At 50.7% G+C, this 71,604-nt stretch overlaps 1 protein-coding gene across 1 annotated transcript; it reads right to left on the bottom strand.

The window, feature by feature from the left end:
* Positions 1 to 22,057: 22,057 nt before the first annotated feature.
* On the bottom strand, positions 22,058 to 25,033 carry LOC135982090 (L-gulonolactone oxidase-like). The gene is made up of 3 exons (XM_065587275.1): positions 24,837 to 25,033; positions 23,658 to 23,748; positions 22,058 to 22,452 (listed from the first exon to the last, which is right to left on the bottom strand). The coding sequence occupies exons 1-3, from the start codon at positions 25,031 to 25,033 to the stop codon at positions 22,324 to 22,326; spliced, it is 417 nt and encodes a 138-aa protein (XP_065443347.1). The 3' UTR covers positions 22,058 to 22,323.
* Positions 25,034 to 71,604: the final 46,571 nt, after the last annotated feature.

Genomic DNA, 71,604 nt, shown 5'->3' with positions numbered 1-71,604 from the left:
GCAGCCTGTCTTGCTGAGCCAGACACTCCCATCTGCTCCAACACAGACCCAGGGTCTGAATCACTTGTCCCAGAGCTGCAAGTTTACCTGAAAACAGCTCACAGAAGTGTGCTTGTCTTTAGCACTCAGATGCCCAACTCCCAATGGGGTCTAAACCCAGATAAATCCGTTTTACCCTGCATAAGCCTTATGCAGGGCAAACTCATAAATTGTTCGCCCTCTATAACACTGAGGGATATTCACAGTTGTTTGCTCCCCCAGGTATTAATACATACTCTGAGTAAATTACTAAATAAAAAGTGATTTTATTAAATACAGAAAATAGGATTTAAGTGGTTCCAAGTAGTAACAGACAGAACAAAGTAAGTCACCAAGCAAAATAAAATGAAATGTGCAAATCTATGTCTAATCAAACTGAATACAGATAATCTCACCCTCAGAGATGCTTCAGTAAACTTTTTCTCAGACTGGACTTCTTCCAGGCCTGGGCACAATTCTTTCTCCTGGTACAGCTCTTGTTCCAGCTCAGGTGATAGCTAGGGGATTCTTCATGATGGCTCCTCTCCCCTCTGTTCTCTTCCACCCCTTTATATATCTTTTGCATAAGGCGGGAACCCTTTGTCCCTCTGGGTTTCCACCCTCCCTCACTGGAAAAGCACCAGATTAAAGATGGATTCCAGTTCAGGTGACATGATCACATGTCACTGCAAGACTTCTTTGCCCACTTGCCAGCACACACATATACAGGAAGACTAAAAGGTAAACACAGCCATTTGCAGACAATGGTCCTTGTTAATGGGAGTCGTCAAGATTCCAAACCATCATTAATGGCCCATACTTTACATAATTACAATGGGCCCTCAGAGTTATGTTTTATATTTCTAGTTTTAGATACAAGAGTGGTACATTTCTACATATAGGATGATCACACTCAGTAGATTATGAGCTTTGTAATGATACCTTACAAGAGACCTTTTGCACAAAGCATATCCCAGTTGCATTATATTCACTTATTATCAAATCATTATAAAACTATCCCAGTTGCATTATATTCACTTATTATCATGTTTTTAAAAAACCATATAGACTGCACAACGTCACACAGGGATCTTTAGCTGAGGTAAAAGAAGCGTTGCTGTAGAGTGAATGGGGGAAGCTAAAAACACAAAAGAGTAAAGTTCAGCAAAAGAGAGGGAAGCAACCAACTTTTAGCCATAAAAGTTATTTATTGAATAATAATGATAATTACACAAGGAGAACTAAACCAACATAACATACATGATTAAAGGTTAATACCTGAGGTAGAAAGGAAAACCGAGAGAGAGAAAGAGGGGGGATCTCACCCACTCCATGAGGCTTGAACTGGTCAGGGTTCCCAGATGATGGTGGTAGCTGAGGGTCCCTAATGCTGGAGACAGGCAGAGCCCCCAGCACGATCAGTCAGGAGAAGATGGAGTTCCAGTGGAACTGATGCATAGTTTGGATCTAAGCATCAGAACCCTGACTGGAGGGTGAGTAGGGATTTTTGTAGAGAAATGACAATGGTTGAAGGGAGAACACTAGATTTGTTTATAGGTAAGCTGATGACTCAAGGGTTTTCTTTAGGCTAGACAATAGGAGCTGATCCCTCTTGGCTATGGGTGGTGTTTTCTTCCAGGGAGCTCACAATGCAACTAGGCTGCTTCAGTATTTGGATATCAATTAAGGATTCATTACTAGAATTGGTCTGATAATTGCTGAGCTGGGTGTGTGCAGACATAGGTCCATTAGCATCTGGAGCAGAGATTCCCAGGATGCAGTGCTTCCCTGCTTTTTCTGCTCCCAGAATTCAGTGTGGTTCTCTGTTCTCCATTCTGTATGTAAACTGAGATGTCTTCCTGTCCCATCTTCCATGCAGATGAGGCGAGGGGAGTTGCCTCTGCTCTCCATTCTGTATGCAATGGAGATGTATTCATCTTGTCACTCTTGTCAGGACGGGTCTAGGTGTGTCTCCCAGTGCCCTTCACTGCTCTCTGCAAGTTTTGTCCTCTGATGGGTTTTGGTTTATGCAGAGGATGCGGGGGGGGGGGTGTGTCTTTCATGAGTCAGGCTGGATACTGCACCCTGGTTCCCCAAGAACACAGAGGTGTCTGGTATCAGTCTAGGACAGTGGTGGGCAATCTGCAGCCCGCGAGCCGCACACAGCTCGTCAGGCTAATCCAGTGGTGGGTCGCGAAACAATTTTACATTGACCGTTCACAGGCACGGCCGCCCGCAGCACCCAGTGGCCGTGGTTCACCATTCCTGGCCAATGGGAGCTGCGGGAAGTGGCGGCCAGCACATCCCTGCGGCCTGCGCTGCTTCCCGCGGCCCCCATTGGCCGGGAATGCAGAACTGCAGCCACTGGAAGCTGCGGGTGCCTGTGCCTGCGGATGGTCAATGCCAACACTGTCTCGTGGCCTGCCAGCGGGTTACCCTGATGGGCCACAGGTTGCCCACCATTGGTCTAGGAGAAGGACATGCCTGTGGTTACTGCACTGGGTAGGGACTCAGGAGATCTAGGGTCAGTTCACAAATCTGCTCCAAACCCGCTGCGTGACCTTGAGCAGCTCATATTGTCTTTCTGTGCTTCCATTCCCCAGCTGTAAAATGGGGATAATTATCCTTCCTTTATGTCCCATTTAGACTGTAAATTCTTCAGACCTGGGATTATCTCTTGCTATGTGTTTGTACAGCTCCTTGCATGGTGGGGCCCAATCTCTGTCACGGCCTCTAGGTGCTACTGTAAGATTAATAATAGGCAGCCACCCCAAACTTTACCTAGAACTGTAAGAAAACCAGCAGCATCTGACTCTGGAGTGCTTAACAGCATGACCGGCAGGGTCCCTTCATGTGGTTATTAGTGACATTTCTGAGGCTTATTTACAATAAATGCCAGGATTTGGAGCTATGTGGCTGGGCCATGGGGAATAGGTGTTAGCTCAGCAAGGCCAGGGCAGTTTGGGAGCTCTGGCCTCATTTAGTCTGCACTGGCTTGGCCTAGTAAAAACTTTATGCGCTGTCTAGCCTTGCTCGTTTCAGTGCTGGGATTGGTCAAAAAGGATCATGAAGTTTCCTGTCCAGCTTTGTGAACTGGGAGGAGGAATGTCTCACAGACGCAGAGACTGAGAGCGAACCAGGCAGGCCTTAGCTAAGCCAATGACCCAGGGCCAGGGTTTCACAGGCAGTCGGCATGTCGGGTGCTGAGCACCTTTGAATATCTGGCCCTGGTGGTGGAGGCTGAACCCTTTAAAATCTGCACCGTGTCTCTCTGCGTTGGCGGGACGGTGAAGGAACCTAAGGGGTTCTAAATACGTGTGGCCCCTCCCTCTTGGGAGGAGCTCCCCATAAACGCCTGCAAAACGAACTCATTATCCACCCTCAGAACTCTCCCGTGCCACGATGCCTGCAGAAAACAAGTGAGAACCGTCAGGCTGCTGGCGCACTGAAACCACGGCCTGCCACGCCGACCAGTATTGTCTGATCATTTCCCTGTACCCCCAGCTGCCCGTCTCCATCTGTCTGTGGTCTCTTGCCTTATACTGAGATGATAAACGCTGTGGGGAATAACCGTCTTTTTGTTCTGTGTTTGTACAGCACCTAGCGCAGTGGGGCAGGCTCCTAGTGCTGCAGGAATACAAACAACAATAATGATTTAGGATGGAGCGTGGAGGGTATATCTAGGAGGACTGGGGTGAAATTCAGAAAAGGACGATTTACCCTGAGCAGCAGGAAAAATGCCTGGGGAGATGCAGTGGGGGCTATAGGATAGCGGGGAAGTCTCTTTATTTCAGACTTTTAAAACTAGCCTGGACATAAGAACGGCCAGACTGGGTCAGATCAAAGGTCCAGCTAGCCCAGTATCCTGTCTTGCGACAGTGGCCAATGCCAAGTGTCCCAGAGGAAATGAACAGAACAAGTAATCATCAAGTGATCCTCTCCCTGTCGCTCATTCCCAGCTTCTGGCAAACAGAGGCTAGGGACACCATCCCTGTCCATTCTGGCTAATAGCCATTGATGGACCTATCCTCCATGAATATATCTAGTTCTTGTTTGAACCCTGTTCTAGTCTTGGACTTCACAACATCCTCTGGCAAAGAGTTCCACAGGTTGACTGTGCATTGTGTGAAAAAATACTTCCTTTTGTTTGTTTTCAACCCGCTGCCTATTCATTTCATTTCATAACCACTAGTTCTTGTGTTATGAGAAGGAGTAAATAACACTTCCTTATTTACTTTTTCCACACAAATCTTGATTTTATAGATCTCTCTCATATCCCCTGTAGTTGTCTCTTTTCCAAGCTGAAAAGTCCCAGTCCTATTAATGTCTCCTCATATGGAAGCTGTTCCATACCCTGAATCATTTTTTTGTTTTTTTTGCCCTTTTCTGAACCTTTTCCAATTCCAATAGATCTTTTTTGAGGTGGGGCGACCACATCTGCATGCAGTATTCAAGATCTGGGTGTACCATGGATTAATATAGAGGCAATATGATATTTTCTGTCGTTATCTATCCTTTTCCTAATGATTCCCAACATTGTTAGCTTTTTTGACTGCTGCTGCACATTGAGTGGATGTTTTCAGAGAACTATCCACAATGACTCCAAGATCTTTCTTGAGTGGTAACAGCTAATTCAGACCCCATCATTTATATGGATAGTTTGGATTAGTCTTTTCCATCTTGTATGGGTCGCGTTCCCTGGAGGCCTCACTCCCCTGAAGGCAAGGGAATTAAACCACTGGGAATCTGACCCCGCTGTTGGGTGTGTCACGGATTGAGTGAGACGTGGCTGATTTTTCACCCTCTGTCTCTTTGTTTAATGGTGGCTCAGGTCCCCTTTGCAGAAGGAGCAGGAGCTGGACATTGGAGTCTTTCCAGGGCAGGGACCGTGTCTCCCTGTAGATGCAAGTTCAGCACGTGGCACAATGGGAGTGTGACCGGGTGTGCCACTCATGGGGTGTTTGTTTGACACCTCCTGCTGGTCACTCCGTGGATTAGCTCCAAGGTCAACACCCTTTCCATGGTTGCATGCCGTCACACAGTCTGTTCTCTTCAGGCTGCAGCTCCTCTCTTGTTCCGGGAACCACATCCTCCTCTTTGTGACTCAGCCCCCTGGTCAGGTCACTCAGGATTTCCCCCCCTGCTGGAGTACAGTCCTTCAATTCTCTGTCACTCCTGCAGTGACCCTGGCAGTCTTCCTGTTCACTGCCCCACTGGTCTATGCCTCACCCTCGGTGGCTGGTAGGGGAACCTGGGCCTGCCCTCTACTCCGGGTTCCAGTCCAGGGATCCTCAGCCCAGCAGTTCTTGGCTTTCTTCTCTTAGTCCTCACGGCTCCTTCCCTGGACTGTTTCCTACCACTCCTGGTTCTCCTCCACCCCCCTTCCTCTGGGAGTACAAGCTCCAAATACTCCTTCCTCCTCCCAGGGAGGGACTGCAGCCTATGCATCTCTGCAGCCTCCAAACACGGCCCCCTCTGCCCAGGGAGGGGCTGCCCTTTCCCAGCAGCAGCCCTGTCTGTTGCCAGCTTCCTGGCTTTCTAGGCCTGGCCTATTCCTGCCCAGCTGAACCTGCTTGCCATCAATTCCCTGCTCCCTGGCTCTTCCTCCAGGTGTAGCCTATGGCGTTAATAGGCCTGCCTGGGCACCTTAACCCCTTCCAGTCCTGTGTGGTGTGGACACCCCGTCACAGGGACCATGATCCTGGCTGGTGCGTTTGGGCACCGCTCTAATGTCCATTAATAGGGGGCAGGGCCAGATTCTCCAAAGCTGCCCCGGATCTCTCCAGTCAGCTTTGCTTTCCCCCAGCCTCTTTCACCCTAGAGCCCGAGTTGAAACTAGGTTCTTTGTGTGACAACATCCTTTGGGTACCTGGCCTGCCAGGAGTTACTCAGCCAATCCCTGCTTCCCTGACAAGAGGCTGCCCAATCAGGAAAGGCCATTGGCTCGGCAGATCAGCTGGTTTGGGGGTGATGTCATCGCACCACAAGCAATGCCGCACACGCAGCAGAGGATGGGCCGGTGGTGATAGTACTCAGCTGGGCCTGCCCGACCTCCCCGGGGAGGTGTCGCGGGTAAATCAGTTATTGTTAGCGACCTGCACAGGTCCTGCGAGAGTGGGACCATCTGAGGGCGTAGCTAAGTCAGTTCCCATCAGGTCACCTTCACCCCAGGCAGAGGGCCAGCAGGTAAGCCCCCAGGGCAGCTCTTGCTGAGTTGTATGTGCTAGGTGCTGTACAAACCACAGAACACAGAGACAGTCCCTGCCCCAAAGTGCTGCCAGGCTAAGTATAAGATGGAAACAGAGAGGGGAGGACAAGGAAACAAGGAGACAGGACTGGCCAGTAGGACAGGCTGTGGGGGATGCTTCCTAAAACTGGCGGGGGTCACCTGTGCCCAAACTAAGTGGTCCTATTTGTGATCTCTCTCCCCACCCCTTTTCCCCAAAGCCCCGCCCACATGCTGACCCTTCCCCCCAAAGCCCTGCCTTTGCACCGCCCCTTCTCCCCAAGGCCCCGCCCTCATGCTTCCCCTGAGGCCCCACTTCCACGCCGCCTCTTCCCCTCAAAACCCCGTCTCCCGCTCGGTCTTCTCCGCCCCCTTCCCCCCTTGCTCGCCCTTACGGATGGTAAAGAGTGGGGGCCCATGCCCCTCCAACCCCGACAGATACCCCTGCTCTGCACACCAGCTGCCTGACCATTGTCGAGTGTGTTCTTGGCCTCCTCGCAGAGGAGAGGTTGAAGCAGGGCCCGAAGCAGGGGAAGGAGGTAGCTCTGTGGACGACTGGGGGAGAAAGCAGGAAGGTGCTCGTTGGAAAACGTAACACGCTGGCGATGGAGGCAGGCCTGAGGGACCCATCGGACCGTTAGCTGGACCGGGGCTGCCCAGGGCTATTCCTGTCCCTCTGCACAGGGGTGAATTCCCCTCCCATGGTTCTTTAGACCTGCCTCGAGTTGCCAGCCTTGGATTCCCGCGGCACAAGCGGGCACGAGGGTCGTTTTTGAAGGACACAGAAGTTGCAGTGTCAGTCAAAACCCTGCTAGGAAAGCTCCCGGTGTCAGCGGAAGGAGCGCCCCCTCTTGCCCCCCCCCACTCACACACACACACACACACACACATACACACACACACACCCCTGTACATTTCACCGCTCCCCTGGAATTCTGTATCCAGCCCTTCGAGCTCCGACCCTGCCAGAAATCAGTCGTTTCTTACAGCTCTAAAATGAACTGCAGTTTTTTAAACTAACTCCCCATGGCCTCACTGGCTCAGTGTTGGTTTCCAATCCCTCCTGTGTCCTCCTCTGTGCGCGGACGGCCCCAGAAAGACGAATCGCGGTTCCCTGCTCTACAGAACGTGGGACGGCTTGTGAGCTCTGGTCCTTCCCTTAACCAAGGCCAGCTTTTCGGTTGACTCATGCGCCCCCTAGTGGTCGATGCACATTCCCTCCTCGTGCCCCGGCTGTGGTAGCTTCAGCTTTGCTACAACAAGCGCAAATGTCCTAAAACATCAGATCTAACGACCCATCCCCCCACCCCCAGGACAAGCTTCTGCTATTTCTTTGCAACTTTGAACCTTATCCCCACCAAGCAACTTCAGAACGTGACCTGGGCCTGCGCACACAGAGGAACGTACGAATTCCCACGCTGGATCAGAACCAGGGTCCATCTAGCCCAGTAGCCCGTCTCGGACACTGGCCGGCCCCAGATCTCTCAGAGGAAGATGTAAGAAACCCTGCGGCAGCAGATGGGGGATAATTAGGGTCACCCACCAACTTTCTAAATGTTGATAACCAGCCCCCCTGCCCTGCCCCCTGCTCTGTCTGTTCCGTTGGGGCCCCGCCCCTTGCTCCGCCTCTTCCCCCAAGGCCCCGCCTCCTGCTCCACCACTTCCTCCAGGCCCTGCCCCCTACTCTCTCCTTTCCCCTTCCTGCTTCCCCATAACTGGCTCCGCTCCACCTCCCGCCCCCCACCAGCTGGGCTCCCTCTGCTCTGGGGCTGGCCGGGAGCTGCAGCCCATGACACGGAGCCTGCCTGGCCATGAGATGCAGGTAGGCGCTGACACCGGCTGAGCAGGGGCTCACACGGGTTGATGACCCGGCACCTCCCATACCCCTGCCCGCAGTAACCGGACTCTTGGTGTCCGGTCAGTACATCTGACCAGACACTGCCCGGTCCCCTTTTGACCGGACTTTCTGGTCGAAAACTGGGCCCCTGGGAACATTACATCATCTGCCCCCCATATCGATCTGATGCTGACATCTCACACATCCTCACACCCCTTGTGGCCATGGCAAGCTGGCCCAGGGCTGCCAAAGTGTACAAGAGACAGACTTCTCCCGCTCTGGGGGCTGAGAGAGACAGGTACCATCTGCCCAGGAGTGGGCCGCCCCGCACCCAGCCTGATTTCTCCTTGCACGGACCCTGAGCACAAATCAAAAGCGACCCCCCCAACCCCGATGCTGACGATGAAACCAGAGTGAGTAAGGGGAGATTCGTGTCCCCTGCTGCTTGGGGGATGGTCCCCTGTGGCTACTTGTCCCCGATAAGGAGCATGATTCTGTCTCTTTCATGAACAGGCTTAGTGTGGGCCGGTCGCCTTGGGACAGAAGCAGGGGCCATCTCTTTAGATGTGTGTGTACAGCTCCTAGCGCAAAGAACGGGAGCCCCATCCCTGGCTGGGAGCCACTGAATACAAACATGAAATAATAACACCACTGACCATCATGAGGGACAGGATGGACTCCCAAGCCTTAGGGAATTCACTCCCACGATGACAAATGGAATCTGTCCAGAGGGAGAGATTATATCTGTGTGTGTGTGAGTGTGTGTGTGGGTACATGCATTGTAGCCCCTTCCCCTTTATTTTAAGTCCCCAGGACATTTGCTTCCCTCCCCCCAGGCTCTCTCAGACACAATCTGCTCCTGCTCCGGACGAGCTGTGCACTGGAAAGGCTGGTGAATAAATCACGACGCTCCGGTGCTTTACAATCTGGGGCAGTGGCGCCGTTAGCTCCCCACAGAAGAGGAGCCCGACTGAAGCCGGAGTTAGCGGATCTAGTTGTAAAATGAACCCTCCGTCCCCAGGCCCCGAGCCCCGCACTGCAGCCAGTGCTAACTGGATGATTCCGCCGGTGCCTCCTCCCCCTACTCCCTTCATGGCGTCAGGGTCTAGTGTGAGCGCTGGGGAGATCTTCATCACTCTGGCCAGCGCTGGCTGAGATGCAGCATCCCTGAGCAAGGCGGCCACTCAGCCAAGGCGTGAAACCGCCTGGACTGGAGAGATCCCAGCTAGGACCACTTCGTTCCTGGAGCACTGGTCAGTGAAGCTGGAGAGAGGAGGAGAAGGGGAGAATAGATCAGTTTGCTCCGGAGCCTGTGATTCTGCTCACCGGGGTGTTGATCAGCCCCTGCTGCGCGGTGGGGGAGCGGTGGGGCTGTGGACAGAGCGGGAGGCTTTCAGTTCTGATTGCACGAAGGAACTTTGGTTGGACAACACTGAGCAGGGCTCCAGCTGGCATCTTCCTTAGCCAGCCCAACCCTTCCTCCTCCCCACGCTTCGTCCGACAGGGAAGGGGTCTCTTTCTGATCTTGGCAGGTTCGCTAGGAGAAAGCTGCTTTCACAAGAGCACGCCCAGGGAGATGATATGCATGTGCTTAACAGCACAAGGGCAGCAGAGCAAAGCTTCGCCAGCAAACTCAGCGATGAGGAGAGCAAAGGGACTGGAAGTTTTCTTGCTGGTGCGTGAAGTTCCTTTTAAAACCCTCCTACAGCTGCCTTTGAAATCCAGACACGAAAGACATGGATATATCCAATGAAGCAAACTATCTGCTTCACTGTACAGCCTAGCTGTTATTTTGTACTGTGGTGGCCTTTGAGCTCATCTTTAGCAGAAAGGAACCACGCACGATCTTACCGTTTTCATTCAGAAGTTTTACACTGGAGCACTTGAAATACACATCTGCTCACAGCCCTTCATGGTACATATTTCTGTGCAGACGCACACACGTGCACACACGCTCTGAAACCTGTCTGAAGTAGAGACGGGCGCACTATTCAAACTGAACAATTTATGTTGTTGAATGTTATTAAAGTCATCAAAGAAATTATCCAACAACTAACCAGCTCCATGATTAGCCCGTCCCTCCTAGGATAAAACACCCGGTAGACGAACAGGTAAGTGACTAAAGAAATGTGGCTCTTAATTTATAGGTGAAGCAGAATGGCCCCAGACTGTGAGCGTTTGGGAAGCTTTAAGGTGGCTGCGTAAGACAAGGAGTTGTTGCCTGGAAAGGAGACGAGTGTCCAGAGAAAGCATCCTCAAATGTTCCTGCTCACAAGGGACACAAGAGAAATGGAAGCTGGCTGTTAAAGGCGAGCCGTGAAGAAAAGGATCTCTGCAGGGCGTGCGGCTAAACGGTACGTACTGATTTATTACGCACAGTTCAGCTGGAATTCCTAGACGATAAAGGGAATGATGCGATGTGCAGAATTACTCAGTTCAGTAAATGTACCAGTGTCCTTAGGGAACGTATCCATATGTATAGCTAGTTACGTGTACGTCAAATCTCTGCCTCTCGCACATGAATATGGTACACATCACAAAGTCACACATCCCTCATTCACATGCACACGTCACGTTACACAACACACATGACACATGGCAGGCGCAAAACACCCAGCCCCACACATTACTCAAAACAGTCACACAACACCCATATGACACATACCAGCCACACAATGCCCATCCATGCACACATTACACATCCCAGTCACACAACAACACATATTACAGACACGCACACATACAAAAGTCACACACACACACTCTCTCACAATCTTAGTTTCATAGATTTTACCTTGCCTGGACCTATGTCTTTCTCCCTCTGCTATTATTTATCTATTTATCACTGCAAAGTCTTCAGCTATTGTGTGTATAAAATACTCAACTTTCTTTTGCATCACATTGTATAATTATGCCCATAGAGATGGAGTAAATGCAGGCAAAGTCCATTGTCTGGGCCTGGCTGGCGACTCGTGGCGTGGCACATCTTAGGTTCTGTCTGCACTGCAGTCGGGGCAGCAGGGGGCGGCATACCGAGCTAGCTTGCTAAAAACAGCGGGGTAGCCGCTGCGGCCCGGGCGAGCAGCCCACGTACGTCCCCGGGGCCCTGAGCACGACTGTACTGGAGCGCTAGCCGGTGCTGCCACCTGCGTCGCCGCCGTTACACGGCTCCAGCCGAACTCGCTCAGGTGTGGCTGCGTGTGCGGCAGGGCGGAGGGACCCCCAGAGAGCTAGACCCTGTTTAAAAAGCAAGTACCTGCCTCTCTCCGGTGCTTCTCCAGTCCCTGCATGACTGCAGTACTCGAGCACCTCAGAGTCTTTACTGTATTTATCCTCACGGGGCCCCCCGAGGCAGGGCAGTGCTGTGATCCCCATGGCACAGACGGGGAACTAAGGCACCGAGACAGCCTGAGAGTGACTGTCCCCAGTCACCCGTGGCAGAGCAGGTCACCCGAATCCCAGGCTAACACCCTAACCTCGGGCCAGCCAGAAGGCAGGGACAAAGACCCACATCGCAGGACCCTGCATTGTTCCTGCAAGGGAGAATGTTCCTGCTCTTCCTCACAAGATCCAGTGTCTCCCAGCTGGGAGTCACTGGCAAGTCAGGCTTCGGCTCTGGCAGCCCCGGTGATCCACCCCCCGGATGGCCAGTTCTCCTCCTACTTCTATACCCAGCAACTGCAACCAACTTCGGTTCTGTCTGCCAGGAGAGAGGCTTTAGCACATGAGAAGTGATTCTACCCCGTACCAGAAGGGGAGGCCAGGCTAAAGGAAGCTGCCCCCTGCTTTATTCCCAGGGTCCATGTGTTTGGTCTTGGGTGGTCTTAGGTATCCAGGAGTCCCCCCAGGGATGTCCCAGAAAAAAAAACTGTGCAGCAAATCCGCCAGTTCTGCCTTAGCCTTGAGAGGCTCCATTTGAACCTTCAGCGTCTCGTGATACTTATGGCCGGGGCAGATATTGTACATGGCAGATAACTACCCACGTTGCCCCTCTCCAATCCCTAAGAGCATGGTGCGTATGTGGCACGCTGCACAGGCATTGCTAAGGAACGCAGCACGGTGCTGGCCAAGAGCCAGGCAGCCCCACGTCAGGAAGTAAATACACGTGACAAGGAATCTTCCCTCTGCCTATGCAACACCCTGACTAGGGAATGGAAAACTAACAGGGAAAGAAAAGGATGAAGCTGACGGCGCCTCCGGCTGTGCCGGCATCTGGACTGATCAGAGGGGGTGGGACTGACTGATACACAACCACCCCTTTTTCCTAGAAGCCGGGAGCGTGGGTGTAATGCCTGGCATTTCGGTCGTGCCTAGAGCGTGAACCAAGACTCGGCAGCTCCAAGAGCATGACCCTCACTGCTGGAGCTAAAGGAATCCCATCCCTTGCTAGGAACGGGAGCCGTCAGACGTGTCCTGACACATGGGCTGTAACACGGAACAGCTGGCTACACCGCTGCAGAGACCGGCTGGCTCCTCGCAGGAAGGACGGTGCAGTGGGAAGAGCACGAGCAGAGGCTGCGGGGGAGACCTGGGTTCGAGTCCCTCCTCTACCACAGGCGCTGTGTGTGCTTGGACAGGTCACTGAGTGTCTGGGCCTCAGTTCCTGTCTGCACCATGGAGATCCCAGCCTCCCTGGGGTGGTGAGAGGATAAACACAGCGCAGATTGCCAGGCGTGCTGATCCCGTGGGAACAGAAGGGCTGTGGAAGAACCTTACACAGAAGCAGCCGGAGTTGGATCCAGATGGGACGGTTCACAGTGTTTAGACCCAAACTCTGAGGGAGCAGGAGAGGGTTCAATCTTCATGATCCACCAGGATCTGGCCCGTCTCTGGTGCAAAGGAATAGCTGCTGCCGCTACTCAGCGTCCACCCTAGAGCTTTAAAACCCACCTGCCCGGGAGGGTAAATGTTAGTCTGTAACCCTGAGCCTCCTGCAGGAGGAAAATCATTGCGATGCCGCATTCTGACCTTGTTCTCGTCCCTGGTGTATTTCCCGAGAAAGCCTCCTCAGCCAGCAGGCGTATTGCAGCTCCTGCTCTGTGCACGGCCGCTTCCGCTCCATTCTTTGCTGCGTGACGGTAAAGAAATAGCCCGGCATGAAATCCATGAGATTCTCTCTTCCCTCTGATCCGGGCCAGCTGCCACTGGCATGTCCATGCTAACCGCATTGTCCTTTCCGACACCTCTCCGGGGAGGGGCTTTGACCGTACCCACATGCTGCAGCCGAGTTTGCCTTGGCAGCAGGGCCTGGTTTAGCTCGATACAGAGCGTTACTCTCAATCCGCAGCAGGAGAGCGGAGGGATAGAATTGTGCGATCCGGTCAGATAATGCTCACTAAATGCACAGAAGGCAGAGAAAGGAGGAGAAAGGCTGAGCCTTAAAGATCAATCACAGGGAACGGATTATGCGTGAGGATGAAACAATGATGGAAGATCTAGACGTCAGAGAGGTACGAAGGGAATAAAAATTGACAGCGGGAAGAAAAGAATGAGGCAATTCAGAAAAGAGCAAGAAATCATAGAATCATAGAATCATAGAATCATAGAATCATAGAATATCAGAGTTGGAAGGGACCTCAAGAGGTCATCTAGTCCAACCCCCTGCTCAAAGCAGGACCAATTCCCAGCTAAATCATCCCAGCCAGGGCTTTGTCAAGCTGGGCCTTAAAAACCTCCAAGGAAGGAGACTCCACCACCTCCCTAGGTAACGCATTCCAGTGTTTCACCACCCTCCTAGTGAAATAGTTTTTCCTGATATCCAACCTGGACTTCCCCCACCGCAACTTGAGACCATTGCTCCTTGTTCTGTCATCTGCCACCACTGAGAACAGCCGAGCTCCATCCTCTTTGGAACCCCCCTTCAGGTAGTTGAAGGCTGCTATCAAATCCCCCCTTATTCTTCTCTTCTGGAGACTAAACAATCCCAGTTCTCTCAGCCTCTCCTCATAAGTCATATGCTCCAGACCCCTAATCATTTTTGTTGCCCTCCGCTGGACTCTTTCCAATTTTTCCACATCCTTCTTGTAGTGTGGGGCCCAAAACTGGACACAATATTCCAGATGAGGCCTCACCAATGTCGAATAAAGGGGAACGATCACGTTCCTCGATCTGCTGGCAATGCCCCTACTTATACAGCCCAAAATGCCGTTAGCCTTCTTGGCAACAAGAGCACACTGTTGACTCATATCCAGCTTCTCGTCCACTGTGACCCCTAGGTCCTTTTCAGCAGAACTGCTACCTAGCCATTCGGTCCCTAGTCTGTAGCAGTGCATGGGATTCTTCCGTCCTAAGTGCAGGACTCTGCACTTGTCCTTGTTGAACCTCATCAGGTTTTTTTCTGCCCAATCCTCTAATTTGTCTAGGTCCCTCTGTATCCGATCCCTACCCTCTAGTGTATCTACCACGCCTCCTAGTTTAGTGTCATCTGCAAACTTGCTGAGAGTGCAGTCCACACCATCCTCCAGATCATTAATAAAGATATTAAACAAAACTGGCCCCAGGACCGACCCTTGGGGCACTCCACTTGAAACCGGCTGCCAACTAGACATGGAGCCATTGATCACTACCCGTTGAGCCCGACGATCTAGCCAGCTTTCTATCCACCTTACAGTCCATTCATCCAGCCCATACTTCTTTAACTTGGTGGCAAGAATACTGTGGGAGACAGTATCAAAAGCTTTGCTAAAGTCAAGAAATAACACATCCACTGCTTTCCCCTCATCCACAGAGCCAGTTATCTCATCATAGAAGGCAATTAGGTTAGTCAGGCACGACTTCCCCTTCGTGAATCCATGCTGACTGTTCCTGATCACTTTCCTTTCCTCTAAATGTTTCATAATTGATTCCTTGAGGACCTGCTCCATAATTTTTCCAGGGACTGAGGTGAGGCTGACTGGCCTGTAGTTCCCCGGATCCTCCTTCTTCCCTTTTTTAAAGATGGGCACTACATTAGCCTTTTTCCAGTCATCTGGGACCTCCCCCGATCGCCATGAGTTTTCAAAAATAATGGCTAATGGCTCTGCAATCTCACCCGCCAACTCCTTTAGCACCCTCGGATGCAGCGCATCCGGCCCCATGGACTTGTGCACGTCCAGCTTTTCTAAATAGTCCCGAACCACTTCTTTCTCCACAGAGGGCTGGTCACCTTCTCCCCATGCTGTACTGCCCAGTGCAGCAATCTGGGAGCTGACCTTGTGCGTGAAGACAGAGGCAAAAAAATCATTGAGTACATTAGCTTTTTCCACATCCTCGGTCACTAGGTTGCCTCCCTCATTCAGTAAGGGGCCCACACTTTCCTTGATTTTCTTCTTGTTGCTAACATACCTGAAGAAACCCTTCTTGTTACTCTTAACATCTCTTGCTAACTGCAACTCCAAGTGTGATTTGGCCTTCCTGATTTCACTCCTGCACGCCTGAGCAATATTTTTATACTCCTCCCTGGTCATTTGTCCAATCTTCCACTTCTTATAAGCCTCTTTTTTGCGTTTAAGATCAGCAAGGATTTCACTGTTTAGCCAAGCTGGTCGCCTGCCATATTTACTATTCTTTCTACACATCGGGATGGTTTGTTCCTGCAACCTCAATAAGGATTCTTTAAAATACAGCCAGCTCTCCTGGACCCCTTTGCCCTTCATGTTATTCTCCCAGGGGATCCTGCCCATCTGTTCCCTGAGGGAGTCAAAGTCTGCTTTTCTGAAGTCCAGGGTCCATATTCTGCTGCTCTCCTTTCTTCCTTGTGTCAGGATCCTGAACTCGACCATCTCATGGTCACTGCCTCCCAGGTTCCCATCCACTTTTGCTTCCCCTACTAGTTCTTCCCTGTTTGTGAGCAGCAGGTCAAGAAAAGCTTTGCCCCTAGTTGGTTCCTCCAGCACTTGCACCAGGAAATTGTCCCCTACGCTTTCCAAAAATTTCCTGGATTGCCTGTGCACCGCTGTATTGCTCTCCCAGCAGATATCAGGGTGATTAAAGTCTCCCATGAGAACCAGGGCCTGCGATCTAGCAACTTCTGCTAGTTGCCAGAAGAAAGCCTCGTCCACCTCATCCCCCTGGTCTGGTGGTCTATAGCAGACTCCAACCACGACATCACCCTTGTTGCTCCCACTTCTCAACTTTATCCAGAGACTCTCAGGTTTTTCTGCAGTATCATACCGGAGCTCTGAGCAGTCATACTCCTCTCTTACATACAACGCAACTCCCCCACCTTTTCTGCCCTGCCTGTCCTTCCTGAACAGTTTATATCCATCCATGACAGTACTCCAGTCATGTGAGTTATCCCACCAAGTCTCTGTTATTCCAATCACATCATAATTCCCTGACTGTGCCAGGACTTCCAGTTCTCCCTGCTTGTTTCCCAGGCTTCTTGCATTTGTGTATAGGCACTTAAGATAACTCAATGATCGTCCCTCTTTCTCAGCATGAGACAGGAGTCCTCCCCTCTTGCGCTCTCCTGCTTGTGCTTCCTCCCAGGATCCCATTTCCCCACTTACCTCAGGGCTTTGGTCTCCTTCCCCCGGTGAACCTAGTTTAAAGCCCTCCTCACTAGGTTAGCCAGCCTGCTGGCGAAGATGCTCTTCCCTCTCTTCGTTAGGTGGAGCCCGTCTCTGCCTAGCACTCCTTCTTCTTGGAACACCATCCCATGGTCGAAGAATCCAAAGCCTTCTCTCCGACACCACCTGCGTAGCCATTCGTTGACTTCCACGATTCGACGGTCTCTACCCCGGCCTTTTCCTTGCACAGGGAGGATGGACGAGAACACCACTTGCGCCTCAAACTCCTTTATCCTTCTTCCCAGAGCCACGTAGTCTGCAGTGATCCGCTCAAGGTCATTCTTGGCAGTATCATTGGTGCCCACGTGGAGAAGCAGGAAGGGGTAGCGATCCGAGGGCTTGATGAGTCTCGGCAGTCTCTCCGTCACATCGTGTATCCTAGCTCCTGGCAAGCAGCAGACCTCTCGGTTTTCCCGGTCAGGGCGGCAGATAGATGACTCAGTCCCCCTGAGGAGGGAGTCCCCGACCACCACCACCCTCCTCCTCCTCTTGGGAGTGGTGGTCGTGGAACCCGCATCCCTAGGACAGTGCATCTTTTGCCTTCCAATTGGTGGAGTCTCCTTCTGCTCCCTTCCCTCAGATGGGCCATCTAGTCCACTCTCCGCATTAGCACCTGTAGAGAGAACATGGAAACGATTGCTCACCTGTATCTCCATTGCCGGTGCATGGACGCTCCTCTTTCTTCTTCTGGAGGTCACATGCTGCCAAACCTCCTCACAATCCTTCTGTCCCTGCTGCGCCTGCTCTGAATCTTCAGAACATTGCGGCCGTAGAAGCATCTCCTGACGTCTGTCCAGGAAATCTTCATTTTCCCTTATGCAACGCAGAGTCGATACTTGTTTCTCCAGCCCTCGAACCTTCTCCTCCAATATGGAGACCAGCTTGCACTTTGTACAGACAAAGTCACTTCTGTCCTGCGGAAGAAAGACAAACATGGCACAACCTGTGCAGGTTACAACAGCTGATCGCTCACCTTCCATATCACCGTCCTCTTAGGAGCTTCCTCAACTGTTGCAGGAACTACTCTGAGAAACCTGCAGATGAAAGCCTCAGTGTGCTCTCCCCACGCGAACTCCCAGGCAAACTCCTGCTGTTAGCCTCTGCTGTTCGCCGCTCAGCTGGTTCGCTGCTGACTGCCCTTATATACCAGTCAGGCCCACTCAAGGCCCACCTGGAACAAAGCACTCCCAATTCACACTTTTCAAACAAACAAGCAAGCAATCAAGCACACGGTCAAACTGACCAACTGTCCCAGCAGCAGGCACTCAGATACTCACCAACACAGCCCCCCTAATGCAGCACTTAGCGTACCTCCTCTTGGACAGCTCCCAGGCAAACTCCTGCTGTTAGCCTCTGCTGTTCGCCGCTCAGCTGGTTCGCTGCTGACTGCCCTTATATACCAGTCAGGCCCACTCAAGGCCCACCTGGAACAAAGCACTCCCAATTCACACTTTTCAAACAAACAAGCAAGCAATCAAGCACACGGTCAAACTGACCAACTGTCCCAGCAGCAGGCACTCAGATACTCACCAACACAGCCCCCCTAATGCAGCACTTAGCGTACCTCCTCTTGGACAGCTCCCAGGCAAACTCCTGCTGTTAGCCTCTGCTGTTCGCCGCTCAGCTGGTTCGCTGCTGACTGCCCTTATATACCAGTCAGGCCCACTCAAGGCCCACCTGGAACAAAGCACTCCCAATTCACACTTTTCAAACAAACAAGCAAGCAATCAAGCACACGGTCAAACTGACCAACTGTCCCAGCAGCAGGCACTCAGATACTCACCAACACAGCCCCCCTAATGCAGCACCTAGCGTACCTCCTCTTGGACAGCTCCCAGGCAAACTCCTGCTGTTAGCCTCTGCTGTTCGCCGCTCAGCTGGTTCGCTGCTGACTGCCCTTATATACCAGTCAGGCCCACTCAAGGCCCACCTGGAACAAAGCACTCCCAATTCACACTTTTCAAACAAACAAGCAAGCAATCAAGCACACGGTCAAACTGACCAACTGTCCCAGCAGCAGGCACTCAGATACTCACCAACACAGCCCCCCTAATGCAGCACTTAGCGTACCTCCTCTTGGACAGCTCCCAGGCAAACTCCTGCTGTTAGCCTCTGCTGTTCGCCGCTCAGCTGGTTCGCTGCTGACTGCCCTTATATACCAGTCAGGCCCACTCAAGGCCCACCTGGAACAAAGCACTCCCAATTCACACTTTTCAAACAAACAAGCAAGCAATCAAGCACACGGTCAAACTGACCAACTGTCCCAGCAGCAGGCACTCAGATACTCACCAACACAGCCCCCCTAATGCAGCACCTAGCGTACCTCCTCTTGGACAGCTCCCAGGCAAACTCCTGCTGTTAGCCTCTGCTGTTCGCCGCTCAGCTGGTTCGCTGCTGACTGCCCTTATATACCAGTCAGGCCCACTCAAGGCCCACCTGGAACAAAGCACTCCCAATTCACACTTTTCAAACAAACAAGCAAGCAATCAAGCACACGGTCAAACTGACCAACTGTCCCAGCAGCAGGCACTCAGATACTCACCAACACAGCCCCCCTAATGCAGCACTTAGCGTACCTCCTCTTGGACAGCTCCCAGGCAAACTCCTGCTGTTAGCCTCTGCTGTTCGCCGCTCAGCTGGTTCGCTGCTGACTGCCCTTATATACCAGTCAGGCCCACTCAAGGCCCACCTGGAACAAAGCACTCCCAATTCACACTTTTCAAACAAACAAGCAAGCAATCAAGCACACGGTCAAACTGACCAACTGTCCCAGCAGCAGGCACTCAGATACTCACCAACACAGCCCCCCTAATGCAGCACTTAGCGTACCTCCTCTTGGACAGCTCCCAGGCAAACTCCTGCTGTTAGCCTCTGCTGTTCGCCGCTCAGCTGGTTCGCTGCTGACTGCCCTTATATACCAGTCAGGCCCACTCAAGGCCCACCTGGAACAAAGCACTCCCAATTCACACTTTTCAAACAAACAAGCAAGCAATCAAGCACACGGTCAAACTGACCAACTGTCCCAGCAGCAGGCACTCAGATACTCACCAACACAGCCCCCCTAATGCAGCACTTAGCGTACCTCCTCTTGGACAGCTCCCAGGCAAACTCCTGCTGTTAGCCTCTGCTGTTCGCCGCTCAGCTGGTTCGCTGCTGACTGCCCTTATATACCAGTCAGGCCCACTCAAGGCCCACCTGGAACAAAGCACTCCCAATTCACACTTTTCAAACAAACAAGCAAGCAATCAAGCACACGGTCAAACTGACCAACTGTCCCAGCAGCAGGCACTCAGATACTCACCAACACAGCCCCCCTAATGCAGCACCTAGCGTACCTCCTCTTGGACAGCTCCCAGGCAAACTCCTGCTGTTAGCCTCTGCTGTTCGCCGAATCTAGCAGCATTCAGAGCCCCCATTGTGAGCCTTCTCCCGGGTACCTCCGTCCCCCACCCACGTTTTTCTCATGGTGTGTCCAGCGGAGCCGCTCTCATGTCAAGGGTCACTGCCGGGTCAGAGGTCAGTGAGTGGCACTGCACCCCTGTGTGCCACATTGCAATGCCACTCAGGTTTGGGGAGCCTCTCAGCCAGGGGGCCTGGAACAACCTGCCCCTTTTGCCCCCGCTCCGGGGTACACCCTGTGTTGAACGTGCATCTGGCTGTGGGCAGCACTGCTTTCTCCTGCCTATAAATGGAACCCACTGGCTCAGTTGGGTCTTCCTCTAGTGGCTGGTCCACAGAAGAGGATAACAGCCTGATAGATCTACCAGCGAAAGGAGCGACTCCGTTAGCTCACACAGTAACGCTTGTGCCGGGGAAGCGGATTATTCACTGTTATAGTGGAGCGAACAAAGACTTTGATTACAACAGAGGAACTTGGATCCCATGACACTGGTCGCTGCGCTGCACTAGCACCTCTTAGGACAATGAAGAGGGACCCCCCAAAAAATGAGATATTTAAAATCCCACCTCCAGTTCTTCCCACCCTCTTGTGAGACGTTAGACTCTGCACATTCTCCCTCCTATCCAGGCCAGTGACAGGTGATAGTCCCTCTGGCAAAGCAAGGCTGAATGTTCGTTCCTCTACAGAAGCAGTGTGGTCTAGTGGAAAGGGCACTGGGCTGGCACTCAGGAGATGTGGGGTCTGTTCCTAGCTCTGCTGCTGAGTCGCTGTGTAACCTGGGGCAAGTCACCTCATCTTTCTGTGCCTCAGTTTCCCTACCTAGTCTGAGGACAGTGGCACTCAGCCACTGTGGTAAAGTGCCTGCAGCTCTCTGGATGAGCAGGTACCTAGCAAATCACTGCAGTACCTAGGCAGATTCTGCATCAACCCTGATCCTGAACAGAAATACCTGGTGTTGTTACTGAAGAAGCCTGGAACATGAGACTCAGCGGTGAGATTCTGACAGCAAAGAAACGGTGCCACCCGCTCTCTGGATGGGATGTGCCTTCGCTGGCTTCTCCTGCTGTTTCTCTGAGATTCCTCTTGCAAAGTGCTGCCACCCAACAGCAGTCTCTGAGAAGCCGCCCGATCTCCGAGCAGGCTAATTGCCCGACTATACAGCAGCGGCCCCTTCATTGCTGCTAACTTGCTTGGGCTCTCATCTTGTTTTCATGCACAGCACCTTCCCAATTAGCTTTTACATCTGGGAGGGGAAAATAGCTCTTGTAACAAATCCACTGCCAGCCTGGACAATATCAAGGAGTTATCTTACGGTCTGTGGTTTAAATTGCTATGTACCAGCCTCTGCCAGTTTTGGGTGCCCCTTGCCAGTGTACTGTTAGAAAGCTGCATTCAGAGACTGGTGAGAGGCTCACAGATCGGGGGCAGAGCCTTAGGGGGTACAGGAATCCCTGCCATATGATGCAGAGAAAAAATGTGCACCCACCACTTTTCCCCTCAATGCTTGAGACTCTGCATCTCCCAACACCTCGGCTTTGTAATTGCTACCCAGCCAGTAGTGATCTGAGCCTCCCAGACCCTTGGGCAGGTGGGGAAGGAATTTTGCAGCTCGGGAACACATAGATGAAGCCACTTGCCCAAAGCCACACAGACGGTCTGTGCCAAAGCTGGGAATAGAACCTAGATCTCCGGGTCCTGTGCTTCAACACACTCACTACCACACTCGCTCTCCCCCACGCTGGCCATTTTCTCCTGACACTTGAACCTGTGACCTTGTCCTTAGAGATGGGTCTGGATCCGAACACCCTGGACTCTGGGGAAGCCAGGCTCTGAGATACCAGAACCAGCCACCTGTATAATAGAGCTAAAGCTGTCTCCTTTCAAACCCAGGCCAGAATCCACAGAACTCCTGGCATGCAGATAACGCCCTGACCAGCACTTTCTCCAGGAGTGGCACCTGGCCAAGCCCCCCTGAATCAGCACATGATCCGACAGGACAGAGCCTACAGACTGTTTCCATTCACTGTTGGTTCTTTATTGATGTGTTCTCTCTGACAATGCGTTCGGAGCTGTACAGGACACTAAATGAGGACAGTCCCTGACTCAAGAGCTTCCAACCTCAGAGATGGAGATGGGACATGCTGGAAGCCGAGAGAGATAATGGTTGGGTTCTAATCTGGGGGACATCATGGAAGGAGCAAGTCTCACAAGGAGCATTGTCCATCTCTAAAGGACAGAGCACGGGAGATGGGCTGGCAAGCTTCATTTCTCTTCTCCAGCATCCCGTCCTCCCTCAATAAAACACCTTCTCCAGGTACGCGTTCAGGAACATGCCGGTGCGATCCAGCTCCTCCCGCATGGTGCAGAACTTCCGGAAGCCGGGATACATCTTCTCAAAGTCCTTCCGGGTACAGGTGTGAGCCTACAAGAGAGCGACTGTGTCAGCGAACCCTCTGCCCACGAACACTGAGCAACAACGGCAGACGTGAGCTCTCTGTGTGTTCGTCTGGAGAGATCTACAGGCGCGTTCACTGCCTGGGGACAAACACAGCAACAGAGTCCCGACCCCAGAGGCTTTACAATCAGGCTGGCTCCATCTGGACAGGAGCAGCACAGGGTGGTGTGGTTCTTACAGGTGGAAGGTCTGTGACGTCCAGGGGTGGCCAGAACTAATACATACAGTGAAACCTGCCCTGAAACCCCCCTGCCTCAGACACCTTTAGGGACATCTGCCGTTTTGTAAACCCAGGTCTGCGGCTCATTTCCAAACCCAGCCCTGAGAATCCACACTGCATGGTAAACCCGGGCTTACAATTGCTGGGTCTGGGTCTTCCAGTCGTGCTAATGCGTCCACGCTGCACAACATAGACCTTCTGACTCCGGTCCACAGCTTGTCCTGGATCCCCACTGCACAATGGCAGGGGTTGGACCCGACTCACAGCAGGACCTGGGCTCTGACCCACCCCCTAGCAGGGTCCTAGGGCCCAGGCTCTGAGTGCTTGGTGTGTGGACGGAAGAGGGACTTGGTCTCAAACCTGAACCAGAGCCCGGGCTCCGTGTGCAGTGTAGACAGACCCTCTATGTCTGAAGGGACCACTTTGCTCATCCATGAGGTTCTAAAGGCCACGTTTGCCCTCACGGGTCTAGACTGAAAGCTGAGCCATACCACCCCTTCCCCCATCTCTCCTCAGCCCCATTGCCCTAGGACGATCCTCACCTACCGCCCCTCCTTGAATCTAATGAGGCCTTTCCCTGCCCCCAGAGGGACAATGACTGATTCATGCCACCGCACCCCTGCCCGGCCCCTAGCCCCACTGTCCTGTATATGGCCTCCTGTGCTCCTCACAGTGAGTGAGGGGGCTGGGAACCCGCAGCAGTGGAGATAGGGCATGGCAGAGAGGACAGGCCAGAAGGTTCCCAGATGAGCCGGATCAGGACTCTGCCTCAGCGAGCATCTAGGCCGGCCCTACTCCACCCTCCCACCCCCCGCAGCCACCCTCCTTGTTACCCTCAGAACCCGGAGTGTGAGTCCCAGTGTCTAGTTCACAGGGTTAAAGAGCAAGGGCTGGGCTCAGAGACCTGCGCTCTGATTCCTCCCTGAGCCCACGGGCCAGGCTGCAGCAGTACCTTTGCCCAGTGCGGTCGCCCCCCAGCCTTCTTCATGACGCTCTCGTAGGCCAGCCAATAGTCCAGCCGGGGCACGTCCTTCCCGTAGGGCCTGAGGGCACAGGGCAGAGTCAGTGGCTAGCAGCTGCCTCCGTCCCCCTTCACAGAGGGTTTCTTTGGCATTAAGACGACAAAGGGGGCACATGACACAAACTCATTCACCTCTTACATGGACTGGTCACTGGGGGAGACAGAGCTACCCTCGCCTTCACAGAGGTTATGGATTTCCCCACTGGGGGATGCTCATGGGACCTACTGGAGTTTGAGTTCTGCAGCCAGCCCTACTCGGGCCAGCAGTGGGGTGTGAACCCGGCACTGTCGGCGCTAGAAGCAGCAGCCGCGGCCGCGTGAGCTCAAGGACTAACCCCAGCTGGGTAGGGCCTGCGGTAGACTCTGCTCCAGCTCAGACTAGATGCGCTCTGTCTCCTAAGCCTGGGTTAAAACGGAGCCCCGGGCGCCTGGGGTGAATGTCAGGAAAAGCTTCTCGGGAGGGAGATGGTGGATCTCTGCTGTGCAGTGTCCCCCGGGAAAGGGCTGGAGACCCATCGCTTGGGACATTTAACATCAGACCGGACAGGGCCCTGGGGAACAGGCTGAGGAACATTTTTGGGTCTGTGTTTGTCCAGCACAACGGGGTCCTGGTCCATGACGGGGCCCCTAGACATCCCCACAATACGAACAATTAACAACAAGTAACAATAAGAATTCCCAGTGGGACAGGACCCGACAGCTCTTTTAATCTCATGTTCATGATCAAACCAACCAGCTGGGAATAAATAATCAACTCAACCCTTAAAATCCCCATGAACCAGCCCGTGTTGTAATCCCCACGTGACATGTGGGGAAACTGAGGCACGGGGAGGGGACTTGACTGGCCCAAGGTCCCATAGCTGGGAATATAAGTCAGGACTCTCAAGACACTGGACAGTTTTTCTGCCCCCCGTGCAGCAGGGGAAGAGAACTCTGGGGTCGCCGCCCACCAACTCCGAGCGGAGCACGAGCAGTGAGATCCGGATCGGCCGAGCCGTCGACGTCTGGTAACACCAGCTTCCAATGTGCAGGTTAACTCTGGCTTGTGTTGCAGCCCCCGGCCCTGCCAGAGCCAGAGTCCCGTTCCTCCCGGCCCAGCCCCCGCTTTACCTGTACATGATGATGTTCATGTAGCAGCTGTCTCTCTGGAAACAGGGACTCAGCAAGATGTCGTCCCCCCGAGCAAAGCGCACCTCCACTGGGTAGTGTGCCACCACTTTGGGGTTGTTCTCCAGCACGGCCTTCAGCTCCAGCAGGGCCTCCTTCGTCTTCTCACTGCCCAGGTGCAAACCGCCCCCAGAGTGCATGTTAGCATTGGAGCCACCATCTCGCTGCTGGGCCTCAAACCGCCCTTCCCCACAGTGGGGCGAGCTCAGAGCTTGACCACATCTCCCCCTAGCGCTGGAAGGGCAGGGGCTGGGGGTCGAGATTGAGGGGCACTAGCAGAGCTGTGGGGGGGTGCCCAGGGCTGGGATAGCAGGGGGCTGTGGGTTCGGACTGAGGGGCTCAGCAGAGTTCTGCGGGGGGTGCCCAGGCTGGAATAGCAGGGGGCTGAAGGTTGGGCTGAAGGGCATTGGCAGAGCTAAACCCATTGGCATTGGGGGGAGGGATAGCTCAGTGGCTTGAGCATTGGCCTGCTAAACCCAGGGTTGTGCATTCAATCCTTGAAGGGGCCATTTAGGGATCTGGGGCAAAATCAGTACTTGGTCCTGCTAGTGAAGGCAGGGGACTGGACTGGACTGGACTGGACTTTCAAGGTCCCTTCCAGTTCTAGGTGATAGAATAGAATAGCTGGGGGGAGCAGGACTGGAAGAGTCAGGGCGTGCTGTGGGTTTGGGGCTGAGGCACACTGGCAGAGCTGAGGGGGAGTGCTGGAATAGCCGGTGGGCTGTGGCGGGCTGGCAGAGCTGAGGGGGAGCAGGGCTGGAATAGCCAGCGGGCTGTGGGTTGGGGCTGAGACATGCTGGCAGAGCTGAGGGGGAGTGCTGGAATAGCCGGTGGGCTGTGGCAGGCTGGCAGAGCTGAGGGGGAGCAGGGCTGGAAGAGTCAGGGGGGGCTGTGGGTTGGGGCTGAGGCACACTGGCAGAGCTGCGGGGGGGGGGAAGCTTTCACAGCTGCCTGCACCATACTTGGCTCTAGCTGGCATTAAAATCCCTCCCTTTTGTGAGCGATTTATGTGCGGAGTCGTTATCAAAGAGAAGATACTGCGAGCTAAGCCGGGACCAGAACCACCTTCCAGCCTCTCACCACCAGCAGAGCTGGTCCCTGCAGAACGGCCCCTCAGGCTAACAGGGAAGTGATGCTGCTGAGTTTCTGTGCAACACTGGGGAGCTCAGCACAGCTCAGCGCTTTTAACTCTCAATCGCTGTGCAAGTCCCCACGCTAGCTACCATGGGATCCTACTGATTAACAAAGCGAAGAGTGTAATGAGACCACAAAGTACAGCTGGGAGCCTGCTAACAGGCTTTGACATTTCTCTGTTTTTTCACCTGTAGTAATGATACACAGTAGCTCTGGGAAACCCTCATGCTTCAGGGCATAAGCCACCCTCTCACTCAGGTCAGGAAGAAACTTTCCCTACGGGCAGGGTATCCCACACAGTCACTTAATGAGACAGTTCCTACTCCAAAAGCTTACCATCTAAATAGACAAGATAGACAAATGCTAAGAGGAGAACACGGAGGCACAAAGGCACGGCAGCATTGCTCACACGCTTGCTTTGTCCAACCCTGCCTGTGGTCAACTGATTGTTCCTTCCTAAATGGAGTACTTTGCATTTGTCCTTATTGAATTTCATCCCATTTACTTCAGACCATTTCTCCAGTTTGTCCAGATCATTTTGAATTTTAATCCTGTCCTCCAGAACACTTGCAACCCCTCCCAGCTGGTCTCTTCTGGCCTTGGAATCTCTGTCTCTGTGACTCTATTCCAGGATAACTCAGACAAGCCAAAGAGAAATTAAGCCTCCCCCATGTCATGTACACTAGACAATCTGCAACTGAAGCTGAATTATTCAGCCTGTCAATGGGATACCGGCTGCCCTGGCGTGGCCCCTTTTCAGGACTCGTCCTCCGCTGAGAAACCAGGCGTCAGAAAGGGTGCAGGCCATCAGGGCAACCCACCGGGGAAAGAGACAATCCAGGGGGAGCGAGGGAAGGGGCAGACACTAGCCAGATGGAAACAATACTGAACTGCGGGGGAGGGAGGCGAGGGTGCAAGACCGGCTTACGCTCTGAGGGAACTGAAACAACTTGGGAGAAGAATAGCAACAATGGCCTTGATTCTGATCGCCTGACGTCAGCGTAGGAGAGGAATAACGCCGCTGGAGTCACTGCAGCTGTATTGGTGGAAGTTCAGAGGCAGGCCACGGCTGAGCCTGGCCCTTGCTTTTGACCCCTGTGGGGTCACGTCTTTTATCGTAGAATCATAGCAACATAGGGTTGGAAGGGACCTGAGAAGTCATCAAGTCCAGCCCCCTGCGTTGTGGCAGGGCCAGGTAACCCTAGACCTGCCCTGACAGGTGTTTGTCCAGCTGTTCTGAAAAACCTCCAATGACGAGGATTCCACAACCTTTCGTGGAGCCAGTTCCAGAGCTTCACTCCCCTTGGAGTTCGAACACTTTCCCGAATATCTAACCTACATCTCCTTTGCCACAGGTTAAGCCCATGACTTCTTGTCCTACCACCAATGGACATGGAGAACAATTGATCGCTCTCTTCTTTATAGCAGCTAGTCACGTATTTGAAGACTGTTATCCATTCGCCCCACCCCTCCAGTCGTCTTTTCTTAGAAATAAACGTCCCTTTTTTTAACCTTTCCTCATAGGTCAGGTTTTCGAAAGCTTTGATCAGTTTTTGTTGCTCTCCTCTGGACTCTCTCCAATTTGTCCACATCCAGGAGCAGCGCCAGGGTTTTTGGCGCCCTAGTCGGGGGTCCTTCCACGCTCCCGGTCGTCATGGGCAATTCTGCGGCGGGGGGGTCCTTCCGCACTCCCGGTCTTCGGGGCACTTCGGCGGCAAAATTAACACCATTAATCTGGGCTTGAATAGGGACTGGGAGTGGCTGGCTCATTACAGAAGCAGCTTTTCCTCTCCTGGAATTGACACCTCCTCATCTATTATTGGGAGTGGACTACATCCACCCTGATTGAATTGGCCCTGTCAACACTGGTTCTCCACTTGTGAAGTAACTCCCTGCTCTCCATGTGTCAGTATATAATGCCTGCAGCTGTAACTTTCACTCTATGCATCTGAAGAAGTGAGGTTTTTACCCACGAAAGCTTATGCCCAAATAAATCTGTTAGTCTTTAAGGTGCCCCAGACTCCTTGTTATTCCAGAAGGATGTTCTCAATGAAAGAGAAGTCAGAAAAAAACCTCAAGAATGATTCAAAGGTTAGAAACCTGCCTCTTAGTGAGAGACTCACCGAGCTCAATCTCTTTCGCTTAATGAAGAGAAGGTTACGGGGTGACTTGGTCACAGTCTCTAAGTACCTACATGGGGTGCTGGGTGTTAGGATAGAGATATTCAGGCCTGTCTGCAAAGGCCTATACTTTAAGAATTTAGGTGTATTCTGATCACTTAGCTAGTTATCGAGGTAGAAAAAAAGTGATTTTAATTCTTTTTTTTATTTGCAAGGGACAGTCTGAGGCTCTGCTCTTAGGCTAAGTGAGGCCTTCGGCTAAGCAGCAGAGGCAGCCCTACGCTGAGAAGTGACCGGTCACATCCTCACATTCCAGACTAGTCCCATGGAAATAAGGTGCTATTGGCTGTTAGGAATCCAATCCTGTCCTGATATTCCTGTCACCTCCAGAGAAAGGGAAGAGCCTAGAAGATGTAAAAGGAAACTTAGTTTAATAGCATCCTGTCTGGCAAGAACTCACTTATCAATAGCTGGGGTGTAAAATTCTTGCTTCTGTATTGTTTCGTATGTTTATTTGCATGGTCTGTTTGGTTCTGTAATTGTTTCTGTCTGCTGTATAATTAATTTTGTTGGGTTTGTTAAGGTGGTGGGATATAATTGGTTAAAGAACCATGTTACAGTATGCTAGAATTGGTTAGTTAAATTTCAGTAACATGATTGGTTAAGGTATAGCTAAGCACAACTCAAGTTTTACTATATAGTCTGCAGTCAATCAGGAAGTAAGGGGGGGCCGAATGGGAACAGGGAATGGGGGTGGGGGAATTTGAATCATGTTTTGCTAAGGGGGGAATAGGAACAGTGAATGGGAACAGGGATGGCTCTGTGGTGTCAGAGCTGGGAAGGGGGACACTGAGGAAGGAAACTGGAATCATGCTTGCTGGAAGTTCACCCCAATAAACATCGAATTGTTTGCACCTTTGGACTTCGGGTAATGTTGCTCTCTGCTCATGTGAGAAGGACCAGGGAAGTGAGAGGGTGAAGGAATAAGCCCCCTAACATCTTGGTGCCGTGACTCGGATGCAGTCCACGCAGCTCTGCTTGGAGCAGGTATAGCGAACTCTCGTGATGGTAGTTGCGGGTTCTGGCAAGCCAGGGAAAAGGATTTTTTGGCTCAATGGATAAGGAAGGACCAGGGCCCATACCAGGAGCAGCGGTCAGCCTGGGATGAGATTAAAAAGGAAATGGATGCAGTGTTAGGGGACCCAGAGGGATGGGGGGTGGCTGAGGAGCCCCCCCTCCTTTGGTATATGGGTAGTGGAAGAAGGTCCCTGCCCATGGGGACTGGACGCCCTCCAGGGAAAGGAGGCACTTCAGTCCACTTGTGAGAGGTTTGAAGTAAGGGCAGCATTATGGGAAGCTGCCAGTAAACGTGCAAGGTTGGTGCTGTTTCAGCCAGGGCTGCTGAAGGGGTGTAGAGTAGTTCGGGTGGTTAAAGATGATTTGGCCCATCAGGGTTTAGAGTCAGAAGCAGAGTTAACAGACCAGCTTTAGAGACAGGAGCTGGGACTTGGTCCTGGGGAAGTGGAGGAAAAAAGAAAAGGTTTCAACCTGAAAAATGGCCGCGTTTGCAGGAGCACGTAACGACCCCCACTCTTCTCCCAGAGCCAGGCTGAGAACCTGGGGGGAAGGGTTCCCAACTGTTCCAACCCGGGGAGTCTACTCTTGGTTCAGCGCTAACTATATCCTTTTCTTCTTTTCCTTCTTCTTTCTCTCAGTTTACTTAATTTGCTGCTGGGAGCCTGTACTTTAAACTGCCCTGACCGGCTTCATTGGTTTCTTTCCACCTCTACCCGCTCCTCTTCCCCGGCCTGTCCACACTTTTGTTTTTCTGAAGTTTTAGTGGAGGGGACTTTGGATACTTATGTGAAATGTTTTTGGTGGTTTGTTTTGTTTGGGACAAAGTACGACGGAGGTCTGCTGTAGTCCACTGGAATTTTTGGAGGAACAGATCCATGGGCAACCATGGAGACAAATGTTTTACTGCCCTTTGAACAGTCTCAAGGTAAAGACAGCACAGGTTAAGGCGGCTGTGTGGCAATAATTGTACTTGGTGGCTGAGTGGTTAAAAACAAAGTGCGCTACCTTAAAAAACTAAATGTAGGAGTAAGTGATTTAAAAAAGTAAGTAAAACGTTACAAATACCTTTTACAAAAATTAATAATACAGGGTTTGGAGGAAAGTAAACATTTGGGAGTTGTGAAAATGGTACAGGTAACAGTTGTGGTGTTACAAGAAGCAAGTTTTTGGTTTAATAATAAAACCCAGTTCTATAAATGTAACTGTATGTGCAACTCTGTGCAATCACATTGGATGGAAGCTTGGTAATTAAATTATACCGGGGCTCAGGAAGAGTGGCTCCTACCACCACGATGCTTCTGTCCCCAGAAGCCTTTACAGCTATTCTGAGAAAAAATGGGCCCTTTTCCGACAAAAATGGTCTATAGGGGACTGCTGCAGGCAGCAGGCGGAGAAATAATCTAATCAAATTATTTAACTATTGGGTAATGTGATCAAAATCACTAAAGGAATGTCAGGGGTTTCTATTGGAACTTAACTTGACTGCCCCTGGCTGTCTCTGGTTGTACAAGATGGGAGTGTAATCGGGGTACAGTTGTGTAAAAAAAAAAAAAAAAGTAATCAGTGCAAAAAATGTTAGGCAAAAATAGTTCTGTGCATGCATAGGAAAAGGAAAAGGGGAGCAATGATGGGAACACTGAGCCTTGGGGGGGCTCTGGGGGATTGGACTGTCGCTTTGGTGTGGGGGTGCATGAAAACTCTGTGGGCACGGGGGTGGGGGCAGTTACACCTTGTGTAAAATTAAAAGGGCTAATATAATGTTATGGAGGTTAAACTATTTCCCAGGACATGTGCAGTGTGTATTGGAAAAGAGGTAAAAGAAATGCAAACAAAACGTGGTACTTAATTAAAATCCTATTAGGGCTCCAAAAGAAGCCACAATAAATTGTGCTTTCTTTTTCAAATCTCTGTGTGTTTTAAAGCAGGAGATGAAAGTGAAAAGTAATGAGAACTCTGGTGGAAGTGAAATGTGTCCCTTTTAAGACAGTCTCTGAGCTGCTGATCGCTTTGGATCCAGAGGCAAGCCAAGAAAGCCTCTGTGTAAATGCAAATTACCTAACTGATGGGGGAAGAAGAAAACTACCCATAAGTAGCAGCACAAAAAATTTGGAAATAATAAATCCATCTGGCCAGCAAACAAGCTACTAGAAGCCTCAGATTATGGCCCTCCAGAAGAGGGAGGTGAAAAAACAAGTCAAGCCTGAAAATAAGGGGGACAGGTTAACCCTAATGGGGTGTGTGTGTGGGGGGGGGGTGTACAAAGCCAAAATCTAAAGCTGTCTCTCAGCTATTACCTGAAAATAAACGTAAAGCTTGGTACAGCAAAAAAACCATTGCAAACCTGGTCTGTTGTACAAGAGGGGAAACTGAGGCACGCCACCTCATAAATTTCATAAATGACCAGTGAGTGGGGTAATTCACTAGCCTGACTATAAAACAAAATAAGAACAGCCTAAAGGTAATTCTTCTGTTTTTCCTGCAATTAGCAAGGAAATTTGTAAAAGGAATTGGTATTATTATTAAGCAATAATCTGTCCCCACCAAAGGGGGTAAAAATAGTTTCTTTTGTTTTTCAGACACTCTACAAGCATGCTGGCGCCAGGGAAAGAATAACCCCGAATACTATGAATCTGTGTTTTGCGTTGTTTGTCTGTGGTGTGTGTCTTGTTGCTAGCATGACATGGGTGGGGGATGGCTTCAAAAGGCTGACAGGGGTGGAAAATGTGTACGAAAACGCAAAATGCTCAACGAGGAGGCCAGCACCTGTGTAACAGCTACCATGGTACCTGAAAATAGAACGGCAACTAAAATGATGCTCGCTAAAAGTTTACCCCAATAAACATCAAATTGTTTGCACCTTTGAACTTCGGGTATTGTTGCTCTGTTCATGCGAGAAGAACCAGGAAAGTCAAAGGGTAAAAACATAAGCCCCCTAACACGGGGGAGGGGCTGTAGGGAGCTGAGGATCTTGCTCACCTCTGATGCGTGCAGTCCCTTTGTGATGTCAGGACCCGCCTGGTCCTGGCCCTTTATGATGCGTCACTGGAACAAACAGCCTCTCGGGAGAGATCCAGTGGCAGCACCAGCAGGGAGCCCAGTGTCCAGACCGTCCTCCCCAGCACGAGGATGGGGATCACGCAGAGCTGGTTCCGTGCGTGCTGGGACAGCCCCTGGGTGTTGTACACCTGCGTCCTTCTGGTCCTGGTCATCTGGATGGCCATGGCAACCCAGCAGAGTTTCTCCAGGAGAAGCAGGATGGTAGGAGGACACCCCCCCCCAACCCCCCTGCATCCATCCTACACTCTCAGCAGAGCTTGCCTGGACACAGCCCCATGGAAGGAAGGGAGGGAGGGTGGCCAGAGGCCCCCTGTTCTGACCAGGCCCCATTGGGCTGGCAGGACACATCCACAGAGAGAGACAGGGCCACAGACCGAGCTCGTGGCTCCATTCATTGGTTGTTCCTTACTGCCCCGACCACCCCAGCTAGTGATGATAGAACATTTGCTGCTACCTAATATAAGACATACCTCTGGCTTTTGTCCCTGCTGGGATCACTCCATATATGGTGATCCAGTAAGAAGAGGCTTGTTCTTGAATCCTCCAGTTTTCATGAACACTTTAAATTCAGCAAAATCTCAAAGAACAAAATGTCTGAAAAGAGCATGCAAATACAGACTTGTTTTGCTCAGATTAAAATGCAGAGCAGCCTCTAATTGGCATTTACAGGTATATTACAAGTTAAAATATTTATTATAAGATCAAATGAATAATTCATTACCTCCAAGCAACAAGTAGGATAGAAAAACCAGGAGTACTTGTGGCACCTTAGAGACTAACAAATGTATTTGTGCATAAGCTTTCGTGGGCTACAGCCCACTTCTTCGGATGCATAGACTGGAACATAATATTGAGGAGATATATATACACATACAGAGACAGGTGGGAGTTGTCTTGTCTCTATCCACTAGGCCACAGTGCATTTGAAGTAAGGGGTCAGAGTCAGTACATTCCTGTGGTGTGTGGTGGTTATTTTGGCTCTCCCAATGCCATAGTTGTTGAAGTGACACATTTTGACCTGTGACCTGTGCTGGCACAGGGGCATCATTGTTAAAACGAGTTTCTCACAGCAGGTTCTTGTTAGACCTGAACACAAGTTAACTGGACCATGTCTCCGATGTCTCATTGGGAAAGTTTAAAAGCCACTGAAGGCCTTGCAGTGCACTGACATACTGGGATTTTCAGAAAGCCTCTGACAAGGTCCCTCCCCAAAGGCTCTTAAGCAAAGTAAGCTGTCCTGGGATAAGAGGGATGGTCCTCTCATGGATCAGTAACGGGTTAAAAGATAGAAAACAAAGGGTAGGAATAAATAATCCATTTCTCAGTATATGTATAGATAGGAAACACTGCTGTCCAGATGTCGGATTTCTCCCCCAAGCTCTGAATTCGGTGCATGGTATATGTGGTTAGTTGCATACCCTGCAGTCCTTAACCCTGCAGAGTTTTAGAAGCTCTCTCCTGCAATGCTTCTAAACTCTGCAGGCTCCTGGTACCAGCAATCCCTGTTCCTCCAACCCCTGGATTATCCCAGTGACCCCTGGTATGGGTTGTGCTGTGTGTCCTATATTGGCTGCATCCTAGGAAAGCACAATGCCTACCCATGATGCCTCCTAGTGCAATACTCTCCCACAAGGAAAAACTGCCCCCTGGCCCCACATGGCAATCACCTCTGGCTCATTGTTATCCCCGTTTTATTGGAGTTCTCTAACCCTGCTGCTTTCTCTGTGTGTGGCAGGCTTCTCCGAGGAAGACGAGGCACAGCGATGAAAGGAAGAAACCGAAAGGTAAGCAGCCCCTGACCCCACAGCTGCGGTGGCAAACTCGGGCCCCATGCAAAGCAGAGAAATAGGGTCTAATCCCCCTCCTGCCTCCCCTCTTCCTGTGAAGGCACAGTCATGCCCACAGTCGTGCAGAGGCACTGGCTGGGGCTCCGTTCACAAGCTGCCCCTGAAATCTGGGGCTCTGGGGTGCTAGGAAGCAGAGGGTGCCCAAACAGCTCAACGTCTCCTTTATGTCTCACTTCTGGCAGGTTTTGGATGCTTTGAGGACGAGTTGGAGGAGGCTTGTGCATCCTTAGAGGCATGGTAAGCAATGCCCGGCTTCATAAATCTGCAGTGGGTCAGTCCCCTCCTCTCGTGTCATGCAGCTCAACCCCCCGCCAGGGGCAGTAGCCCTAGTAATCCCTCCCCTGCCCCGACAAGCAACTATTCTCCTTAGAATCATGCAATTCATTCCCACTCAGCAGAAGTTGCCATCTCTAATCCACCCCCATGCATCGTACAATGGGTCATTCCCTCCTTGAGCATCATGCGGCTCATTTAACCTGGGAGGGGGCGGTAGATTGTGTCGACTGGACTGGACCATCCTCCCCTCCCAAGAGGGCGAGAAAATGTTTGATGGGAGCAGCCCCGTGCACACCAGGGAGGTGAGGTGGAGAGTTCAGGAGGAAGGCTGGCTTTTCTGGTACGGTGAGTAGGATCCGGCAGCACCTGTGTAATGGTCCCACCCCCACCTCCAGTCCCCCAGCATGGGTTCCCAGTGGGATTTGAACCCTGGACCTTCAGCTCTGCAGCACAAAGCACCACTTAGAGCCTGCACTCAGCTACCTGCTCTCGCTGTTCCACAGCCTCGGCAAGCTCCTGGAGCAGCTCCCCTTGGCTCCCACCCTCAGGATCGCTGAGAGGAGGCTAGAGTACGTGGCCAGACACCTGGATGAAGTTCTGATACCGTAAGGCAACAGCACGGGGGGCACCAGACTGGGGGCTGGGTGGGAGGGGATAGTGCATGGAGAGAGGAGGGAGCAGGGAAAACCAGACACTCCAGGATCCTAAAATACAGGGGAAAAGTCACTTAGGCTACGTCTACACTACGGGGGGGATCGATTTCAGATATGCAAATTCAGCTACGGGACTAGCGTAGCTGAATTCGACGTATCTGATCCGACTTACCCCGTTGTGATGACAGCGGCAAATCGACCGCCGCGGCTCCCCCGTCGACAGCGCTTACTCCTACCTGGGCTGGTGGAGTACGTGCGTCGATTCGGGGATCGATTATCGCGTCCCGACGAGACGCGATAAATCGATCCCCGAGAGATCGATTTCTACCTGCCGATCAGGGAGGGTAGTGAAGACAAGCCCAAAAGGCTTTAGCTTCCAAGGTGAGACACCAGTGACAGTGAGGTGAGGGATTCTCAGAAATTAAATGCAGAGACCACAAGCTGGGTTGTGAGTAGGATCAAATCCTTCTGTCCGGCAAGATCTCCCAGCAGGCGACTGTCTAGAACCTGCCCCTGCTCCCTGCTGTGTTTGAAAGAAACAGCAATCAGATGACACCTGGGACGGGGTGTCCACCCCACACAGGACTGGAAGGGGCTAAGGTGGCCAGGCAGACCCATTAACTCCACAGGTACCCCTGGAGGAAGAGCCAAGGAGCAGGGAATTGATGGCAAGCAGGCTCAGCTGGGCAGGAATAGGCGGGGCCCCTAAAGCCAGGAAGCTGGCAACAGACAGGGGCTGCTGCTGGGAAAGGGCAGCCCCTCCCTGGGCAGAGGGGGACGTGTTTGGAGCTGGTGCACCCAGAGCAAGGAGGGGAACCAGGAGTGGCCGGAAGCAGTCCAGGGAAGTAGCAGGGAAGGCTGGGAGAGGAAAGCCCAGAACTGCTGGGTTGAGGGTCCCTGGCCTGGAATCTGCTGTAAAGTTCTTTTTTGACCCCTGTTTATGGTCTTGGCCTTCACAACATGCTCTGGCCAGGGTTACACACACGCTCACATCTTCCTCACACAGACCAATTTTTGTTAGCTAATCTTTCTATTAAAATAGCACTAGGTCCCCAATCATGCTCAAGGCCCCATTGTGCTAGGTGCTGCACATGTGTGTGTCACGAAGGGGTTATCGTTATAGATCAAATGAGTGCCAGCTCCCCCTCTCAGTCCTTCGTCAGCCAGTTGATGTCCTTGTGTCAGAGTGTGGTGTGCCATGCATGCCTAGGCACTGCCCCATTGCACTACAGTTGGAAGGCTGTGCCCAAGCCCCGCCTTTGCTCAGCAGGGCCATGTCCCATCTGTCCCTGTCTGCTCTCTCCCACAGGCCGAGTGTGATGACATCTGCGGCCAGCCAGTTCTCCTCTATGGAATCCATCCCCTCTTCCCTCTGGAGTCCCAGCTCCTTTTCCCTGGGAGAATCCTCCGTGACTCGGTCAGAGCCCCTCTGCCGCACAAGGGAGATCATGCCTGCCGCGGGCTGGGAAGGATCCACTCATCCCATCCAAGCCCAGCCTCTCCCCAGGCCTCCTGCCCACAGCAGACGAGACCAGCGAGAGCAGATCACCCCCCAGAAACCCCACATGGCTCTTCTGCCTCCAGCTCCACAAACAAAACCCCTGAGATCCGACACCAGCCCTCAGCGTGCCCAGGAGATCCAGGAACCATGTGGTTCCTGCCCCTTGGGATCCCTGCCTCAAAAGGCCGACAGGATCATGGCATCCCCTGATGCCATCCTGGCCAGGCTTGTGCCCACGGCAGTGGTCAAGCTGCAGGAGCACGTGGCTCAGAAATGCTCTGAGATTCAAATGCAGGCGTTTCCTAAGATGGTGAGAGAGTCTCACAGAAATGCTCCCCTCGTGAGAGAGACTGCCCTGCCTGGGCCACTCCGCCCCCCTAGGGAGCCAGACAAGCCCAGGACAGCGGCATTGCCAACGATGGGACAACAGCCTGCCCACCCCATCGAACTCCACATAAGGCGTGAACATCTCGTCATTCAGCGGGGGCTGCTCACCCTGGACCCAGAGCCCCCTGCAAAGCTGCCTCACGCCGTCCCAGCCAGGGGAGCTGGGGTGGAGTTCAGTGAGATGGAGACCGATTTCCTGCTCAATGAGGTCAGGGAGAAGTTGGACTGGCACACTGCTGAGCTGCATGGTCTTCAAGACATCACGGCTCCACACGGGTTCGATGGAACTGTGAATTCAAAGCTCTCCAGGGACCAGCCACCAATCAGAGTTTGCAAGAAGTGCGATAAGGTTCGACGGAAGAGACCAGCTGGCTCTGCAGGTGCTGACTTGCCCAGAATTCCACAGCGATGGACTCCAGGAGACTCCTCAGCGTCATCCAACCACAACAAGATGCCAGTGGTGTGGCTCCTTCCAGCAGACGGGAGCAAGACGCAGGATGGAATGGGGAAAATGGCTCCCACCAAGCAACCAAAGATGGTGTCCATTGCTACGAGTACAACAGGGCTTTTGCAAGCTGGGGAGAAAGCAACTGGGAGTCCTGACAGTTCTCCTCCAAAACCAGCAAAGGCCTCCAGAGCTAGGACACCATCCCCTTCAAGGAGCAAAGATCCAGTTCTCAAACGGATCTTAATGTGTCTCAAGAAAACCTTCTCCAAGCTAAAAAACAAAGCGAAGTCCCAAATGTCCAAGGACTCTCGTTCAAGAAGACCTGACACTAAATTTACAAAGCCACGCTTTTGGAAGGCAAGGGCCTCCAAGGGTGTCTTGTAGTAGTATAACGCCCTACCGTCAACCCTGCCCCTTGACCCCTTAAGTCCCACGCATGGGGGTATTACTTCCGGGGTCAAGGCGGACACATGACCGGAAGCAAAGTGTGTCATGTGACCCCTATAAAAACTACCCGCTGCTCTCTACCAATCGTGATGGGTTTCGGTCATATAGGACTGCCCCGAGAGCAGATTTCACCAATCGGGGGTGTTCTAGGGTGGGATGACCCATCCGGAAAGGGTTCATGTGACCCCTCTAAGAACTCCTCCCACTGCCTTCTACCAATCACGATGGGTTTCGGTCGCATAGGACCGCCCCGAGAGCAGATTTGACCAATCGGGGATGTTCCAGGGCGGGATGACCCACCCGGAAGTGGATTATGTGACCTCTCTGAGAACTCCTCCCACCACCCTCTAACAATTGTGATCGGTTTCGGTCATATAGGACTGCCCCGAGAGCAGATTTGACCAATCGGGGGTGGTCTAGGGCAGGATGACCCATCCGGAAAGGGTTCATGTGACCCCTCTAAGAACTCCTCCCACCACCCTCTACCAATCGTGATGGGTTTCGGTCATATAGGACTGCCCCAAGAGCAGATTTGACCAATCTGGGGTGTTCTAGGGCGGGATGACCCATCCGGAAAGGGTTCATGTGACCCCTCTAAGAACTCCTCCCACCGCCTTCTACCAATCACGATGGGTTTCGGTCGCATAGGACCGCCCCGAGAGCAGATTTGACCAATCGGGGATGTTCCAGGGCGGGGTGACCCGTTCGGAAGTGGATAATGTGACCTCTCTAAAAACTCCTCCCACCACCCTCTACCAATCGTGATGGGTTTCGTTCATATAGGACTGCACCGAGAGCAGATTTGACCAATCGGGGGTGTTCTAGGGCGGGATGACCCATCCGGAAATGGTTCATGTGACCCATCTAAGAACTCCTCCCATTGCCTTCTACCAATCACGATGGGTTTCGGTCGCATAGGACCGCCCCGAGAGCAGATTTGACCAATTGGGGATGTTCCAGGGTGGGGTGACCCGTTCGGAAGCGGATAATGTGACCTCTCTAAGAACTCCTCCCACCGCCCTCTACCAATCGTGATGGGTTTCGGTCATATAGGACTGCCCCGAGAGCAGATTTGACCAATCGGGGGTGTTCTAGGGCGGGGTGACCCACCCAGAAGAGGGTCATGTGACCCCTCTAAAAACTCCTCCCAGCGCCCTCTGCCAATCAGAGTGCAGCACCATTACCCCCATAAGTCCCACTGCCGGGGCAGAAGAGGCCATCTTTTACCAGGAACGCGTGCTTTAGAAATCGTGGAAACATGGACTCCTTCACCACCCCCGTGAGAACTTCGGACTTTGTTTTAGCCCCGAGGGCCTTTGACCATCCGCGGAGAAAGCGCTACATCAGCGACAGTTCCAAGGAGGAGGAGGGAGCGACCGAGGAGGGCCCTTTGACCCAGCCGTTGATGGATACGCCAGAACCCGAAACCCAATTGCTTGTGAGACACCCCGATGAGTGTGGTGGCCTCTTGTCGTCCACCCCCTGGAGGAGGAAGGCGAACACAGCTCAGGGGAGTCACCGGAGGACAAGGTGAATGGAAAAGACGTCGCTCAGGTAAATGAATTATTAAGAAGTGATGGTTGATGATGGGGTATAATGGGGTTAGGAACCGGGGGGTGGGGGGTTTGTGTAAATTTAAAAACAAGCAGTGGGAATTTACACTGTTTCTTTTCTGAAAATCTCTCGACAGCTCAACGATGCCTTTCTAGAGGAGCAGGAGGCCCTGGACAGCGTTGCATCAAGCAGCGAAGATGAACTGGGCCCACCTTGGTTTTGCTCAATGCCGATACAAATTGTTGAAGAGGACTCCGAGGATGATGGCTATGAGGAGTTTAGGAGGAGGCTTGGCATGGAACTAACTGAGCCAGTGCCACGTCGTGAGCGTAAAAAAAGTCCTGCGGACTATTGTACGCGTTGCTGTTTATGCTGTCCTTAATCACTGCCTTAGGGAAAAGCTTTTTGAAGATTGTGAGGGCTGTGTCATAGCTGCGCCAGCCCAATGGCACCATGAATGTGTGACTTGGACTTCAGTGGCTATAAACTGCAAGCTCCGGGGCCTGTGTGCTGAGCTGTGTTTGGAAATCCTATTAAACACTGTTATTGCCATAGGTTATGCTATGCAATGTCTGTGCCTAACCCAAGAACATTTAGCGCCGGGGGGACCTTGATAAAAAACAAGCCCCAAGACATTCATTGAGATCTGCAAAGGGCCCCCACTTGGAATGGGCACTGTAAGAGGCCCTACAGAAAAATGTATTTGAACTAAAAGAAAAAAAGAAAAAAAAGAAAAGAAAAGCAGCCCAGTTGTGCAGACAACTTATTCCCCCAGCCCAGACCACAAAAGGGAATGCTGGGGAGGGGTGAGCCCATCAACCTGCTGACTATTTTGAAACAAAGAGTTAGGGTGGTATAAAAACCTCAGGGAGCTTGGAGCCTGTCTCTTCCAACAGAAACGCTCTTGAATTGCTGCTGGACTGCAAGAGGAGGTATGCGCCCTGTTTTGAACTCTGAAAATAGATATTCTATAATGCCATTCTTTGGCCATGCTGTCTTAGTAAATAACGGTGCCTGGCTTTATTGCAGTGTGATCTGTTTAGCATGGAACCAGGAACTTTAAGCTGCATTTCACCACCAGGCCAAGGTAAAAACCATTTTAACTATAGATGTGCTTAATACTGTTAAATTAAAAAAAAAAAAAAACCTTCAGGTATTACACAGGTTGTATAGGGATTTGGGGGTAATCCTAACTTAATATTTTTGCTTGTTCTTTAACCTGAAGGCCCAAACACACATGGCAGGGGTGGTGGTGGTGGACAGAACAACCATGTGCCTTTTAAATGTATGTGGGTTTATTGAAAAGTATTTTCAATGGATTTTAAAAGCAGTTTAGTTTTTATTTTGCAAAATGAGATGTCTTTTTAAAAAATGTTTGTGGGTTTTTAAAGCGGTAGAAATAAACTCGAAACCTGTGTTTGTTGTACAGCCTGAAATGGATGATTTTGTTTTAAAGCTGTGACTTTTCAAATAGAAAAACACCCTAACGAATATTTTATTTTTTTAAGTTTACAAGACAGTTTCATGTGTTTTATAATAATGTTGTTTGCTTCACAGTACGGTCAAAACACGAGAGGGTAAACAAGCTCAAAAGAAAAAGGAAAGAGACAGCTGAAAAGGAAAATTCACCAGCATCAATGACTGATGGATGGATGAAGCCCAGTAAATATATTTTGCTTATTTGTTTCATGAGGTTTTGTATTTTAAGTAAACCCATAGGTGAGGGTGAGAAAGATGGTAAAGTTCAGTTTCGTAAAATGTCTTTTCTCCCCCCTCATAGGCACGGGCAGCTTTCCTGACAATGCTGTATTCGAAGCTACAGAGACACCTCCACCAGAACCGCCAAAGAACCAGGAATCTGCTTTGAGACCTTTAACAACGCTAACACAAAACAGCACAAGCAGGAGCGCCGCCAGCTTTTCTGCCGCCCTAGATGGCGGAAGGTCCCGCCCCGAAATGCCGCCCCTCCACAGAGGCGGCGGAAGGTCCCGCCGCTGAAATACCGCCGCGGTCACCGCCCCCCAAATTGTAGTGCCCTAGGCGACCACCTAGGTCGCCTAATGGATTGCGCCGGCCCTGAGCACAAGGGTGCAGATGAAGCATCAGGGCAGTCCAAACCTCATATACGTCAAACCCAAGGACAAAACAAAAGATTCTGGTAAAGACCAACCACGCAAACACAACTCCAGTTCCTCAGCGGCCACCACCACACCAAGCCCTGAGAAAACTGAGCAAAAATACACATATTCACAAACCCGGAATACGCGCTCTAGGGGTTGTGAATAAAAAACCAAGGACTGACAGACCATTCTCCCAACACCATAAGCTCGTCACAGCTCCCCCATATTCTAGTATTTGGGAAAAGTATGATGCTTCATTCAGAAAACTGATGAAGATTTGGGGAAAATATGAGGCTTTGTTCAGAATACTGGTGGCTGCTATATCCTCAGGGGTCTAAAGGAAAGGAGAGCTGGAAACCACGTCAAAAATGCAAAAGCTCTGGCGGGTGACTTTTTGAAAAATACTTCCATTTTTCCAAAAGGGGGCTCTGAGCAGGCGTGACTAGCCGTGGAAAGGGGCCTGGGTAAAAAGGGCACGCTAAAGGGTACACATCAGCTCAGGTGTAAACAAAAGGGGGGACAGCTCTTGGTGGACAAACAAATGGCGGCCAAAAAGTTCCAGGCCAGGGTCTCAGTAAAAATTTTAAAAAAGGCTAAAGAGGTAATGAGGAAAAAAAACAAAAAGACATGCCCCCTACTGGAGGCTCTCAAACTGGCTTGTCTGAAAATGGGGAGGTGGAACCCGACTCTCACGCAGAGTCTGGTTTAGAAAATTCCCCAGAGGGCTCTCTAGAAGGTCCCCGTCTGCTCCTGATAACCCTCACGGAGGCCCCTCGGAGTCTGACTCTCAAATAGCATCTGATGTAGAAGATGCCGCTGACTGTCCCATAGAGGAACCCCCAAGTAACCCTGAAAATGCAGAGGTGTATATGGAGAGAGTGAGAAGTTGGCAACGTGAATTACCTAGATTTGGGGGATCGGTGTATTGTGAGGAATTTCGTTTTGTCAATCCTGAGGGAATAAATTCAGCTCAGCAGGTTGTTGAAGCCATACACAGGGGAATACAGTTAGTTCTGGATGACGTTAATGGTGATTATGATGATTATGTTCAGTTACGTTTAGAGCCGAAATTTAACCAACCCTTTGTTTTCAGTCAGAAGAACTAGGCATGAGCTGTCTGCTGAGGAGTTCTTAACTCAGGCCTCAAAGCTGCTACAGAGCAATAGAGAGTTGCATCTCGATGGGACGTTTCGCCTCGTTGTGACAGTTGTAAAAAACAGGGGTGGGGGCGCTCGTAGAGTTTTAAATTCTATCCGCGGTAGTCAAATCCTCCATAAAAAGAGACAATGCTTAGTAGACCTGATTTACATCGGTACCAATCTGTGTTTTGTGGGTGGGCTCTTGGCCGTTATGTCCCACCGTAAACCTACGGACGCCGAATTGTTAGTGGGGGCGAGAAAGTTGCAGGAGAAACTGGGGGGGTCAGATCAAAAAAAGGTTCTGCTCAGTGACGTAGCAACGTTTGAACAGCATTTAGGAGTCAATATACAGGTGGTGCTGTATGCGGCGAAAGGCGGTTGGGGCTTTTTTAAAACGGGGAGTCCAGTGTACCCCAAGACTTTTTTCATCCCGTTGCACGATGAGCATTACTATGGGGTTCTGGATGTGAAAAAGTTCTTCTGTGTGAAAAGTTATTGTGAGTTTTGCCACATGGCGTACAGTCACGACCACTCTTGCAGGTATCGTTGCCGCCTCTGTTTGAGCGTAACGTGCTTGGACAGCATGGGCGTGCAGCTGAGGTGTCCTAGCTGTAGACTGTATTATCGAGCCAAAGAGTGTTTAGACGGACACGTCGACTGTGCATCGAAAAAACAAGTCGAATGCCTGTCTAAAACTTTGTGTGATAAGTGTCAGTCTTATGTGGACAAGCGGCACAGGTGTAAAGGGAGGCGCTGTAAGCAGTGTCAGGGTTTGATGGCTGGCGATGTAGACAGTCACCTGTGTTTTATGGACAGCCTTAGAAAGCCCGAATCATCAGAAAAGTATTTTTTTTTATGATGTTGAATGCACGCAGGAGACTGAGTTGCACACGCCCAATTACATTTTTGTTATGTTCCTAAAGCCGGGAAAATCCTGGGAATTGAAGGGTGATGAGTGTCTTTCTATATTTGTTGAGACCTTTATTGGCAAAGAGTTCCGGGACTACACGTTCCTAGCGCACAGTTCCAAAGGTTATGATGCGTACTTCATCGTTAGACAGTTACTGAAGGAAAAGATGTGCCTAGAACTGATCACTCAGGGTACCTCTTGGGACCAGATTCACCAAAGGGCTTAAGTGTCTAACTGATGGTTTAGGCACCTAACTGCCAGAATCAGGCCCCACTGGGATTCCCAACCCCCCCGCCCAGCTGCTGCTCACCACTGCAGGGTCCTAAACTCACTTGAATGTCATTTACAACAAGAGGGTCCTAGAAGAAGGGTTTAAAACCCTGCCCTACGGCTTTTAAAAATGGATATGAGGTGGAAACACCCCTTTTCTGCAATTCTCGCAGGGCCTAGCAACTGCGGGAAAAGTTACTTTATAAAAAATGTGTTGGATAATGCCAAACAACCACTGTCTGTTATGCTTGAGAATGTTGTGTGGTGTTACAGTTGTTGGCAACCTCTGTATAAAGAACTGCTTGTAACAGCTGGGGTTGCTGACCGAAAACATGTCTAGCTGTGTAAAGAGAAACCTGGTCCTTTTAAAATTACTTAGCAAATCGTCCCCGCAGGTAAGGAGGGCTATACTATGTTCGTCAAGTATCAGGGGGTAGCCGTGTTAGTGTGTATCTACAAAAACAAGGAGTCTGGTGGCACCTTAAAGACTAGCAGATTTATTTGGGCACAAACTTTCGTGAGTAAAAACCTCACTTCTTCGGATGCATAGAGTGAAAGCTTGTGAAGTAACTCCCTGCTCTCCATGTGTCAGTATATAATGCCTGCATCTGTAACTTTCACTCTATGCATCCAAAGAAGTGAGGTTTTTACTCACGAAAGCTTATGCCCAAATAAATCTGTTAGTCTTTAAGGTGCCACCAGACTACTTGTTGTTTTTATACTATGTTCGGGCTCTGACGATTTAGTAGCGGCCATCTCAGAAATAGCGCTCAAGCTCCCAACTTCCCTGGGGGTGTAATAGATTTTCTTTAACAGAGCTGCCTAGACATGACTTTTACTGGTACCGTCTTTTACTAACACAAATATGAAAGGGGACACATTCATATTGATACATTTAAATAAATACGTTTTATTAATCGCCTGGTTTAACACGACCTTTTACAGCCGCCTGTAAAAATGGACTCCATAAGGAAGTCTGAGCTGGTTCATTCTTCCATTTTGTCCTTTTCCAGATTTTCGTCTTGATATCTGTGTCTCATATCGTGCATCAGCTGTTTTTGCTTATGTCTGTTTACTCCCACGGGGCTACCAGTGTGTAAGTTCTCAAAGGCCTCTAGAAAGGCATCGTCGAACTGTTGAGAGATTTTCAGAAAAGAAAGTAAGCACCCCACTGCTTGTTTTTAGATTTACACAACCCGCTGGTTCCTAACCCCATTACACCCCATCATCAACTGTCACTTCTTTATCATTCATTTACCTGAGCGACGTCTTTTCCATTCACCTTGTCCTCCGGTGACTCCCCCGAGCTGTGTTTGTCTTCCTCCTCCATGGGGGTGGACGACAAGAGGCCACCACGCTCATCGGGGTGTCTCACAAGCAGTTGGGTTTCGGGTTCCGGCGTATCCATCAACGGCTGGGCCAAAGGGCTCCCCTCGGTCGCTCCCTCCTCCTCCTTGGAACTGTCGCTGATGTAGCGCTTTCTGCACGGATGGTCAAAGGCCCTCGGGGCTAAAACAAAGTCTGAAGTTCTCACCGGGATGGTGAAGGATTCCATGTTTCCACGATTTCTAAAGCACGCCTTCTTGGTAAAAGATGGCCTCTTCTGCCCCAGCGCTGGGACTTATGGGGTGATGGTGCTGCACTCTGATTGGCAAAGGGGGCTGGGAGGAGTTTTTAAAGGGGTCACACGACCCTCTTCTGGGCGGGTCACCCCGTCCTGGAACACCCCCGATTGGTCAAATCTGCTCTCGGGGCGGTCCTATGCGACCGAAACCCATCACGGTTGGTAGAGGGCGGTGGGAGGAGTTCTTAGAGAGGTCACATTATCCACTTCCAGACGGGTCACCCCACCCCGGGACACCCCTGATTGGTCAAATCCTACGTGGCTGAAACCCTTCCTGATTGGTAGAGGGAAGTGGGATGAGTTCTTAGAGGGGTTACATGACACACTTTGCTTCCGGTCATGTGTCTACCTTGAACCCAGAAGTAATACCCCCCATGGGTGGGACTTCAGGTGACAGGTGGTCGGGGCTTAAGGGGTCAGGGGGTGGGGTTTAAAGGGCCAAGGGGAGGTGTTACAGTTTGTTTGACGGTAGGGTCCTTATACTACTTCCGTTTTCCATACTACAGAATCCCACCCTGCCAGCATGCCCACTAACAGAAGGGGCCCACAAATTCCACCATCTCCCTAGCATTCAGCGGGCAGCATCAACACAGCTCTGTGTCAAGGCATCAGCCATCCTCCGTGGCCTGCCACGCCCCTGCTAGTCCAGTCCAAACAATGCACCTGGAGGGTGATGGACTTGAACACACAACTCTCAGTCCTGATGTGCAACTGCCCTCTGCTCTGCCCCTCTCCGCTGAGCTCTGCTGCTGCATCCCGCTCTGCTCGGCTCTGCAGCACCCTTGGCGACTCTAGACCTGTGCAGGGGCCAGATCATCTTGCCGAACTGCCTAGTATTTTTTATGATGAGAACGAACCGCAGGACTCTTGCCCTCAAACCCAAGTCACACATACGCCTGATCAGGCTATAATCAATCCAGTCTCAGTTCCACCCGCGTCATTCGCCTTTCTCTCTTGAGTGGAAGAGTTTCTTCCAGTAATTGAAGATTTGTGGTCCATGGATTAACTATGGAGTTAAATTAACTGCAGATCATTTAAATCACCCACTTACATTTTCTGGTCCTCTGAATATCCCGACAGAAACCCGGAGCGGATAGGAATGGCTTTTGCTACATTTCATCCCAGGGTTTATCAGTTTTATTGGTTTTAGACTGTTTGGCATTTTCCTGCCATTAATCAAGTTCCTCTCGAACCCACTGCTCTGCAGATCCATTCATAATGCTCCATGGATGGATACACAGGCGGCATCATACTCGTTAGCCACCCACTTACCTGTGGCAGTTGGAAATGGGGCCCATGACCCTGAGCTCCAGAAATGCAGCCGTTGAGGAGGGAAAGGAGCAGCTCCTCCGCTATTCAGAGGAAAACAATAAAATCTAATAGATACTTAATCTGGTCTGATGTGCTTTGTGCAACAGAGGTCAGCAGTGCATGTCCATACACAGTCCCCTGGAGATGTAGGGCTGGGGATCATTGCTTGACATGGCTGACTATGAATGGATTGCAATTAGGACTGGGTGGATTGGGTCTTGTTACCAGATGTGCCCATTACTTTGGGGTATGCTCATTTATTCGGGTTACTCTTCTGGGGAAGGGGATTCTGTAATTCTATCAGTGTACTGTTTGTGTCATTTGTGTTTTTATATGGAGCTCTACTTCTCCCTTCTGCAAGTCCCCTCCCAATGGAGCTATCCTGCAGGACCTAGGTTCCCCAGGGCTGGGTTTCTCCAGCCCAGAACCGGATGAACACACCCACACCCACACATACATTAACAAAAGCAAGTCTGAGCCGACGGGTCCATCAGCGCTGTCAAGCTGACCCCTTATATGTCTCTGGACTCACTGGGCTGGTTGAAGCAGCACTTTCAAGCTGTCCCCCCTTATATGCCCCTGGGCTCCATGGACTGGGTCAAGCAGCACTTTCAAGCTGTTACCCTTATGTGTCCCAGATTCAGCACGTCCCTATCCCCAATCTCACAACACAATTGCACTGGCAGTAACCTACTTGATGAGCAAACCCCACAGTATTTTGGGCATTGCAGGGTGTGACGGGTTGGATCACAGAAACCCCCTTGGGAGCTGCCACCTAATATACCAAGACTACCCCCGCTCCTGTTTTCCCTGACAGCTCAGGACTCCAGCCCCCTGTCTTGCTGACCCGGACACTCCCGTCTGCTCCAACACAGACCCAGGGTCTGAATCACTTGTCCCAGAGCTGCAAGTTTACCTGAAAACAGCTCACAGAAGTGTGCTTGTCTTTAGCACTCAGATGCCCAACTTCCAATGGGGTCCAAACCCAAATAAATCCGTTTTACCCTGCATAAGGCTTATGCCGGGCAAACTCATAAATTGTTCGCCCTCTATAACACTGATAGAGAGAAATGCACAGTTGTTTGCTCCCCCAGGTATTAATACATACTCTGAGTAAATTATTAAATAAAAAGTGATTTTATTAAAAACAGAAAATAGGATTTAAGTGGTTCCAAGTGGTAACAGGCAGAACAAAGTAAGTCGCCAAGAAAAATAAAAGAAAATGCACAAATCTATGTCTAATCAAACTGAATACAGATAATCTCACCCTCAGAGATGCTTCAGTAAGCTTTTTCTCAGACTGGACTTCTTCCAGGCCTGGGCACAATTCTTTCTCCTGGTACAGCTCTTGTTGCAGCTCAGGTAACAGCTAGGGGATTCTTCATGGTGGCTCCTCTCCCCTCTGTTTTCTTCCACCCCTTTATATATCTTTTGCATAAGGCGGGAACCCTTTCTCCTTCTGGGTTTCCACCCCCCCCTCACTGGAAAAGCACCAGGTTAAAGATGGATTCCAGTTCAGGTGACATGATCACATGTCACTGCAAGACTTCATTGCCCACTTGCCAGCACACACATATACAGGAAGACTAACAGGTAAACACAGCCATTTGCAGACAATGATCCTTGTTAATGGGAGTCAAGATTCCAAACCATCATTAATGGCCCATACTTTACATAATTACAATAGGCCCTCAGAGTTATGTTTTATATTTCTAGTTTTAGATACAAGAGTGGTACATTTCTACAAATAGGATGATCACACTCAGTAGATTATGAGCTTTGTAATGATACCTTACAATAGACCTTTTGCACAAAGCATATCCCAGTTGCATTATATTCACTTATTATCATGTTTTTATAAAACCATATAGACTGCACAACGTCACAGGGATCTTTAGCTTAGGTAAAAGAAGCGTTGCTGTAGAGTGAATGGGGGAAGCCAAAAACACAAACGAGTAAAGTTCAGCAAGAGAGAGGGAAGCAACCAACTTAACCATAAAAGTTATTTATTGAATAATAGTGATAACTACACAAGGAGGGCTAAACCAACATAACATACATGATTAAAGGTTAATACCTAAGGTAGAAAGGAAAACCGAGAGAGAGAAAGAGGGGGGATCTCACCCACTCCATGAGGCTTGAACTGGTCGGGGTTCCCAGAAGATGGTGGTAGCTGAGGGTCCTGAATGCTGGAGACAGGCAGAGCCCCCAGCACGATCAGTCAGGAGAAGATGGAGTTCCAGTGGAACTGATGCATAGTTTGGATCTAAGCATCAGAACCCTGGCTAGAGGGTGAGTAGGGATTTTTGTAGAGAAATGACAATGGTTGAAGGGAGAACACTAGATTTGTTTATAGGTAAGCTGATGACTCAAGGGTTTTCTTTAGACTAGACAATAGGAGCTGATCCCTCTTGGCTATGGGTGGTGTTTTCTTCCAGGGAGCTCACAATGCAACTGGGCTGCTTCAGTATTTGGATATCAATTAAGGATTCATTACTAGAATTGGTCTGATAATTGCTGAGCTGGGAGATGTCTTCATCTTGTCACCCTTGTCAGGAGGGGTCTTCGACTTCACAACATCCTCTGGCAAAGAGTTTCACAGGTTGACTGGGCATTGTGTGCAAAAATACTTCCTTTTGTTTGTTTTCAACCTGCTGCCTATTCATTTCATTTATAACCACTAGTTCTTGTGTTATGAGAAGGAGTAAATAACACTTCCTTATTTACTTTTTCCACATCAATCATGATTTTATAGATCTCTCTCATATCCCCCGTAGTTGTCTCTTTTCCAAGCTGAAAAGTCCCAGTCTTATTAATGTCTCCTCATATGGAAGCTGTTCCATACCGTGAATCGTTTTTTTTTTTTTGCCCTTTTCTGAACCTTTTCCAATTCCAATAGATCTTTTTTGAGGTGGGGCGACCACATCTGCATGCAGTATTCAAGGTGTGGTTGTATCATGGATTTATATAGAGGAATATGATATTTTCTGTCGTTATCTATCCTTTTCCTAATGATTCCCAACATTGTTCGCTTTTTTTGACTGCCGCTGCACATTGAGTGGATGTTTTCAAAGAACTATCCACAATGCCTCCAAGATCTCTTTCTTGAGTGGTAACAGCTAATTCAAACCCCATCATTTATATGGATAGTTTGGATTAGTCTTTTCCATCTTGTATGGGTCGCGTTCCCTGGAGGCCTCACTCCCCTGAAGGCAAGGGAACTAAACCACTGAAAATCTGACCCCGCTGTTGGGTGTGTCACGGATTGAGTGAGACGTAGCTGATTTTTCACCCTCTGTCTCTTTGTTTAATGGTGGCTCAGGTCCCCTTTGCAGAAGGAGCAGGAGCTGGACATTGGAGTCTCTCCAGGGCAGGGACCGTGTCTCCCTGTAGATGCGAGTTCAGCACGTGGCACAATGGGAGTGTGACCGGGTGTGCCACTCATGGGGTGTTCCTTTGACACCTCCTGCTGGTCACTCCGTGGATTAGCTCCAAGGTCAACACCCTTTCCCTGCTGGAGTACAGTCCTTCAATTCTCTCTCACTCCTGCAGTGACCCTGGCAGTCTTCCTGTTCACTGCCCCACTGGTCTATGCCTCACCCTCGGTGGCTGGTAGGGGAACCGGGGCCTGCCCTCTACTCCGGGTTCCAGTCCAGGGATCCTCAGCTAGAGTGACCAGATCGCAAGAGTGAAATATCAGGACACACTGGGCGAGCGGGGCAGGGGGAGGGGAGAGGACGACAATGACAGACACAGCTGCACAGAGCCATGAGAGGGGGCCCTAGGAAGCTGCGAGAGGGGTTGTACGGCCCCTGCTGCAGCCCGCACCACAAGCCACAGGGCAAGGACACCTATTGAATTCAATGAGAATTTTGCATGTGAATTGATGTACCTAGTTCTGAGATTATAAAGCCAGACGGGATCCGGTGATCACCTGGTCTCACCGCCTGTATAGCACAGACATAGAACTTTCCCAGAATAATTCCTAGAGGATAGCTTTTAGAAAAACACCATAACCCTTAGTATATTGTTAATTGTTAATTACTCTCACATTGAAAAGGTATGCCTTATATCCAGTCTGAATTTGTCTAGCTGCAACTTCCAACCGTTGGCTCACGCTCTACCTTTCTCTGCTAGACTGAAGTGCCCATTAACAACTCTTTGTTCCCCATGTAGATACTTACAGTCTATAACCAAGTCACTTCTTAACCTTCTTTTTGTTAAGCTAAATAGATTGAGGTCCTTGAGTCGATCACTATAAGGCATGTTTTATAATCCTTTAAATCAGTCTTGTGACTCTTCTCTGAACACTCTCCAATTTATCAATATCCTGCTTAAATTGTGCACCCCAGAACTGGACACAGTATTCCAGCAGTGGTTGCACCAGTGCCAAATACAGAGATAAAATAACCTCTCTACTCCTGCTTGAGATTCCCCTGTTTAGGCATCTGGTCACCCTATTTCTGTATGCATTTCCCCAGGTTTTTTTGTAAAAATCAAAACTGAACTGCCCCAGAAATTCTGGCATGTGGAATCATCGTGAAACTCGCATGGCTCCAACCCTGCCGATGAACCTTTAGATCCACTGCCCAGACTTCTGCCATTTGAGCTAATGGAGTAAGTGATGGCAGAGGCAGTAGGTTGTCATCCTATATGTGATAGATCAGCTCTATAGGGGGATGAGACACTTTTTTTTGCCAGTGGGTTTCACAGATATCTGCTGACAGAAGAGGAACTGTGAAACTCAGGAATCCTGGGTCTATTCCAGGCTCCTGAATGGAGTGGTCTCTAGTAGTCAAAGACCCTTCTTCCCCGTCCCCTCCAGTCTATGTCTATCCTATTGCTGTCTAACCCGCCCCACCTCCTCATCTGATTTCAACTGCCCCCCACTACCGCTCTGGATTCCTTGTCCCAGTTTCCTGGTCCTGTCTCACTCTCCTCTCTCCCAGCCCCCATCCCTCAGATGGGATGTTCGTTCCAGACTGGCAAAATTATAAGGCTTCCCAACATTTCAACACTTCCCATTCTAAATTTTCGGTTGCTTAACTATAGGCTAGCTCTTCCTACAACAAAGCATATTCAGAACCTCTGATTAAAGGGATTATAAGTGTAGCAACCTCCATCATAGCTAGTCACCAAAGATTGAACCCGAGCCATCCAGACTTAAAAGCATGAGCTTCTACTACTTGAGTTCAAGATATAACTCCCTTAGCTGGTAGCTAGACAGTTATCCTCTAAAAATCCACCAGAGGAGGGCACAAAACACAGGTTGGACAGTGAATTACAAAAGTGCCAAATATTATTATTAGACCTGCAATACTTTTCACAATGAACATCAGCCGGAGGTAAACTGGGAGTTTAAGAAAATTTGGAACAAAATTTTAGAATAACATTCAGTGCTGTGGTTTAAAAGAAAAAAACCTGTTAAAACTCATAACTTAGCAGTATTCAGTGTTTGAAAAAAAAACAAAAAAACCCAACTTTTAGGAGCTCTGGGATACAAGTTAAGAATGTTGAAACAGGAAGATGTTCTGCTTAGTTACCACGTGGGCAAGGCGGCGTGCTATGGAATACTTGCAAGATTTCACTGGAATGTTTTACAATATAGAGCAGCGCAATGCTGATTCCATTGATATTGTTGAGCAATTCAGGCTGATTTTATTTCAGCCACATCTTAATAGTTTTGAATACTATAGATCACAATTTTCAGCTCAGTTGGTCTGAACAGGCAGAGCTTTAAAATTGCTATGCTCTAAACTGTATATTAACTACAATTTTATAAACCTGCATGTCAGAGAACTGTGTGCCACTACTACTAGACAGGGGCACAAGGCAATTCAGTGTGAATCACAGCAATGTAGGACTGGAAGGGACATCAACAGGTCATCTAGTCAAACCCCTGCACTGAGGCAGGACTGAGTAATAACAACACTAGACCATCCTTGACAGGTGTTTGTCTAACCTCTTAAAAAACTCCAATGACTGCTGTTCCATAACCTCTTTAGGTAATTTGTCCAGTGCTTAACTACCTCTACAGTTAGGAAGTCTTTCCTAATGTCTAACCTAAATCTCCCTCGCTACAATTTAAGCCCATTGCTTCTTTTTCCTGCATGTCCTGAGTGGGATGGGGGTGAGTCCAGGCAGTGGGATTGGGGGGAGGGAGGTCGAGGAAGTCGGTGGGTCTGTGGGGATGGACCAGGGGAAGCAGGGTGGAGTAGGGTTACCATATCTCATAAATAAAAAAAGAGGACCCTCCACGGGCCCTGGCCCCGCCCATTTCCCCACCCCTAGCCCCGCCCCAACTCCGCCCCTTCCCTACCCTAACTCCGCCCCCTCCTCCCTCCTCCCTCCCAGCCACGCGAAAAGGGCTGCCCCAGTGCTACCGGCTTCAGGGTTTGCCGGGCAGCCCCCAGACCCTGCGCCCCCAGCCGGCGCTTCCCAGCGCAGCTGGAGCCCGGGAGGGGAAGCGCCCAGCTGAGGGTGCAGGGTCTGGAGGCTGCCCAGCAAACCGTGAAGCCAGTAGCGCTCGGGCTTTGGGCAGCCCCTATGCCTCCGGACCCTGCGCCCCCGGCCGGGCACTTCCCCTCCCGGGCTCTGGAGGCACTGGGCTGCCCGAAGCTGGTAGCGCTCGGGCAGCTCGGCTCTTAAACAGAGCCGAAGAGTCGGGGAGGAGCAGAGCCGCCATTTTCCCGGACATGTTCGGCTTTTTGGCAATTCCCCCCGGACGGGGGTTTGACTGCCGAAAACCCGGACATGTCCAGGAAAAAGAGGACGTATGGCAACCCTAGGGTGGAGGAACTGAGGGGGACAGGACTGGGAGAGTCAGGGGGGCTGAGGGGGATGGGACAGGACTGGGATGGGGGGAGCAGGGTAGGGGCTGAGGGGAGCATGAATGGGACAGGGTAGAGAGCTGTGTAGAGTGGGACGGGGTGGGGAGAGGGACAGGGTCTGGAGGGGATGAGACGGAGGGGAGCAGGACTGGAATGGGGGGGAAGTTGAGGGGGTGGGACAGCAGGGGGAGCGATGGGGGTGGGATGACGGGAGAGGCTGAAGAGATTTGGGGTAGGGCAGGGACTGAGGGCAGTGGGTTCGGGGTGGGAGGTACAGGGGGGACTGCAGGGGAGGCTGAGGGAACAGGGTCAGTGCGGGGGCTGAGGGCAGTGGGTTGGGTCTACACTGGCACCTCTCAGCATTGCTGTGTCGGGCGGCAGACCTGCGCCAGTGCTACCCTGGCGATGGAAGAGTCTTCAGTGGAAATGCAGACTTCATGACACAGACCCTCCTCGACACGTCAAACCTGATGCTGCTCTGGTCAGTCGCTAGGCTCTTGTCACTTTCAAACCCATGCAGGGAATCTGGCTCTTTTTCAGTTCTCAGGTTAAGAAAAGCCTCTGCATTTTGTGAGGGCTTCAGCATTCACATTCCTACTTCACAAACTGTCTGCTTGACACATTGCTCCCAGGGCATTCATTTTCATTCATTATCGGCAGGTCCATCAGATTAACGAGCAACACAGGGGGAAGGAACACAATGGTGTCAAGGATTTTTAATTTTTCAAACCACTTTGGCCTCAACCGGGATAACAGCAAATCTGGAAAGAGCAGATGGGTGCCAGGATGGGTTTGGGTATTTATTTATTTATTTTTAAGTGAAAATGTTTGGGTCTGAGCAAAGGCTGCAAACTTCCCTTTGGAAACCTCTGCTGATCTTTTGCCCCAGGGGCTAACGACAGCCTGGAATCCGGGACAGATTTCCACATCCATGCAGGGTGAGATAATCGGGGGGAGGGGAGGGGAGGGACTGTGGGGGAGGCAGAGGGAACAGGGTCAGGAGGACTGAGGGCAGTGGATTGAGGGTGGGGGCACAGGGGGGACTGTGGGGGAGGCAGAGGGAACAGGGTCAGGGTGGGGGCTGAGGGCAGTGGATTGAGGGTGGGGGGGACTGTGGGGGAGGCTGAGGGAACAGGGTCAGGGTGGGGGCTGAGGGCAGTGGATTGAGGGTGGGGGGCACGGGGGGACTGTGGGGGAGGCAGAGGGAACAGGATCAGGGTGGGGACTGAGGGCAGTGGATTGAGGGTGGGGGGCACAGGGGGGACTGTGGGGGAGGCTGAGGGAACAGGGTTAGGGTGGGGGCTGAGGGCAGTGGATTGAGGGTGGGGGGTATGGGGGGACTGTGGGGGAGGCAGAGGGAACAGGATCAGGGTGGAGACTGAGGGCAGTGGATTGAGGGTGGGGGGCACAGGGGGGACTGTGGGGGAGGCTGAGGGAACAGGGTCAGGGTGGGGGCTGAGGGGAGCCCCCCCAGAGGGACCTCCCAGGGGGCCAGGTGAGCCCAGCAGTGCTTACCTGGAGCGGCTCCCAGGAAGCATCCAGCAGGCAGGTCCCTCCCAGTCCCTCTGCCCCTTCCTAGGGTTGGGTCGGGGGAGGGCGGCTGGGGATTTAGAACACCTAACCTGGAGTGAACTAGTGGCAAAAATCAAACAGGCAGGAGATTTGCTGCGAGAAACTGGTATCTTGAAAAGACAAGTCAGCAAAAAGACTACCTTAGAGCCCGTGCAGGCTATCACATTTACAAATAATGGTCCTCACTCCGCCAGGCACCCTCCCAAACTTAATTCCCCTACCTCCCACAACCCTGGCCAGCGCTGACCCAAGCAGACCCTTAGCAACATGATTTGGAAGGAGCTGGTGAATTTAGGGGAGGATATGGGCAAATATGATCACCAGCCCCTCAGCATCCTGATTAATGCTTTGTCTCAGATCATGCGGAAAACGGAGTAAATGCAGGGAGCTCCCCCACAACCCACTGCCCCGGTACGGAGTCCATCCCGTCTATTGTGAATCGGTCCAGCCCCAGTGTTTATCAGATAGAAATCCTGAATGGGAGAAATGGAAAACCCTGGCGGAAATGTTTTCATTCTTCACAGCTCAAAGAATGGAAGGACAAACCACCTGAACCTCAAACTGTCTTCTCCATCCTGTCGGCCACCCTTCTTGGCCAGCAAGAAGGAAGGGCTTTGAGACGTTGAAAAATACGCATCGAGTGGGCTGGTCAGTGCCTACCCCGATGTTAAGACAGGAAAAGGTCAGAAAAGTCCTTAACTTATTATGGCCACCCTCACATAGGTCACTGCTTCATGTTCACCCTGTAATATTGGTCCCAGTCTCTCCCAGTATATACGGGGGGAGTGTGGGAAGTTTTTCTCTCTTCTCTGCACCGTCACAGGTCCCGTACACAAGCCATGACATCCCACCGGTGCACCAGCACCCTGCTGTTTGTAAGTGTCTGAAGTCTGATGTTGTCCAGGCTCTATGCTGTATCTGTGATCCCTCTGAACCTCGGGAGGGGCTTGCCAGCTGGAGCCCAGGAAGGCAACCTGCTGTGCCACATGCATGGATTCTATGGGAATGTGAGCAAGCCCCTGGCCCTGCAGCGTCGCTACCAGTTCTACGCTGTTGGCAACTCCTCGGGTTGCCCCTGGGAAAGCGTTGCCAATTGCACGCAGAGTGCCACCGGAGAGTCACTCAAGTTTTGTTATGAAACTAAGACCACCCCAGACTCCATCCCATCCTTCTGTAAGCCGTTGTGGTCTCGAACGGGACGTACACCATCAAACACACCCAGTGACAGCCTCCGGGGTGGTGGAACATGCAGGGTAACCCTGGTTTCCTCCGCTGTTTGGGGAACAACCACGCCCCTACCTGTCATCATTGTCATTGGAACTCAGACACCTCCGTTACCTGGAGAGGAACTGCAGCTGTCTCTGATCACGCCAGCAGGCAAGAATATCACACAATTCGTTGTGAACTGGGAACTGCTGAACTGGACTTTAGCTGGACATGACTTGATTCAGCAAGGTCCCCCAGACTGGGTAATTCCATTAAAGGGCACACATGGTGATGAGCTCATGCCAGCAATTTGGTTTAAATTCACATTGCACCTGCATGTGCTCCCCTGATTGGAACTAGCCATAAGGGTTGGGATGAATGGGTAACCTGGGAATAAGTCTCAACGTTCCTTAGATTTATCCAGGAAGAGGGGTCTGTTATTGTCTATATTGGTAAAGCATGTGTGTGTGTGTAAGGACAAGATGTAATATTGTCTTAATTAAGGGACATTGGGTCCACCTATGGTGCCTTACATTAATCACGGTTTCTATAATGTAACCACCATTGTTAGTTGTGATATTAAGTTTTCTGTGCCTATATGGACTGTACAACATTTAAATGCCTATCCTGAGCTCAACAAGGAGGTTTCCCCCATTTCACTGGGAATGGGTCTCATTGCCATTAAGGTAAAAACACAGGCCATCACTCTTGGTGGGAGACTTTGCTTGGGTGGAGCCCCAGAGCAACAGGTTTTTTAAATTTCATGCTTCACCCCATTGTGGTGATCATCGGTTTCCAAATTATACTAGCAATTGGTCTGGTTCTGCTGGTTTGTTGGATACAAGGACTGATGCGGCGGCTGCAATGGATGGAGGATCAGACCCGGTACCACGGAGGAAGGATGTGATGGGGATACTCGCTCAGCGCAAGCACCCCATCAACGGGGGGACTTGATACCAGACACCTCTGTGTTCTTGGGGAACCAGGGTGCAGTATCCAGCCTGACTCATGAAAGACCCCCACCCCCATCCTCTGCATAAGCCAAAACATATCAGAGGACAAAACTTGCAGAGAGCAGTGAAGGGCGTTGGGAGACACACCTAGACCCCTCCTGACAAGGGTGACAAGATGAAGACATCTCCATTGCATACAGAATGGAGAGCAGAGACAACTCCCCTCGCCTCATCTGCATGGAAGATGGGACAGGAAGACATCTCAGTTTACGTACAGAATGGAGAACAGAGAACCACACTGAATTCTGGGACCAGAAAAAGCAGGGAAGCACTGCATCCTGGGAATCTCTGCTCCAGATGCTAATGAACCTATGTCTGCACACACCCAGCTCAGCAATTATCAGACCAATTCTAGTAATGAATCCTTAATTGATATCCAAATACTGAAGCAGCCTAGTTGCATTGTGAACTCCCTGGAACAAAACACCACCCATAGCCAAGAGGGATCAGCTCCTATCATCTAACAACATTGTCAATCTTTCCAACCACACACTTAGCCCAGCAGAAGAGTCTGTTCTATCTCGGGGACTCTCTTTCTGTCCCACCATCCCCACAAACATGATACAGTTCTGCGGTGATCTGGAAGCCTACTTTTGTTGTCTCCGACTCAAGGAATATTTTCAACGCACCACTGAACAGTGCACTGACCCACAGGAACCCTCCTACCAACACTACAAGAAGAAGAACTCTGCGTGGACTCCTCCTGACGGTCGAAATGACAGACTGGACCTCTACATAGAGTGCTTCCGCAGACGTGCACAGGCTGAAATTGTGGACAAACATCATCACTTGTCCCATAACCTCAGCCGTACAGAACGCAATGCCATCCACAGCCTCAGAAACAACTCTGACATTATCATCAAAGGGGCTGACAAAGGAGGTGCTGTAGTCATAATGAACAGGTCAGATTATGAACAGGAGGCTGCCAGGCAACTCTCCAAGACCACATTCTACAGGCCACTATCCTCTGATCCCACTGAGGAATACCAAAAGAAACTACACCATCTGCTCAAGAAACTCCCAGCTACAGTACGGGAACAAATCCACATGGACACACCACCAGAACCCCGACCAGGGGTATTCTATCTGCTACCCAAGATACATAAACCCGGAAACCCTGGACGCCCCATCATCTCAGGCATTGGCACTCTGACAGGAGGATTATCTGGCTATTTGGACTCTCTCCTCAGACCCTATGCTACCAGCACTCCCAGCTATCTCCGAGACACCACCGACTTCCTGAGGAAACTACAATACATTGGTGTTCTTCCTGAAAACGCCATCCTGGCCACCATGGATGTAGAAGCACTTTATACCAATATTCCACATGAGGATGGACTACAAGCTGTCAGGAACAGTATCCCAGATGAGGCAACAGCACGCCTGGTGGCTGAGCTTTGTGACTTTGTCCTCACCCACAACCACTTCAGATTTGGGGACAACTTATACCTTCAAGTCAGTGGCACTGCTATGGGTACCTGCATGGCCCCACAGTATGCCAACATTTTTATGGCTGACTTAGAACAATGCTTCCTCAGCTCTCGTCCCCTAGTGCCCCTCCTCTACTTGCGCTACATTGATGACATCTTCATCATATGGACCCACGGAAAGGAGGCCCTTGAAGAATTCCACCTGGACTTCAACAATTTCCACCCCACCATCAACCTCAGCCTGGACCAGTCCACACAAGAGATCCACTTCCTGGACACTACAGTACAAATAAGTGATGGTCACATAAACACCACCCTATACCGGAAACCTACTGACCGCTATACGTACCTACATGCCTCCAGCTTCCATCCAAGACACATCACACGATCCATTGTCTACAGCCAAGCCCTAAGATACAACCGAATTTGCTCCAACCCCTCAGACAGAGACAAACACCTACAAGATCTTTATCAAGCATTCATAAAACTACAATACCCATCTGGGGAAGTGAGGAAACAGATTGACAGAGCAAGACGGGTACCCAGAAATCACCTACTACAGGACAGGCCCAACAAGGACAATAACAGAACACCACTGGCCATCACATACAGCCCCAACCTAAAACCTCTCCAGCGCATTATCCACGATCTACAACCTATCCTGGAAAATGATCCCTCACTCTCACAGACCTTGGGAGGCAGGCCAGTCCTCGCTTACAGACAACTCCCCAACCTGAAGCAAATACTCACCAGCAACTACACATCACACCACAGAAACACCAACCCAGGAACCTATCCCTGTAGCAAACCTCGTTGCCTACTCTGTCCCCATATCTACTCTGGTAACAGCATCAGAGGACCCAACCACATCAGCCACACCATCAGGGGCTCATTCACCTGCACATCCACTAATGTCATATATGCCATCATGTGCCAGCAATGCCCCTCTCCCATGTACATTGGCCAAACCGGACAGTCCCTCCGCAAAAGAATAAATGGACACAAATCGGACATCAGGAATGGTAACATACATAAGCCAGTAAGTGAACACTTCAATCTCCCTGGTCATTCTATTACAGATTTAAAAGTCACTATCATTGAACAAAAAAACTTCAGAAACAGACTTCAAAGAGAAACAGCAGAACTAAAATTCATTTGCAAATTCAACACCATTAATCTGGGCTTGAATAGGGACTGGGAGTGGCTGGCTCATTACAAAAGCAGCTTTTCCTCTCCTGGAATTGACACCTCCTCATCAATTATTGGGAGTGGACTACATCCACCCTGATTGAATTGGCCCGGTCAACACTGGTTCTCCACTTGCGAAGTAACTCCCTGCTCTCCATGTGTCAGTATATAATGCCTGCATCTGTAACTTTCACTCTATGCATCCGAAGAAGTGAGGTTTATACCCACGAAAGCTTATGCCCAAATAAATCTGTTAGTCTTTAAGGTACCTCCAGACTCCTTGTTGTTTTTGTAGATGCAGACTAACACGGCTACCCCCTGATACTTACTACCACCCCAGAAGCCTTTACAGCTATTCTGAGAAAAAATGGGCCCTTTCCCCACAAAAATGGTCTATAGGGGACTGCTGCAGGCAGCAGGCGGAGAAATAATCTAATCAAATTATTTAACTATTGGGTAATGTGATCAAAATCACTAAAGGAATGACAGGGGTTTCTATTGGAACTTAACTTGACTGCCCCTGGCTGTCTCTGGTTGTACAAGATGGGAGTGTAATCGGGTACAGTTGTGTAAAAAAAAAAAAAGTAATCAGTGCAAAAAATGTTAGGCAAAAATAGTTTTGTGCATGCATAGGAAAAGGAAAAGGGGAGCACTGGGATGGGAACACTGAGCCTTGGGGGGGCACTGAGGGATTGGACTGTCGCTTTGGTGGGGGTGCATGAAAACTCTGTGGGCACGGGGGTGGGGGCAGTTACACCTTGTGTAAAATTAATATGGCTAATATAATGTTATGGAAATTAAACTATTTCCCAGGACATGTGCAGTGTATATTGGAAAAGAGGTAAAAGAAATGCAAACAAAACGTGGTACTTAATTAAAATCCTATTAGGGCTCCAAAAGAAGCCACAATAAATTGTGCTTTCTTTTTCAAATCTCTGTGTGTTTTAAAGCAGGAGATGAAAGTGAAAAGTAAGGAGAACTCTGGTGGAAGTGAAATGTGTCCCTTTTAAGACAGTCTCTGAGCTGCTGATCGCTTTGGATCCAGAGGCAAGCCAAGAAAGCCTCTGTGTAAATGCAAATTACCTAACTGATGGGGGAAGAAGAAAACTACCCATAAGTAGCAGCACAAAAAATTTGGAAATAATAAATCCATCTGGCCAGCAAACAAGCTACTAGAAGACACAGATTATGGTCCTCCACAAGAGGGAGGTGAAAAAACAAGTCAAGCCTGAAAATAAGGGGGACAGGTTAACCCTAAAGGGTGTGTGTGGGTGGGTTGGGGGGGGTGTACAAAGCCAAAATCTAAAGCTGTCTCTCAGCTATTACCTGAAAATAAACGTAAAGCTTGGTACAGCAAAAAAACTATTGCAAACCTGGTCTGTTGTACAAGAGGGGAAACTGAGGCACGCCACCTCATACATTTCATAAATGACCAGTGAGTGGGGTAATTCACTAGCCTGACTATAAAACAAAATAAGAACAGCCTAAAGGTAATTCTTCTGTTTTTCCTGCACTTAGCAAGGAAATTTGTAAAAGGAATTGGTATTATTATTAAGCAATAATCTGTCCCCACCAAAGGGGGTAAAAATTGTTTCTTTTGTTTTTCAGACACTCTACAAGCATGCTGGCGCCAGTGAAAGAATAACCCAGAATACTATGAATCTATGTTTTGCGTTGTTTGTCTGTGGTGTGTGTCTTGTTGCTAGCATGACGTGGGTGGGGGATGGCTTCAAAAGGCTGACAGGGGTGGAAAATGTGTACGAAAACACAAAATGCTCAACGAGGAGGCCAGCACCTGTGTAACAGCTACCATGGTACCTGAAAATAGAACGGCAACTAAAATGATGCTCGCTAAAAGTTTACCCCAATAAACATCAAATTGTTTGCGCCTTTGAACTTGGGGTATTGTTGCTCTGTTCATGCAAGAAGAACCAGGAAAGTAAAAGGGGAAAAACATAAGCCCCCTAACACGGGGGAGGGGCTGTAGGGAGCTGAGGATCTTGCTCACCTCTGATGCGTGCAGTCCCTTTGTGATGTCAGGACCCGCCTGGTCCTGGCCCTTTATGATGCGTCACTGGAACAAACAGCCTCTCGGGAGAGATCCAGTGGCAGCACCAGCAGGGAGCCCAGTGTCCAGACTGTCCTCCCCAGCACGAGGATGGGGATCACACACAGCTGGCTCCGTGCCTGCTGGGACAGCCCCTGGGTGTTGTACACCTGCGTCCTTCTGGTCCTGGTCATCTGGATGGCCATGGCGACCCAGCAGAGTTTCTCCAGGAGAAGCAGGATGGTAGGAGGACACACCCCCCCCCCCCGCAACCCCTCTACAGCCATCCTACACTCTCAGCAGAGCTTGCCTGGACACAGCCCCATGGAAGGAAGGGAGGGAGGCCAGAGGCCCCCTGTTCTGACCAGGCCCCATTGGGCTGGCAGGACACATCCACAGAGAGAGACAGGGCCACAGACCGAGCTCGTGGCTCCATTCATTGGTTGTTCCTTACTGCCCTGACCACGCCAGCTAGCGATGATAGAACATTTGCTGCTACCTAATATAAGACATACCTGTGGCATTTTGTCCCTTCTGGGATCACTCCATATACGGTGATCCAGTAAGAAGAGGCTCTGTTCTTGAATCCTCCAGTTTTCATGAACACTTTAAATTCAGCAAAATCACAAAGAACAAAATGTCTGAAAAGAGCATGCAAATACAGACTTGTTTTGCTCCGATTAAAATGCAGAGCAGCCTCTAATTGGCATTTACAGGTATATTACAAGTTAAAATATTTATTATAAGATCAAATGAATAATTCATTACCTCCAAGCAACAAGTAGGATAGAAAAACCGGGCGTACTTGTGGCACCTTAGAGACTAACAAATTTATTTGAGCATAAGCTTTCGTGGGCTACAGCCCACTTCTTCGGATGCATAGAATGGAACATAATATTGAGGAGATATATATACACATACAGAGACAGGTGGGAGTTGTCTTACAACTCTGAGAGGCCAATTAAGTAAGAGAAAAAACTGGGCTATCTTGATTATCACTTCAAAAGTCCCAGTACAGACCACTGGGGGACACCACTATTTATCTCTCTCCATTCTGAGAAACGGATTATTTATTCCTACCCTTTGTTTTCTATCTTTTAACCCGTTACTGATCAATGAGAGGACCCTCCCTCTTATCCCATGACAGCTTACTTTGCTTAAGAGTCTTTGGGGAGGGACCTTGTCAAAGGCTTTCTGAAAATCCCAGTATGTCAGTGCACTGCAAGGCCTTCAGTGGCTTTTAAACTTTCCCAATGGGACATTGGAGACATGGTCCAGTTAACTTGTGTTCAGGGCTAACAAGAACCTGCTGTGAGAAACTCGTTTTAACAATGATGCCCCTGGGCCAGCACAGGTCACAGGTCAAAATGTGTCACTTCAACAACTATGGCATTGGGAGAGCCAAAATAACCACCACACACCACAGGAATGTACTGACTCTGACCCCTTACTTCAAATGCACTGTGGCCTAGTGGATAGAGCACTAGCCGGAACTCAGGAGACTTAAGTGCTAGTCCTGTCTCTGCTACTGTCTTGCTGGGTGACCTTGGGTAAATCACTGTTCTTCTCTGTGCCTCAGTTTCCCATATCTAAAAGGGGGCTAATGCTACAGACCTTTGTAAAGTGCTTATTTGTTAGCACATTTTAAGCCCTCATGGTTGCAAAGAGAAGCTGGAAAATGTAAATTGAGTTGCACCCTAGCGGCTCAGACACCAGAAGGCAAATGAAGAGTTCCCCAGATGAATATTTTTTAAGATATCGTTATTTTGAAGTCAATCTCATGATTTTGGTGGGGCCCAGCTCATGGTTTTGGAATGCTTGGGCAGGCGATACCATGAAAGTTTTTCTGCACTTGTAACACTAGATTATCACTTCAGGCTGGGAGATTCTGCTTCACAAGTAGAGTCATAAAGCTTTGAAAAGACCCAGGGTTTTCCTGGGAAATCTGATGCCCTCTCTCCTGCCTAGTTCTGAGCGCAGCAGCTCAGCCCCCTTGGGCTGTTGCCACATCCTATCTCCTGATGTAAGCACAGCATTGACAGCTCACAGGCTAGCGGGAGATTGCAGGAGGGCAGCCCCATTCTGACCTAGAGACGACATCAGCGCCTGCCAGATGCCAGAGCAGCAACCTGCCCTCAGGTGTAGCCTGGACGTAAATATAAAATTGCTGCTGATAAAAATGTGCTGAGGACACAAAGATTGGCAGAATGGGAAATAACAATGAGGGCAGTGCAGTCATACGGAGAGTTCTGGAGAGTTTGTTTGGCAAATGGGGCCCATTCAAACAAAATGTGATTTCATACAGCCCAACACAGAGTTCTACATCTAGGAACAAGGAGGGCATATTCAGCTTTGGACTGAACGATCTTTAGTTTTGTATCATCTGCAAATCTGGCCACTTCACTGTTTCCCCCCTTTCCTAGATCATTTATGAATATGTTGAACAACTCTGGTCCCAGTACAGATCCTTGGGGGATGTTAAGTATCAGAGGGGTAGCCGTGTTAGTCTGAATCTGTAAAAAGCAACAGAGGGTCCTGTGGCACCTTTGAGACTAACAGAAGTATAGGGAGCATAAGCTTTCGTGGGTAAGAACCTCACTTCTTCAGATGCAAGTAATGGAAATCTCCAGAGGCAGGTTTTTGGGGGATGTTGCTATTTATCTCTCTTCCAAAAACTCACCATTTATTCCTACCTTTTGTTTCCCATCTTTAAAACCAGTTACTGGTCCATGAGAAGACCTTCCCTTTTATCCCCTGGCAACTTACTTTGCTTAAGAACTTTTGGGGAGGGATCTTCTTAAAGGCTTTCTGAAAGTTCAGGTACATGATATCCACTGGATCACCCTTGTCCACATGCTTCTTCACCGCTGTGACATTACGCCCTATATTCTTCATAGAAATATTGTTCTATGAATATGGCATAACTAAGGTATGTTTTATGCAAGATGGGTCATGTGAGATATCATTGGAAAGGTTCTGATTTACTGAATGTGATTATCCTATTTGTATGGATGTATCATTTCTGTATCTGAAGTTAGGAATACAGGCTCTGTATCAATTACAAAAGTGCTTGCACCAGGGGAATGCCCACCAAACAGTAGGCAATCAGCCTGGATGGGCTATTAGGACTTTGAAGATACTAAACTTCCTCCTTCCTGAGAAGTTTCCTGGGATGCTGCTTTGACACTGCAGGGTCATGTGATCATGTCACCTGGTACTGGACATCATTTTGGACTGGTGGTATTTTTCCACTAGGAGGGAGCTGGGGGTGGGGGTCACACTGGGAGACAAAGGATTCCTGTCATCTCCAAATCCTATTGAAGGCTTGGAAGTGAGTTAATCTAGGTTCTTCTCCACCACCTCCCTGCCCAAAAAGGAAGACTGCTGAAAACACCGGGAGAAACAAAGGAACTAAACTGAGGGGGAGGAGGGCGGGGGCTGAGCCCAGGGGGAAAGATCTAACCTGTGAAAGGAATACCTGGATATTTAAGCTGCAATCAGTGCAGTTTACCTTCAAGAAACTTTGCAACCTGCACAAAACAACATTTAGGGTGAGAATGTGCTACTATTAACCAAGTATCAGAAGAAGTGAGGTTCTTACCCACGAAAGCTTATGCTCCCAATACTTCTGTTAGTCTTAAAGGTGCCACAGGACCCTCTGTTGCTTTCTACTATTAACCAGTTAATTTAGCGTATTAAGCTTAGGTTGCGTGTTTTGTTTGATTTGCTCAGTAATCTGCTTTGATCTGTTTGCTATCCCTTATAATCTCTTGACATTTACCTTTTGTAGTTAATAAACTTGGTTTTGGTTTATTCTAAAAACCAGTTTGTGCAATTCATAACTGGTGGGGGAGAGCCATGCATATCTTCCTCCACATTGAGGGAGGGAGAGAATGTCATGAGCTCAGCAGCTCCCAGGCCAGTGGGCTGAACTCATGCCAAACTGGGTTTTTTGGGGGTATAAAACAGCTGCCGTTTCAGGATGATATAGGGGTTCTATCCGCACTTCTTTGGGAGGATTTGCATAACGCATTCATGGCTTCACCACTCAGGAGTAGCATGGCCATCCCAAATGCATGCAGATAAAACCCCTCTCTCATGCATTCCCTAAATATGTATAGATAGGAAACACTGCAGCCAGATGTCGGATTTCTCCCCCAAGCTCTGAATTCGGTGCATGGTATATGTGGTTAGTTGCAGACCCTGCAGTCCTTAAACCTGCAGAGTTTTAGAAGCTCTCTCCTGCAATGCTTCTAAACTCTGCAGGCTCCTGGTACCAGCAATCCCTGTTCCTCCAACCCCTGGATTATCCCAGTGACCCCTGTTATGGGTTGTGCTGTGTGTCCTATATTGGCTGCATCATAGGAAAGCACAATGCCTACCCATGATGCCTCCTAGTGCAATACTCTCCCACAAGGAAAAACTGCCCCCTGACCCCACATGGCAGTCACCTCTGGCTCATTGTTATCCCCGTTTTATTGGAGTTCTCTAACCCTGCTGCTTTCTCTGTGTGTGGCAGGCTTCTCCGAGGAAGACGAGGCACAGGGATGAAAGGAAGAAACCGAAAGGTAAGCAGCCCCTGACCCCACAGCTGCGGTGGCAGACTCGGGCCCCACGCAAAGCAGAGAAATAGGGTCTATTCCCCCTCCTGCCTCCCCTCTTCCTGCGAAGGCACAGTCATGCCCACAGTCGTACAGAGGCGCTGGCTGGGGCTCCGTTCACAGGCTTCCCTGAAATCTGGGGCTCTGGGGCACTAGGAAGCAGAGGGTGCCCAAGCAGCTCAACGTCTCCTTTATGTCTCACTTCTGGCAGGTTTTGGATGCTGTGAGGACGAGTTGGAGGAGGCTTGTGCATCCCTAGAGGCATGGTAAGCAATGCCCCCCTCCATAAATCTGCAGTGGGTCAGTCCCCTCCTCTTGTGTCATGCAGCTCAAACCCCCTCCACCCCCCCGCCAGGGGCAGTAGCCCTAGTAATCCCTCCCCTGCCCTGACCTATAGACCAGGCAAGCAACTATTCTCCTTAGAATCATGCAATTCATTCCCACTCAGCAGAAGTTGCCATCTCTAATCCACCCCCATGCATCATACAATGGGTCATTCCCTCCTTGAGCATCATGCGGCTCATTTAGCCTGGGAGGGGGGCGGTAGATTGTGTCGACTGGACTGGACCATCCTCCCCTCCCAAGAAGGCGAGAAAATGTTTGAGGGGAGCAGCCCCGTGCACACCAGGGAGGTGAGGTGGAGAGTTCAGGAGGAAGGCTGGCTTTTCTGGTACGGTGAGTAGGATCCGGCAGCACCTGTGTAATGGTCCCACCCCCACCTCCAGTCCCCCAGCATGGGTTCCCAGCGGGATTTGAACACTGGACCTTCAGCTCTGCAGCACAAAGCACCCCTTAGAGCCTGCACTCAGCTCCCTGCTCTCACTGTTCCACAGCCTCGGCAAGCTCCTGGAGCATCTCCCCTTGGCTCCCACCCTCAGGATCGCTGAGAGGAGGCTAGAGTACATGGCCAGACACCTGGATGAAGTTCTGATACCGTAAGGCAACGGCACAGGGGGCACCAGACTGGGGCCTGGGTGGGAGGGAATAGTGCATGGAGAGAGGAGGGAGCAGGGAAAACCAGACACTCCAGGATGCTAAAATAACAGGGAAAAAGCCACTAAAAGGCTTTAGCTTCCAAGGTGAGATACCAGTGACAGTGAGGTGAGGGATTCTCAGAAATTAAATGCAGAGACCACAAGCTGGGTTCTGAGTAGGATCAAATCCTTTTGTCTGGCAATATCTCCCAGCAGGCGACTGTCTAGAACCTGCCCCTGCTCCCTGCTGTGTTTGAAAGAAACAGCAATCAGATGACCCCCTGGGTCCCGAATCATGCTCAAGGCCCCATTGTGCTAGGTGCTGCACATGTGCGTGTGACGAAGGGGTTATCGTTATAGATCAAATGAGTGCCAGCTCCCCCTCTCAGTCCTTCGTCAGCCAGTTGATGTCCTTGTGTCAGAGTGTGGTGTGCCATGCATGCCTAGGCACTGCCCCATTGCACTACAGTTGGAAGGCTGTGCCCAAGCCCCGCCTTTGCTCAGCAGGGCCATGTCCCATCTGTCCCTGTCTGCTCTCTCCCACAGGCCGAGTGTGATGACATCTGCGGCCAGCCAGTTCTCCTCTATGGAATCCATCCCCTCTTCCCTCTGGAGTCACAGCTCCTTTTCCCTGGGAGAAGCCTCCGTGACTCGGTCAGAGCCCCTCTGCCGCACAAGGGAGATCATGCCTGTCGCGGGCTGGGAAGGATCCACTCATCCCATCCAAGCCCAGCCTCTCCCCAGGCCTCCTGCCCACAGCAGACAAGACCGGCGAGAGCAGATCACCCCCCAGAAACCCCACATGGCTCTTCTGCCTCCAGCTCCACAAACAAAACCCCTGAGATCCGACACCAGCCCTCAGCGTGCCCAGGAGATCCAGGAACCATGTGTGTGCCCCTCGGGATCCCTGCCTCAAAAGGCCGACAGAATCATGGCATCCCCTGATGCCATCCTGGCCAGGCTTGTGCCCACGGCAGTGGTCAAGCTGCAGGATCACTTGGCTCAGAAATGCTCGGAGATCCAAATGCAGGCGTTTCCTAAGATGGTGAGAGAGTCTCACAGAAATGCTCCCCTCGTGAGAGAGACTGCCCTGCCTGGGCCACTCCGCCCCCCTAGGGAGCCAGGCAAGCCCAGGACAGCGGAATTGCCAACGATGGGACAACAGCCTGCCCACCCCATCAAACTCCACATAAGGCGTGAGCATCTCGTCATGCAGCGGGGGCTGCTCACCCTGGACCCAGAGCCCCCGGCAAAGCTGCCTCACGCCGTCCCAGCCAGGGGAGCTGGGGTGGAGTTCAGTGAGATGGAGACCGATTTCCTGCTCGATGAGGTCAGGGAGAAGTTGGACTGGCACACGCAGCGGAGGAAGCTGCAGCAGGAGTGGGGTTTGCCGGATGCCCTGTGGAAATCCCGGCGGGCTTTCCTACCCCCGGTTCCCAAGCTGTCCTCCCTGAAGGCAAAGCCCGAGGTTGAGGTGGTTCCCATCCTTGAGGAGCTGCTCTTCCTTGGGAGGGATGTTAAAAAGCAGCTGGAGGTCCACATTACAAAGATGCAAGTGCAGCAAAGATCGGAACTGCCCATGAGGATCCAGGATTCCCTGAGGAGGTTCATGTCTCCTTCCCCAGAGGAGAGAGGCCGGCTCTCTCACCCTACCTGCGGGGGCATCGTGACTCCATACCTGTCACCATTTCAGCTGCGTTCCAAGAAGGCTCCGTCTATTCAGTTGCCTCTAAGGGCCCCCAGTCAGAGGTGGCTGGAGGATGTACATGCCCTACCCACCGACAGAAGGCAGCAAATGGCCAGGTCTTACTCCTGGAAGCATCCTAGGGCAGCAGCATCGAAAGGGCAAGAAACGCCAGACCAACTATCTGCTGAGCTGCATGGTCTTCGAGACATCACGGCTCCACACGGGTTCGATGGAACTGTGAATTCAAAGCTCTCCAGGGACCAGCCACCAATCAGAGTTTGCAAGAAGTGCGATAAGGTTCGATGGAAGAGACCAGCTGGCTCTGCAGGTGCTGACTTGCCCAGAATTCCACAGCGATGGACTCCAGGAGACTCTACAGCATCATCCAACCTCAACAAGATGCCAGTGGTGTGGCTCCTTCCAGCAGATGGAAGCAAGACGCAGGATGGAATTGGGAAAATGGTTCCCACCAAGCAACCAAAGATGGTGTCCATTGCTACGAGTACAACAGGGCTTTCGCAAGCTGGGGAGAAAGCAACTGGGAGTCCTGACGGTTCTCCTCCAAAGCCAGCAAAGGCCTCCAGAGCTAGGACACCATCCCCTTCAAGGAGCAAAGATCCAGTTCTCAAACGGATCTTAATGTGTCTCAAGAAAACCTTCTCCGAGCTAAAAAACAAAGCCAAGTCCCAAATGTCCAAGGACTCTCGTTCAAGAAGACCTGGTACTAAATTTACAAAGCCACCCTTTTGGAAGGCAAGGGCCTCAAAGGGTGTCTTGTAGTAGTATAAAGTCCTACCGTCAACCCTGCCTCTTGAACCCTTAAGACCCTACCACCTGTCACCGGAAGTCCCACCCATGGGGGTATTACTTCCGGGGTCAAGGCGGACACATGACCAGAAGCAAAGTGTGTCATGTGACCTCTATAAGAACTCCTCCCACTGCCCTCTAACAATCAGGATGGGTTTCGCCCGCATAGGCCTGCCCCGAGAGGAGATTTGACCAATATGGGGGAGTTCCAGGGCAGGATGACCCATCCGGAAAGGGTTCATGTGACCCCTCTAAGAACTACTCCCACCGCCCTCTACCAATCAGGATGGGTTTCGCCCGCATAGGCCTGCCCCAAGAGGAGATTTGACCAATATGGGGGAGTTCCAGGGCGGGATGACCCATCCGGAAAGGGTTCGTGTTACCCCTCTAAGAACTCCTCCCACCGCCCTCTACCAATCAGGATTGGTTTAGCCTGCATAGGCCTGCCCCGAGAGGAGATTTGACCAATATGGGGGAGCTCCAGGGTGCGGTGACCCATCCGGAAAGGGTTCATGTGACTCCTCTAAGAAGTCCTCCCACCGCCCTCTACCAATCAGGATGGGTTTCGCCCGCATAGGCCTGCCCCGAGAGGAGATTTGACCAATATGGGGGAGTTCCAGGGCGGGGTGACCCATCGGGAAAGGGTTCATGTGACTCCTCTAAGAAGTCCTCCCACCACCCTCTACCAATCAGGATGGGTTTCGCCCGCATAGGCCTGCCCCGAGAGGAGATTTGACCAATATGGGGGAGTTCCAGGGCGGGGTGACCCATCCAGAAAGGGTTCATATGACCCCTCTAAGAACTCCTCCCACCGCCCTCTACCAATCACGATGGGTTTCGGTTGCATAGGACTGCTCCGAGAGCAGATTTGACCAATCGGGGATGTTCCAGGGTGGGGTGACCCGTCCGGAAGTGGATAATGTGACCTCTCTAAGAACTCCTCCAACTACCCTCTACCAATCGCGATGGGTTTCGGTCATATAGGACCGCCCCGAGAGCAGATTTGACCAATCGGGGGTGTTCTAGGGTGGGGTGACCCACCCAGAAGAGGGTCATGTGACCCCTCTAAAAACTCCTCCCAGTGCCCTCTGCCAATCCGAGTGCTGCACCATTACCCCATAAGTCCCAGTTCTGGGGCAGAAGAGGCCATCTCTTACCAGGAACGCGTGCTTTTAGAAATCGTGGAAACATGGACTCCTTCACCACCCCCGTGAGAACTTTGGACTTTGTTTTAGCCCCGAGGGCCTTTGACCATCCGCAGAGAAAGCGCTACATCAGCGACAGTTCCGAGGAGGAGGAGGGAGTGACCGAGGAGGGCCCTTTGGCCCAGCCGTTGATGGATACGCCGGAACCTGAAACCCAACTGCTTGTGAGACACCCCGATGAGTGTGGTGGCCTCTTGTCGTCCATCCCCCTGGAGGAGGAAGGCAGACACAGCTCAGGGGAGTCACCGGAGGACAAGGTGAATGCACAAGACGTCG

This window comes from Chrysemys picta, chromosome 3 (genome assembly GCF_011386835.1).
Source record: "Chrysemys picta bellii isolate R12L10 chromosome 3, ASM1138683v2, whole genome shotgun sequence".
Lineage (NCBI taxonomy): Eukaryota > Metazoa > Chordata > Testudines > Emydidae > Chrysemys > Chrysemys picta.
This window is presented reverse-complemented; position numbering and strand designations above follow the sequence as displayed.

Coding starts and splice junctions, on each gene's coding strand:
- LOC135982090 (XM_065587275.1), bottom strand. CDS start 25,033: ATGCACTCTGGGGGCGGTTTGCACCTGGGCAGTGAGAAGACGAAGGAG. Junction 23,749..24,836: donor ATGAACATCATCATGTACAG/GTAAAGCGGGGG, acceptor CTGTGCCCTCAG/GCCCTACGGGAAGGACGTGC. Junction 22,453..23,657: donor GGCGACCGCACTGGGCAAAG/GTACTGCTGCAG, acceptor GCTCTCTTGTAG/GCTCACACCTGTACCCGGAA.